Genomic DNA, 72,089 nt, shown 5'->3' with positions numbered 1-72,089 from the left:
ACACTTTGGCTGCAATACATTCTTAGATACCGTGCAGTATGTATAATATTCAAGTGTTTTTGTGCGACAAAAAAATTAATAATACGCTTCACATAGCGAATATACCTTTCAACATCTGAAGTACTTAGCGAAGTTAAACGCCAAAGCGAGGCGATGGCTATAAAACTTTTAATACCAAGAATATTTTGAAAGTTACACATGATGAAACATTCTGAATAAAATGTGCTCGAACGTTAGCAGTTATGTTTAAACAACCGTTTGCACTGTTCAAGTAGGCAATTCGACCACACACACAGACAAAAGGTCTGTTCAAATAAAAATCCAGCTTAGTGCTCAATCCTTACACAGGCACGGTTGTCGGCAGTGTCACGCTTGACGTCGCGGGTGAACGGAAATACCGGTGAAGAGCAATTTAACAAAATTGAATGTATTAGCAAGTAGGCAAACTTCGCGAGGTGCACCTAATGCGAAGCAATATGCTGTGTTGTCACCCGATGCCTCAACCCGAGTTATCACGGTAGTGTTACTGCACAAAATGAAAAAGAACCGAAAAGAACAACAGGGACACCACGCCCTTGTTTTCTGTTCTTGGTCTTTTTGTGCAATAAGAAAAAAAAGAGTAAATAAACTACCAACATGCCCAAGCATATGCGTCTTGGATGTGGTTGACGCTTAGAGCTAACAGGCGCCGTCTCCACACATGTTATATTTAGTAAACTAAAATTGATCTGCATGACGAGCGTGCCTTGTAAAAACGGCTGCCGACTAAGGGCACCGCAAAAATCTGTTCAATTTCTTTGCTGAACCTCCGCGGCACACACTCACTCTGCTTTGTACTCCAAACAATCTATACAAACAGAAAAAACTTGCCCACAATCACATTTCGCCATCATCGCCACGAAACAGTTCGTACAAACATTCTCGCTAAGTAAACAAGTGCTGATGTGTCATCAACTAGCCGAAAACAAACTTGTTTGATGGTGTTTTTCTCATGCTCACGCAGTTAACAAAGCGCGGAACAGGACAACGTGAGAGCGGTACTCACTATTTCACTTCGAGTGCTCCACAATATGAATCCACAGATCCAGTCTTCAAGATGGTGCACCTTCGCAATAATCAGCACTGACAGAACACACAGGTCGAGCACAGAGCGCAGGCATATTTCAAACTAAACACCGACTAATAAAATCTACCGACTGAAAAGCCACGCGCACCACACGCACACTCACGGAAGGGTTTTTAGCCAGGGAACGCAGTGACATGTAAGACGATGCCACTCCCTTTCCCGTGCTCAGCGCCCGGGCGCGCAACAATACCCGGTAGCCAAGGTTGTCTAGGCGGTGAGACTTCATGGCGTCGGCGCGCTCCCAGAGTGGCTAGGTGCGGTTTAACGCTAGCCCCGGCCCTCTACTGATAGCGCGGGCGCTGCTTTTTTTAGGGGCGAAGCTCCTTAGGGCGTGGACTGTGCGTCCCCTGTAGCCTGTATGTAGCCACCTCAAGTTTAGTTCTTGCAGTGTTCACTAGATGGCGGTACCGTCCCCTGTATGTACATACAGGGGACGGTACCAAAAAAAATATGGGAAATATATTTAGAGAAAAAATCCCTTGTACAGAAATTGGTAGAGGCAAAAATTAAAGGTGAAAGTGAACGCTGGATGACAGAGATACACGAAAAAAAGGAGGCCGCGCCTAGGATTTTTTGGAGCCACATAAAGGCGCTAGGTAGGAAGTCTGTCACAACGCAACAACATATTCTAGATGAAGGAGGAAATCAATTGGAAGGGTACGAAGCGCTAGGTTACATCCAAAAGGTAACAGCCGACTCGTTTCAAAAGAGCGCCCAGGGGATCTCCCCGGTGAGTAAAAATGTGGCGGAGAAAGCAACAGAGGAAGAGCTAGTACTTGATAATTTCAACTGGAAAAAGGCCGAAGAAAAATTCCAAAGCGCACTGCCGCGGGTTTAGATGGGATTCCCGTTAGCCTCATTAACGAACTAGGACATAACACTAAAGAAACATTGTTAAAAGCAGTAGAAAAAAGCTTAAAGGACGGACAAATACCGGACAGTTGGCGACAAAGTAGAATGAACTTAATCTATAAAGGCAAGGGAGAAAAGGACAAGATTCGCTCGTATAGACCACTAACCATTACATCGGTACTATACAGGTTGGCGATGCAAGCAGTAAAAATGAAAATAGAAACATGGGCCGAACATAACGATATTTTGGGAGAACTTCAGAACGAATTTCGAGTCGACAGGCGGTTAGACGATAACCTGTTTGTTCTCACTCAGTGTATAGAAATATCTAAAATAGAGAATAGGCCCTTGTACGTGGCTTTTCTAGACATCACTGGGGCATACGACAACGTTAATCAGGAAATTTTGTGGGATATATTGAAAGGAATGGGCATGGGCGACGACTGTATACAGCTTTTGAGGGAGATATACCGAGAAAATACAGTTTGCATAGAGTGGGAAGGAATGCGTAGCAAAGAGAACGTTGAGGTTAGCAGGGGTCTGAGACAGGGATGTCCTTTGTCCCCGCTGTTATTCATGCTGTACATGGTGAGTATGGAAAAAGCGCTAGAAGGTAGCAACATTGGTTTTAATCTGTCACACAAACAGGGCGGCATGATGATTGAGCAGAAGCTTCCAGGTTTATTTTATGCGGACGATATCGTCTTATTTGCGGACAGTCGAGATGATATACAGCAGCTGGCGAATATATGCGGAAGGGAAGGTGAAGCTCTTGGACTAGGATTCAGTGTAACGAAGTGTGGATTGATGGTATTCAATGATCCCTGTGATCAGACGGTGTCCATACAAGGCCAAGAAATACCGAGGGTAAGTGAATACAAGTACCTTGGAGTATGGGTAAATGAGAGTGATAGATACATGGAGGTACAGGAAAAAGCCTCGGCAGCAAAAGGAAAGAGGAATGCGGCAATAATGAAGCACAGAGCGTTGTGGGGATACAATAGGTATGAGGTGCTTCGAGGTCTGTGGAAGGGTGTAATGGTTCCAGGGCTTACTTTTGGGGACTCAGTGGTGTGCATGAGGGCAGAGGTGCAATCGGGAATGGATGTAAATCAAAGGACTGTGGGACGCCTCGCGTTGGGTGCTCACGGGAAGACGACAAACGAGGCTGTAAAGGGCGATATGGGGTGGGCAGGTTTTGAGGCGAGGGAAGCGCAGAGCAAAATAAGGTTCGAAGAAAGGCTAAGAAATATGAAGGAGAGTAGATGGGCAGAGAAGGTGTTCCGTTATTTGTATAGGAAGAGCGTGGACACACAGTGGAGAAAAAGAACTAGAAGACTCACTAGTAAATATACGGCTGGTATTGTGAGCCATATGTCAACAAAGAGCGTTAAGGGAAAAGTCAGGGAGGCGGAGAGGATTTACTGGATGGCAGCTATGGAGAAAAAACCGGCTCTGAGTAACTACCGAAAGGGCAAAAATGAAATAAGGAGGGAGGCATTTTACGATAATTCAAGGGGAAGCGCTTTACTGTTTGAAGCGAGATCGGGTTGCCTGAGAACGCGTAGTTATAAAGCAAGATTCAGTAAAGAAGAAGAACAATGCACATGCTGCGGGAAAGATAAGGAAACGGCGGAGCATGTTCTGATTGAATGTGGAGATATCCACCCAGGTGTACGTTTGGGCACGAGCCTACAGGAAGCCTTGGGTTTTAGGGACAACAATGGAAAGCTGAACACACCCGCGATTGAAATAAGTAAGAGACGGTTAGAGTATTGGTGGCAGAAAATTAGAGAGAAAGGACAAAAATAAATATTGGAAAAATAAAATATGGACAGTGTGCCGTAAATGGCAGAAAACTTAAGCTGAAAATTTACCTTCTTTTCCATTAGGATAGAATTTATCGAAGTAGAGGCATTAGGCCAACATAAAAAAAGAAAAAAGTTTTTTTTTTTGTCGAGCCTGGTGGCATACTTGTCACCACCCCGTTATAAAGGGGACGCTCATAGCATCCATCCATCCATCCATGTAGCCACCTCTAGTTTAGTTCTTGCAGTGTTCACTAGATGGCGGTACCGTCTCCTGTATGTAGCCACCTCTCGTTTAGTTCTTGTAGTGTTTACTAGATGGTGGTACTTGTAGCTGATGATGAAAAGATGCAAGATGTTATAAACTAGAAAGCGGTACTTGTAGTTGATGAAAGACGCGAGATCCTATAAAATAGGAATGATGTCACATATGGCGCGTGTCATTGGTTGAAGGCAACCGTTCGATTTAGTGCGGCGACGTACGCTAGGGGGAGCGTTGTAATAAAATCCGTTCGCTGTTGGCGCGCGCTCGGAGTCGCCGGATGGATAAGGCTGCACAGCGGAGAGAGCGCAAGGCGGCAGCAGCGCGCGCTCGCAGACAGAATCCCGATGTGCGAACGCGCGAGGCAAGGGACATCGCAAGCCATCCATCGTCTAAGAACAAATAAAAGTTGATTTGTGTATATACACACACAGCGTTTCTCACGTCTTTACATGATGATCGACTGGGCGAATTACACGGAAAATTCACAGTTTACCGATGAATCCCTCCGGAGCTTCGCCCATTCATCATCATTCACCCCGTGAATATGCCATAACTTTTTTCGCGTAAGTGATCTGCTGCGTTATACTCGTTCTTTAACAGTGCATCTGAATCGCAGTGAACGTTGTGGTAGTGCAGTGCGGCCAGCACAAGCTACTAGTCAGAACGCGCATTTGTTATATTCATGAGCAATATTTAGCGCACCGTTCACCGACCTAATGTAGTGAATACTAGTAAAAAAGCTAAGCTGATGCTTTTTGCTTAGTTCTATTGGTCTTTAGAGACTGCACATTCAGGGTCACGCAGGCGATATTTTATCAGCACTTTCATTTCGGAATAGACATTGCAACATTACATGCAGCAGCGGTCACACTATTCGAAGAGAACATATTGCCACGTGCGTACTGCTGGGAAGACGAAGATGACAGCGCATACGCGTATCTGCACGCTTTTATGCAGCAAGCAATAACAAGAAAGAAGAGGAACGCTCTGGCGTGCAGTAAACAAAAATACTGACCTGCTGCTACTTTCTGCACCTGTTAATTGCTACTTCTGTCTTCACGTTGTGCCAATACATTTGTACTTAGCTTGCAGTCCTTGGAACAAGACCACGGCTGAAAATATTTCATCAATTTTGTTTTCTCACTATTTACAAAGTAAAGGCTATGATCGAAGCTCGTCTGCAGGGGAAGTTTTATAAATTAAAAGAACGGGATACACACAAAAAAACGGAGAGAGAGCAAGCTAGAGAATGCGTTTCGGCTCCCTTGAGGAGAGCTTTTTTCGCTATTTAGTCCACAAGGCTCCCGTCATTGTGAGCAAGGCTGCGTCAAGTTCACCGAAATGTCCTTATTCTGCATTTTGCTTTATGGTCAGTGTCCTGTTCTTAATTTACAAGACGCACTTTTAAGGACACATGAAGCGGAACATTGGTTACTGTAATTAAATAAAACGTGCCTGCTAAAATATATCACGTCAATGTTCGTTTTTAAGAGACCTGATGGCCTGGTGACGTAGTGGTTATGGCTAAACAACTGTGCTATTTTTTTGCATGTGGCGGACGTTTTATCTCCAGCTTTAAAAGCTTCGATCTTACGAAAGAGGGGGGAGTGTTCTATGCATGGCTACACTACTGTGGGCAACATTACCTTGCTGAGGCAAATCAGTGTACTTTGTGAGTGTTGACTAATCACGCAAAGGACACAGATGAAAGAATCAGATACAGGAAAATTGGCCCTTTCACTATTGAACAAGCGGCGCTCCTATTGTATCTTCCCTCTTTTAGTAGTTTGCGTGCTTTATCGATGAAAAGTGCGTTTCAATCGCAATACACTAAAAAAACGCGAATGAAAAGGGTGTCTTTTTGTGCCACAACAATAATCGTCATCTATATTGCGTTCCATCCTTGCGCAATCGCCCTGCGCTCGGTACATTCCGGTCACGATCGACATGCCCATTATCAGGATTACATTGCATTCTTGATAGGAAAGCTGCCAGCGCCGAGTTTTCAAGAAAAGAAGCGAACGCAAGCCTGATGACGATTATTGTTGTGGGACAAAAACACCCTTTTTACTCGATATTTTTTAGAGTGTCCTTCCTGCTTCGATTAATTACTAGACCCGCAAGCAGCTAGTAGTAGGAGCCTTGCTGGTATCAAGATGCTTAATGTACACTAACAGTATAAACAAAACTGCCCGAAAATGTCGTGCATTTGTAGCGTTGTAGGCACGTGTGCTCAGATTTCGGTGCACGGTAAAGAACGCCAGGTGGTCGAAATTTTCGGAGCCCTCCCCTACAGCGTCTCGCATAATCATATGGTGGTTTTGGAACGTTAAATCCCACATATCAATCAATCATTTGTAACCTTATTCATAACACACCAAATATAAAGGTGTAAATGGGGTGTTTTGACGGTGTTTTATTCACAAACACTTCAACTTTAAAATTGTAGTGTAAAAAGGGTGTTCGTATGGGTGCTTTTATAGCGTACACCCGTTTTATACTTTTTGGGGTGTACATTTTTTAGAGTGTAGCCTGTCTGTTTTCAATGAACTTTACACTTGGTTCAATATTTTTGTAAACAGCGTGAAGAAACGGCTGAAAACACAAGAAATTTTATTTTGCATTTTTTTGTCATGCTGCTTTCATTGTAACAAATATCTACCGAGTCCTCCAAGAGCCAGGCAGAAGTTCTCTTTTTCTCTCGAAGTATGTAAAGTGCCAGAGTTTATTTGGCATAATAGCTGCCTAAACTCACAGAAGATAAGACAGAAACAAACAGTGCAGGTACCTAAAGCGTGCGCAGTGGTAGTATTATGAATAAACTTGGTTTCGTTCACGTCGAACATCGCTGTTACGATGCTTGTCTTGTCCGAGAAGGTTTCAAAAAACGCTGCAGTGGAAATCCTCGCCCGCGAATGAAGCTGTGCAAACCATTGGACAGCGGCTGCAGCAGCCTTCTTACTATGGGCATGACGAGCTGTCGGCGTTAGGAGACTGAGAAAGAGTGTTTTTCTCACATGCCCAAAAAGTTTAACGTGGCAACAATTTAGAGTCAGATAGTGCTCAAAGTGCATGCTTGTGTCTCTAGCTGTCATTAGTTCAAGGCAAAATTTAAGGCAAAATTATTCAAGGCAAAATTTATTGTAAATTATGTCATCGATACTTTCTTCGGATGATTTGTCCGGAAACAACTATCTTTTCGTTTATAACTAGCGTAGCTTTTAGACTAACAAATCAAAACCGCTTGATGTGTGAGTGTCACCACCAGAAAATGACATGTTTCTGAGATCTTTGGAGGGCAACACTTGGCATCACTGCAGCTGGCAAAGCATTGTGAGAGCTTCCACTGCAGCCATTTTATCAACACTCTGTGGTCTCTTCTCGTTTATGCGGTATGCACCATGACCAAGACAGCAGCTGCTCCTGTTTTGACTGAAATCAGAATACCAGGACGAAGTACAGGCCACAGAAGACGGACAAAAAGGAGGCCTCAATACAGATCGACGTCAATGTGACGGGACATCGTCATCTGAGAGCAGCGCATACACAGCGGACGACATTGCGACTGACTAGGATTCATCGGTGAAATCTCTAAACAATCAGGCCAAACAAATATATTCACCATGAACACGTACGAGATTCAAAAGGGGAAAATTGTGAGGATGCAAACAAACAACTTATTGAGTGAAGAAGAAAACATGCTCCAACAGCATCAAGATACCACAGCAATGTCGATCAGAGGCATTGCAGTCAGGGTAAAGAAAGTAACGGATGAAAAAACTTATGAAGCCATAAACAATGAATCTGAGATTCCGAGGACCACTGAGTACGAGCTGCGCGTTGTGCGGAAAATCGATGGTCGACAAGAGCAGCGCTAGACAGTGAAAAAGCAAGTGACCTCTAGAGACAGGGCTTGGCCAGCGCTGCATGCAAATGCTATAAAGCTACGAAAAGTAGAATTTATAAAACTTGATGGCAATGCTGAGAGGTGGCAGAGATTTTGCCATCAATATGGGCCAGCTGTTCACGTGAGGACTGACCTAAGCGAGAATCAAAAGTATACGTATCTTTTGTCCTCCCCAATCGAAAAAACGGCCGCTACTGTGGTGCGATTGCAATTTTCAGGCAACAGTTATGCGAAAACCATAGATATTGACGCGCGTATGTGCCAGCGGCGGTGACAACGAAGCAGCGCGAGTGTCCTTGGCCGAGAGGAGGGACGAAGAAGACGTTGCAGTCTTTGTCCTGCGATGGATAAAGCGTACTTGTTCGAGGTTCTTTGTGTGCTCGTCGATCCCGCGTCGTCACACTGGTGGAGGTGCGGGGTAGTCTTTATGCTTGGCACCCCTTCGCGGACCCGACATTCGAGCCCGGAATCGCGGCCACGCGTAGACACACCAGTTCACTGTTTCAGTTGCCGTCTGCTAGGCCTGGCTCTTGAGCTCAATCCCTTGCGAGAAATTGCCAGCAATCGCTTGCCTCCTTGAACCAACATGGCCACTGCAGCTCTAGTGCACAACACACTACAGAAGGCCATGATTCTCGATTGTTTTCATGTTGAGATTTATGAAGACGCCCAATACTGGCTGGACCAGTTCGAACGCTGTGCGAAGTACAACCAGTGGGCCACCCCAGAAGACAAGCTCGCGAACGTGTACTTCTAACAGAAGGACAACGCCCAGACGTGGTACATTAACGGGGAAAGAAGCTTGGCTACGTGGGACGACTTCCGCAACCAGCTGGTTGACACGTCTACCAGTCTCGACTGAAAGGAAAATACGGAACGCTTTTTGGAAGTTCGATTTCATAAAACAAATGAGAGCGTTGCGTGAAGACAAAACAGACACAACTGCGTTCGACACGAACGCAGTTGCGGCTTCTCTCCCGGCCGGGCAGGATTTGTCAGTAGTAAAAGGTTACTTTTCTTCAGGCGTACATGACACTCGGCCATTAGATACTTTATTAACTTGGTGTGGATTAAATGTTTTACTAGCAGGTGACTTCAACTCCCACAATGTTACATGGGGAGTGAAAAATGACACGTGTGGCAGCCGGTTGTGTTAGTAGGTCCAAGATACTTATTTTTGATTTTATGGATTGATTTGTGGAGTTTAACGTCCCAAATTCACCATATGATAACGAGAGACGCCGTTTTCCACCACCTGGAGTTCTTTAACGTGCGCCCAAATCTGAGCACACCGGCCTACAACATTTCCGCCTCAATCAAAAATGCAGCCGCCGCAGCCGGGATTAGATCCCGCGATCTGCGGGTCAGCGGCCGAGTACCTTAGCCACTAGACCACCGCAGTGGGGTCAGCATTCATTCATCATTTCAATGTCATCTTTCGGGAAGCCCATCATACGTATGCAGTCACACTTCTTCAGCGCTAGATTTTACTTTCACAAGCTCCAACCTTAATGTTTCACCTTGGTCAGTTGTTGATTGCGCAACAAACAGTGACCACTTACCGATAACTTTCGAAATAGAAATTCAGATAGCCTCATTTATCTCTATTACTCGTATGCATATAAAATACTCGAAATATAATGATTCCTTCATTGTCACGAACGGCTATTTTTGGCGACACCGCGTCACGGCAATTAACGGGCGCCGTACTCCCCGACTGACCGTGAGAAACGGCGGCGCATGAAAGGGATCCGAGAAGTGCAAAATGGGGTGCTCTTCTTAGAACGTCGCCGCCGACAGTTAATCCTTTTGTAACTGTGGCGACGTCTGCAAGGTCGTAGAAGGCCGCGGTATACCCTGACCAAGGATTAGACTAAGAGACGCACCTGCTGAGAGCTAAGTGGTTGACCGTTCCCACGGGGAAAAGCGTGGGAAACGCTCTGGTGGCCAAGCCGTATGACAACAACCCGACAAGTTGTCACTCTCGCTAGTTGCGGGCCCTCTCCCAATTAAAAAAGGGTGGGATCAAAATATTTTTGGGGCGGAGTTTCCATCAATTAAACGCGCATGATTGGACCCATGTAGAGGTCTCTTGTCCCCAAGGAAGAGAGCGAGGAGACACGAGGAAGATTTAAGCGCAGGATTTTGCCCTACTAGGCAGACTAGTCGCTGACCAAGATGGTGTAGAAACAGATCAACAAGCATCTCTTCTAGAAGTTTTTAGTGTGGCTCTGTATCGGCTGGCCACCTAAACTTAGCCGTTCGTCTAGTTGTGACGCGATATTAACGTCTGCAACGTAGACTTCGGGACTTCGCCTCGAGTTAGCTCAACCTGCTCGAAGTCACCTGCAAGCACTAGCCTCCCGGAACCATCAGCGTTGCGACACCGCCGACATCGCAGTCGTGCCAGAACTCTCTTCGACTTCTCGCATCCGATCGTCGGGGGCAAGACGCTGCCGGTCATCACACGTATGCATTCACCTGTTTATATCTTCGAACTTTCTCCTCCGTCGTTCTATTCTTGTTAGTTTGTGTAGTTTGTAATAGTTCTCTCTCGTAAGCTGATTTATTGTTTCTGTTCTATATTTCTTTAGTTGTATCAAGTGTCGATGTATTTTGTGTTGTATTAGATCCCGTGTTGCTGCAATATCACTAGAGTAAAGTTTGTTTTGTTTTCCCACGTCTCTGATCTCTTCACTGTCTCTGCTTGCGCACGGAACGAACCAACCTGCTGTCATTCCCGTCGCCGACTTCGCGCTGGCGACGCTAGAGTGGCAGCTTGTAACATTCATTTTTCGCTGTTTTCTTTGTCAGATAATAGCACGTTGCCAAAGGCTCGAAGTTTACATTCTTTATTGATATATTCGCGTGAGAAATCTGAATTCAGGTTATCATCAGCTAATCATAACTCGAATTGTGCTTGATGGATTGGCGATATCTCCAGAGACTATAGACGCAGGAAGGCAGCATGGAAAAAACTTTTGTACAATCAGTGCCCTCGAAATTGGAAAGACTACCAGTTCATTGGAGGTGTTTCGGACGTACAGTTGCCAAGTCAAAAAAAGATTACGAAAGGCGGAAGTTCGATTATCTTTCTAAATCCAAGAATGAAAAAGCGTTATTTAGACTCGTACGTAAAAATAAAATGATTCCGCATTAAATAATTGCAGACTCTATCATTTCGTCGGCCGAAGAAATAAAAGCTTCATTAGAAGTGATCGGTAAGGGATTGAAGCAGCGTTTTTCCAGCCAACTATCAACACCTCCTTCAGATGCGCTAAGGAACGAGGACTTCACAGAAGTTTCCAGGTATGATTTGTTGCAAGTGTTAGCGAACTTGCCACTAGCGGCTATGTTGAAAATCATGCATACGCCCCGCCGCGGTGGCCTAGTGGATAAGGTGCTTGGCTGCTGACCCGCAGGTCGCGGGTTCGATTCCCGGCTGCGGCGGCTGCATTTACGATGGAGGCGGAAATGTTGTAGGCCCGTGTGCTCAGATTTGGGTGCACGTTAAAGAACCCCAGGTGGTGGAAATTTCCGGAGCCCTCCACTACGGCGTCTCTCATAATCATATGGTGGTTTTGGGACGTTAAACCCCACAAATCAATCAATCAATATCATGCATAAAGAGTGTTAGGAGAACGTATTGGATGCAATCAAGTATTTTTTAAGAACAGCATGGCACTCATTGGAGTTAAAAATAGCAACGGTAATACCAATACTGAAAGTTCCGGGTAAAGGATACGTTTTGGATAACATTAGGCCTATTGTGTTAACCTCAAACTTTGTAAAAGTAATTGAGAGAATCCTAAACGTTCGAGTACCAAATTTCATCAATGAGAGAGAAATTTTGAATCCACCCCAAATTGGCTTCAGATCCGGATGCTCCATATGGCAGGCCCATATAGACTTGAAAGCCGCATAAAATTAGCTAAGCGTGACGGAAATTATGCTGCGCAAGTCGCTCTGGATATGGCAAAAACGTACGATAGCTGAGCGTATAGTGTTAATCATTCAGCTGCACAACCTTAACTTCGCAAATTATATACAGTCATGGATAGCAGACTTTTAAGCAATAGAAGGTTTTACTGTTACAAAAGCGGCTTCTTGTCTTCTAAATATTGGCAAACAAGAGGTGTCCCGCAAGGCGCCGTCCTTTCCCCGGTGTTGTTCAATATTTTGATGAGCTCTGTACCACGGCACCAGGACGTCCACACTTATGTGTATGCGGACGACATCCCATTTTTTTTTCAGCAGCAGAGGACATTCATAAGCTATTTCAAATATTGCAGACATACCTATCTGCCGTATATATGTGGCTTGATAGCTTACATCTGGATTTAAATGCGAATAATTGTTTTGTTTTAACATTTCCATTCAAAGACCCTTTTCACATTTCGCTCTCCTATCATCTGAATCCTATCTCTCAAGTAGTGAATGTGGAATATCTTGGGGTGATATATGACCAAACAATGTCTTTGAAGACTCACATTGAGTACATTGCAACAAAGACAGTTCGTGCGGTGGAAATGTTAGGCAAAATCAGTAACAGTCGGTTAGGTATGCGGAGAAATACTCTAATCACAGTGTATTGTATGTATATTCGCCCGGTGCTTGAGTTCGGGTGCGTGTTATACGCGAGGGCACCTGCCTACAAGACACATCCTCTGGTTGTCATAGAGAAACAAGCTTTGAGACTGCTTAGGTCTCTCTAAGTTTGTTTCAATCAAGATCTTGTATCTTGAAGCTAGGCTTCCCTCACTTGCGACCCGTTCGAAATTGTTAGCTGCACAGGCATTTCTCAGGGTGTCTGAATCACCGGTAAGGCACTTAAAAACAGTTTTATTGACCGTCCTGACTTGTTTTCTAAACAATACTGGTCGAGATTTCGTATACCCCAAATTCTGGTTGTACAGCGCTTTCTAGATGTTTTAGACGTTCAAATTAATGATGTTCCTTCATTCTGTACCATTAACAATGCTATTAATTGACAGTTAGATGATATGTATTCAAAAAATTCAAAATTGATGGCACTTTTTTTTAAGAAGCTATAATTAGAGATTACCTGGCACACATGTCAATACAAGCAGTCATAGCAACTGACGCGTCACGAAGAGAAGAAAATCGGAGAGTTGGTATTGTTTCTCGTGTCCTAGACTGGTCGTATTCGCTTTCCCTTCCTGATTCGGTGCCCATATTTGCAGCAGAATTATTTGCGATTATTCTAGCTCTCCATAAAATAACTGCTTCAGACAGGTCCGCAATAATTCTAACAGATTCACTATTAGTATGTGCCTCCCTTACTGCAGATGAGAACTCGCATGCTCAGAGTGCTTTCAAAGCATTAGTTCTCTCTCATTCTAATCTGATGAAATTTGTCTGTGTTCCAGGACATGAGGGCAGTTATATGAATGAAATGGCTGATGCACTGGCAGAGTAATCTTTAAATGGGCCTGTTATTGAGATATGAACGTCATCGAAATTCTTGATAGGCGCTAGATTAAGAAGGAAACTGCGGTTGAAGGAATTTTCTACAGCATCACTAACAGCTGCACCATAAATCAAGCACTTGTTATACCATTGGTATAGTAAAACATGGCAAACACGAGGAACTGAAATCGCAATCTCTAGACTGTGCTGTCAAGTTCTACAGAAAATTTATATATACACAGAGCTGGTCTGGCAGCCTCCCCTGATTGTTCTGATTGTGGGGTAAATGAGTCAATAAAACACTACCTCATTAATTGTAAGAGATTTTCTTCCTTAAGTGAAACATTTTAGGTGCTGTTTGCAACCTTCTCGAAATAGATTAAAATGCTCAAAGTGAGATTTCCTTCGGGGCATTGTCTCTAGGCCACAGCGACGGGAAAATTCTTGACGAATTGCAGGATTTCGTCAAAAGTTCAAAGAGGTTTAAGTGTTGAAATCATTCTTTGGTAGATTGCGACATTTCCAAATTCACTATAAATCAAATACGACGTGTTATTGCATTACACTAGAGATTATTTACGATTCAATCATAAATTCGTCTTGTTGCCTCTTTCTTTTATTGCTCGTAAATAGATTATTTCAACCTGTTATTAAGGAAGAAATTCATGAAAGCTATCCTGTTCTTGGACAATCCCCCAGCGTGGGTATGCACCACATCTTCAAGGATCTTGACTTGACTAGAAAACTATATTCGCTTTTGTTTAATTCCTATTGCTACTGTGCGCGCTTTGTTTGTTTGTGGCCTCTAATCTATGGCTCACCACTCTGGGGGATTGGCCAAGAAAACATACAGGCTCATATGAACGATAACTGCACTACTGCTTACAACAAAAAAGGAAAAAAGTTGCACAATGAAGACAATATAATAAAAAAAGCAAAGAAACGATCAGAGAGTGTGAAAAAAATCAACATGAAAATAAATCCTAATAACTATACCTTGATTTCGGGAGCTGACCAGACAGCTTGTTTTGCCTAACACGAGTATTTGGTATGTCGTGAATTTATCCATATTAGGAAAATTACTACTCAACCCGCAATTTTTGAGTATTTGTTAACGTGGTCTTTATGTTCAAAAACATTTAGAGTCTTGAATCAAATGACACACCGCATGGAATGCATATCAGTGGCAATTTTCCAAAACAAAGGCACCAAAATCTAGAAAATTTTGGTTGATAACTTCAAACCTAGCTTCCCAAATGGAATCGCTAGAAGTGTTTTCCTAATTACTGCATAGTTCCGAAATGAGCCAAAATATAGTTGAAGATTTTCTGATTATTCGAAGAAGGAACAAAGAGGAAAAAGTGTCAGACCAGCTCTGTGTAAATAAAAATTTATTGGGGGAACCCGGCACCGGACTCTGGAGGTGATAAATTCATGTTTTTTTGACAGATTCCGCAGTCTTCGTCTTCCTCTTGTCTCCTGCGAGTTTTAACACTTTCGAGCCCGCGACAAGTTGTTTTCTAGCCAGAGTAAAAAAACCATTCAGTGTGTAAAGATGTTGAAGAAGTCCCTGGGAGTTTTTTGTGGGTGTGTATGAGACATGGCTTCTCGTCGAGCCGAGAACACACATTATTGAGCTTAGATGAGTTTCTGAAAGGTCGAGATCGGTGCGCAACAAGGATTGCCTGCTTATTGGTGTAAGATTCAAGTATTTTTTCCGGTATTTCTTGATACGCATTTTACACCAGTCATTAAACCTTCGCCTATTTTGCAAAGTTTCTTCTACACGGACTTATTCGCACTCTATATCGACTTTCCTCCAGTGTTTTTCGCCCGCTATACGAGCTGTCGACGGAAAAGGTTAACTGGCGCGGAAAAATTCAGTCAGGATTATGATGATGATGATGACAACGACGTTGACGATGACGACGACGATGATGATAATGATAATGATAATGATGATAATCCTCGTAATACTGGCGCACACCCACAAAGGGGTATCGGCCAAGAACCAGCTGGCAAGGTCTTTTTTTTCAAAGGCTTATGGTTTTACAAACACAAGGTTACTTTTGACTGAAAAAATCATCGTAGTCATGATTGAACGTCGCCAACCTTTTTTTCTTTTCCTTCACCGGCTGGCTGCATTGATTAAATTTTGAACCTCCTGCCTCACCCCAGAAGAAGCACGAAACAAGTCTACTTTATCTGTTAAATACAGTACCGGCTTGTGCTTCGGAGGGGCAAGAAAACACTAGTCCAGCATGATCAGGACGTGCCTGCGTTACTCTAGACAATGGCCAACAACATCGGTTCTTCCTGTCATGTTCCACTACTACGACACTGTCTACCATAATAATTTTGCTGAAAATTTGAGGGTACCCATACGGAGTTTAAGATACTTCGATTTCTACTTCTCTCATATCTGACGGTCTTTATGGTAGCACGGCTTCACGACCGAATCATAGTGAATACTCGAGGCCAAGTTGATGTGCCGCAGAAGCTACGACCCATATGAGAACGCAGTGACCACCCAAGGAGTATTCGTCCAGAGCACACTAAAGAGAAACGGGAAATCCTTGAGCGCTTCGTCTTCAATTTCCTAATGTTTACTTCGGAGTCACCCACATTTGTGGTTGTGTTGTACGCAGCTTGTATTTCTTCAAGAGTATTGGTTTCTCGAGGCAAGCCCTTGACAGAAATGCTACGCTTCGGTGTTCGGGCAGCTGTTCTGTTTTCACCGCCTACACTATTCGAATCGTGGCATGTTGTCTTTAGAGGGAAAGCCTTGTTGTTGCCGCAAACGCGTGTCACTCGTCCTTCGATAAGGTCAACGCCCCGATTATGGTGGTCGCCTGTACACAGTCGTGCTGCGGAGCGTTGACTGCCAGTCTGCGTGGTTGTCGGCTTACTCTGTCGAAGCTTTTGGTCAAAGAAACTTAAGCTGTAGTCAGTTGTGCCAATAAAGTGATGATTCGAGAAAGACGGTGGCATCTCTGTTGTAGATCCCGCATCTGGGGTGTCAACTCCCAACACTCTTACGACATGAGTGGCACAGCCTGAAGCCTGTTCTGTTGGCTGACTGGTCCTTGTAGGGTGCGGTCGATTATGGTGCCGATTGCCACCAAACCAGGAATGTCTGGGCATTGGTTGAGTTTGGCGGTAGATACTAGCCACATTTAGTCAGTTACGAATAAGCAAGCCGATAGCAGGGTTCGATGTGTCCTTTCCTGAGTAATCGTTTGCCAGCTGCTCGCCTTGCTTTCTGAGTGCTTGAATAATTTTGTTCTCAGCTGACGGTACGGTTATATTTTGACAAATTGTTGGGACAACTGCAGCTTCTAGGCGAAACTCAGCCTTGTTGGATCTATTTCGTAGCCGTACTTCAAAGAAGTTGTGGTTTTCTGCATCAGAAGAACATGTGCTTTGAAAGATGTTCAGCGCTATACATGTCTTGTGAACCACACTAAACTTGAGCTTGCGAGCTATGTCTTCTCAATAAAAATTTCACCGGTTACCTACATCCAGAATTCCGTGAATGCGAGGATCGGCATTTGTCGCTGTTTATCACGTTGGAGTTAAAACGTCTGGATACAGACTGCGTTGTCATAAGGTGATTGGTAGGTGCATGATGAGTCATTGCAGAAAAAAAGGGGCACTAGGAGAAACGTGCATTGTGGCACTTGCTGTGCTTCTTGTAGGCGTCGAGACACAGCAGTAATTTGGATTGCACATGCTGGAAGCGTGTCTTCCGCGGCAGGAACCACAAGTAAGCTTTAGACGGCACTCTTCTCTCGGTGGCCTTCTACCTGACCTGCTACGGAAGCAACGGTTGTTTTGTTTTTGCAGCTGCTCTTTCTTGACCGCATGATGAATATCGGTGTTGCCGCTGCACGTCCCACGCTGATGAATATGCCTGGCTCTTGGAAGACTCGATCGTTATTCGTTACTATGAATTCAGCATGACAGAAAATGCAAAAAAAATTTCGTGTGTTTTCAGCGGTTTCTTTACGCTATTTACAAAAATATTGAACAAATTTAAAAGTTTATTGAAAACAGATAGGCTAGCTGTCGGTCAGTGGGAAAAGGTTCTAGCACACTAGGGCCAATCATGAAACATTTATTGCAAATGCAGAAAAATAAAAATCGACAGCCAGTACCTCAAAGGCTGGTAGCACAATAAAGGCACAAGAGACTTGCACTTTTCACTCGAACAGTCAAACCTATGCCTCAAGTGAGTGGGAAAGAACTTGGAAAACGTCATTCGTCTCGCAACTCACGCCTTCTACAAGCATCATTTTGGGTACAATTATTGAGCGAATATCTAGCATAAAGGCTTTCAGTGGCTGGTAAATATTTCTAATTTGTTGAATGGGTTTCAGATAAATTGAACCGCAGAGCGACCCGTGCTTATTCTTTGTCAAAAGTGAATTAGCTGGATAGCGATAGTGTAAAGTCAGTCAAGGGATTTCTACAGCGATCTAGGGCGTTGTAAGGGCTCATTCCAAGTATAACAGGGCAACTCAGGTTGGCATCACTGTAATTGGCACGAATTGATCATTCTGAAGGACGTGACGTGCAAGCAAGGACACAAGAAGGAAGTCAGGACACTACCAACGCCTACTAATAACTTACGGTTCACACAACGGCCTAAAAAGGCCAACTTATCTGCGCCTGTTTTCTTTGCTTCCTGAAGTTGTGCGCATCTACAGTTTTTGTGGGCGTTCGCAGTGTTCCTTCTTCTGCCCGTGTTCGTATGCTTCGTATTTAAAAGAGTGGAGAGAGTGACCTAATACTTGCTAATCATGACAAACTTTCTTTCCGCAAACTGCAAAAGTAATGGACACTGCAAGAAGGGACACGTACAGAACACATCATTGTGTCTCGGATGTCTGGCTTTTCAGTCCTGCATTGCGCAAACTACTTCATCTAGTTGGCGCTATGGAGGCTGATCTTGTTTAAATGCGGTTGGCAGCAGTGCATGTGGTCTTCAAAACATTTACAAAAATGTTTTTTTTTCACAGGTACACAATCTTTCGGCGCGGTTCAACGGTCTTAAGTGGGCGTAATTGCACAAAGAAGGCTCCGACAAGGTCATGCGGCACCAGCGTCGGCGAACCCTGCACTGCTGTTGCCAAGATCAGCTGTGACCACCTACGCCCTCTGTGTTTGCGCTGCGGCCCACAAAGATAACCGACACTACCTGCGTATATGAACTGCAGCCCTACGTATCCCGCTCACTTTGGCTGCAGTGTGTGTGGTCTTCAAAACGCTATCGAAAACACTTTTCGCACAGGTGAGACTCGTTTTACGGGTTTGAATTGTATTACTATTACTGCGTGCACTGCTGGCAGACAAGAGGGACGATGTTCATCTCAATATCCATGACAGACAAGAAGAACCTGGGTAAGGCATTCAAGTATTTCAAGCGCAAAATCTGTCCTAAACTTCCGTCCTTCAAGCAGATTATGGAACATTGTAGCGAAGCCTGTCACATTGTCAGTGCGCTCTTCTCATAAAGGCTCGGCGTGAAGAGGCAGTCGTAACGCGAAAGACCAACAAAAAACTTGAAGCTGAATATAGGCGACCTCATAAGAAAATTGAAGAAATAGAAACTGTATTCAAGGGTGAATAATCGAGAAATCAAAGGCGTACTTGATGAGCGTGAGCCTTTTGACACTCTCCTGAAAATTTGTCTGGCGATGGGAGAAACGTTTGTTCGTGACCATATTGACATTGACCACAGAGTGGAAACAAATCAACCAGGCGTGAAAAACATTGTGGTGCATTTTATCTAACGAAACAAGCGAAACGCCTTTGTCAACAGTACATTTCTAATTCTTTTTTTAAACTTAGTGAAACGTGACAGCATGTAGCAGGAATGCTCTTTAGCACTGCCGCCAGAGCTCAAGCAAGGAACGTCTTGCGCAAATGTACCGTGCGAGTGGATAGATCTTGTTAGAGGTACAACACCACCAATTAAAGCCCTTAACAATGCTATGTTATGTTGCTTACCTTGAAGTACAAGAACTATAGTTTTTGGCGAATTGTATACTTACGAAGTACTTCGTGCAAAATGTGTAACAGCTCATAAAACTAGAAAAGACGGCACAGACAGAACGTTGAGATACAAAAGAGGGAAGATCCTCTCTGTTCGGGCCATTTTTTTTCTCCTTTTATGCGCTGTTACATATCATGAATTGAGCCAACCAGCCCAGAAAGCAACCATACTTTAGGCATGTATGTTATATTTGTGATAAATTAAAACAACCACACCATAAACTTGGCCGAAGTGCGCGGCAGAACAAGGCGTATTACGCCATACAGTAGAAACCAAATACCAGCTCAAAAAGTATTAGGTTTCAGCACGTTGGTTAGTCATATTTGTATACATATAGCGAAGTAAAAATGCATGACAGCACCTATCTTGTGCATTTATTACTACAAGGCAGACAGCTTTCAGGAGCAAACTTTTACCCCTTAGAACGCAAGCATCAAAAAAGGGGTGGAGAAGGTCGCTTGCATCTTTGGGCTTCCTGTAAGCAGTGGCTGTCCTTACCAGTGGGCCACCACACAGTGCACTCAGTGTTCGAGTTTGCATGTCATTGTGTTTCATTAAAAAAATTTACATCCAGAAAGGAAACCAAAGAGTTGCATTTTTCATGACTCGTTACTCAGTCATGCTAGTTTGTTTACCAATGTTGCATTGTTGACAACATAAATAAAGAAACAATAAACTCAGTTTCTCATGTGCAAATATGCGGGTGCCGATTACTATAGGCTTTCTCTCAATACAAACACAAACATTTGATCTCTCACATGCGCCCTCTCATTAACAGGCTAACCGAAACACCCCATTTCTAGTTTACTTGCAGCAAGAAAACCAGCTCCAATAAAGCCTTTAGGCAAAATTATGTATCAGAAGTTTTGTATAAACAAGCCTACATGGGAGAAGCGGAAGCGTGATTATGACCACTGTCTCAGCGCACCACTTCCTAGTCCACTTAACGTTGACCCACCGCGAGATAAGCTGGCTACCTCCTGTCCTCACCTACATGCTCTGCGACACATACGCAACACAGATAAACCCCATACAAAGCCACCGCATAGCGAAAGGAAGCCCAGAAGTGATGACCTTTGAAGTGAGCCTGCAGAAACTCTCGTACGGTCATACAGGATGTCACTGAAGCCACCAAACAAGACAGAGAGGAATGTTATGTGCCATGAAACCGTCGGCCAAACATCTAACAAGAAGTGGCGTGTCGCACGGATGGGGCGGCTAACAGCATCTTTAAAAGGATATGCCATTGCACAAAGCCCGATGGTTTGCTAAAGGCGATACTCTACTGTTGCAGTTTTCTACCGTTGGGTCAGAGCCATGTATGAAGCAATTATATATGGCAGACAGCACGAGGCAGAGGTATAGTGGAGGCCTATATAAAGCTGCTGCAGGCCAGAGACTTAGTAAGTAGCTGACAGAGAAACTGACCAAGTCCATAGCCAGTACCTCTTCTTGTTGGCTTTACCAGACAGAATTCTTGTATATGGAAAAGAAAGCCTGCTAAAGATAAACGCCATTTTTGCGAAAAATGGATGACATTTGAAAACTGCTGCACTGACAGAAACATCTGCTGCAGACTAACAGAAGGTGCCGAACTTAAGCGGGACCGCACTTACTTCTAGCAACCCCAGGGTCAGATGGCTATCAATGGCCATGATTAGTGTGACTTCGTCATGTGGACAGACGTAAACACACCACAAGACCTTTCACGTGTTAATGTTCAGAAAATAGCATTGTGCCAAAACGTATGGACTCGGGAAATGCTGCCAAGACTCATGCAGTGCACCAAGCACGCACTCCTTCCAGAGAACTTGACGAGGTGCATCAGAAGGCTCGGGTGGCTGTACGCATCTGGTATGTATGTGTCATTCAAAACATTAACAGAATGACTTTATATGTACATGTTTCAAGGAGGCCTGCTCATAAGAATAAAGAAACTGAAGACATTTAGTGCACTTAGAAATACCATCTTCCGGAAAGGAACAGTATGAAGCTTTTATTCGAGGTTACTTTCATGAGTACATAACACTTTGTGGTATTCATGGCAATCGCAGAAGAATCATGCATAGGACTGTTCTGTTATTCATTTATTAAAAAGTACCCTACGTGCCTCACGGTAGCATTGTGTAAGGGGTTTGATACCATGTAACAACAAATTGCATCAGCACCAAAAACAAAGGCAGTACGCAAAAATAAAAACATTGAAACAACGCATAGTTCAGTAAAAGGTGTCTAAGGGCAAAACTAGTCTAAATTATGTGGAATAAATAGGCAGTTTGAAACACGAAAAATGCAACAGTGTGTTGGACAGATAGAATGCAAGTACAGTGCAACATTACCTAGTTCACTTGTGCTAGTTTGGGTAATGAAGAAGGCCTAAACCAATATTTTACCTTTGCTGACGAAATATAGCAAAAAAGGAAAAATGGGATACATGAATCGCATGAGCAAATGGACAAGCAAGCATTAGGCTATAACAGTGAAGTGAAATGGTTGACGAGAAACTCGCCAAAGTTGATGTGACTACGCGGCAGGGTGATGCTGTGTGGATGTTTGTTCCACATAAGTATGACACGCGAGGGTGACGAGTGATCAAAGGCCTTATCGATGTCGTAGGCGCTGGTGTAGCTTAAATAGCGCCAATATTACACTTAACAATAAACCAGTTTCTGCAAGCATCATTTTTATATTGGCATCAGTGAATGGTCTCAAAGAGACTAGTGGCATTCTAAATAGGAAAATATTTTGTTTCATGACTTGCATGTTCAGCTAAAAGCAAACAAAACTTGCGCGTTTATTTTGAGTGATGTTACATAGAGGCATACAGCCTGTTTCATTATTTGACTAAGAGTATGCTACAAAATAAATGGAGCTTGACGTGGCCTGTGAAAGGTATTTTAGAAAGCTTAAGATGAGTTCCAGCTTTATGCGGCTCTGTAGCAAGACTCTGCTCAGCACAAAACTGAATATGTCAGTGTGATGCAAGAAGACTGATTGAAAAACATTTTATAAAAGTTTTCAGTCACAGCAAGTTTAGCCAATTGTCAATAATAATGCTTTGGTCCCACCACAACAAACATCTGTTTCTGCCTTGGCAGTCGTGGTCCAAGTTATGTTTTCTAAATCCTTCAGCTCGGGCCAATTTGATCTTTTCAATTTCAAATAAGGCCTGCTTGAGGAAACATTACTAGTGCTCTTGCACGGCCTAATTAACTTCTTTGATCAAAGCAGCCTAATGCTGCCGAGGAGGCAACAAACTTCATGACTATGTTCAACCAATGTCTATCATTGCGATAGAAAAAGGCTTGTCTATTATAAGAAAACTTTTACCACTTAAAATAGCTCTCTCGACGTGCACCCTTGTTGAAGCAATGTGCCTGGTTTTGTAAACTGATTTTACAGGCAACTTTTTCTGGTGGTACTCATGGAATGGAGGCCGATGACCCGTATTACCTGGAGGCAAGTAAGCAATTGCGAAACATTATTCAGCCGTTATTGCATCACCTGGTTTAAGCTTGTCAAGAAGAGCACTGCTTTCAAGAATTGCTTTATCGTTGCTAGAGCCTCCTCAGAGGGGAAAGACGCCTTTGATGTATCCATCTGTTTTACAGCCAATAGGCAATCTATAGGGGGTTGTAATGCTTGTAAGATAAGGTTCGGCGCAGTGCATTCACTGCTGAAGCCTTCTTTATTCACACCTCTGTGGCATATAAAACAAGTCAGGTGTCGGAAAAATAAAAGAAAGACTCCGTAGGAGGTGTCTTACATAATCTTGAGTTGGAAAGCCTGTCAAGTGGCGAAGTTCTTACTTTAAGAAGTTAATTCATGTGGCAAAACTTGACTTTCTAACGCATGAAAATTCCAGGCCAGTTCTCGCACTTGCGTATCTGTCTTAGGCTGCACTAACGCCATAAAAAACTTCGTAGCCAGAGCAATAGTTTTCTCTGTCCACGAGAATCATTATGTTGTTTCTCTGAGACCCCTTACAGTTTTTCACTGGCGCGTGGTGCAAGGTGTTCATACAAAGTGTGCAACTCTTAAACGTTTGGAAATACGGCTTAGTATATGCAGTTTTATGGGGTGTCAAACATATTGGAGGTGAGAAGCCTTGACATGTAGGCGTCTAGCTTCACCTCCAGATGACATATGATTCTTGTGTTGCATTTGCAACATGACATTTAACTTCTGTGAATTACCTATTATTCTCTCCATGTCTACAATCTTTTTCGCAGCACAAGATTGCCAGTGGCAATTAAGCGAGATATGCTCCTATTACCAGCAAGCATAAATAAGCAACCAGAGCACCCTTTTCAAGAACGTACCATATACTGATTAGAAAGAAGCTCTACAATAAGTCTCAAGTTTTAAAGAAAGAGTTTCTAGTCCAGTAGCAGTCAAGATGCAACAAGCGCCTTCAGCATTTGTGTTATATTACGGGGATAATGCAGAAAAAAGCTTTTCACTGCGCTAAAGGCATGCACGCTCAGAATTTCAGGATTGCTGCAGCTTCGATGACTCCTGGCTTGCTGCGTAATTTTCGGGTTGCTCCATCGAGTCCTAATTTGCTGCATCATACTCTGTTGCACCTGTGTCTTCGTCTGTTTCTTTTCTAATAATGCAATATCTTACATTGAGAAGCGGCAATAGCACTTTGTCCTAGAGCTGCCTGATACCTGATTGATTTTATAAGTGTGTTGTTGCAGAAACAGGTCATGTGCAAAAAACAGTTGCAACATTTGCATTATGGGAAAGCGAAAAAACTGAGAAAGAATAAAGCTGCAAAGTACACGCAAACTCGCTATTTCAGCTCGCTGTACTCCACCGAGTTCTCATCTACTGCGTATTGTTGGAAGGACGTCCGTCCGCGTTGGCATTCTCTGAAAGCAACACAACTGCTCACATTCGGTATCTGACAAAACCTTCTTGAGGGGACTGCATGGCAGCTAATCGCCTTACGTGAGGGAGTCTGACCTACTGAAACGTTCCGTATGAAATCTTACGGAAAATATATGGGCTCCGTAACATTTCCTTATGTTACATACGGAAAAAATATGGAGTTTTATGGAAATATACGGAAGTTGTATGGCATTTACGTAAAGCTTCTTATGGAGTATAAGGAAAGATAAGGAAATTGTATGGCGTATACGGAAAGCTTTTTATGGAGTATACGGAAAGATAAGGAAAATGTATGGCATATATGGAAAGCTTTTTATGGAGTATATAGAAGGATAAGGAAAGATAAGGAAACTTATGGAGCATACGGAGAGTTCATGATGGAAGGATAAGGAAAGTGTATGGAGTGTACAGAAGCTTTCATAAGGAAAATGCAGAATGTAAGGTCTTACGGAAATATACAGATTTTGTAAGATGCTTACGAAAATGTGCAATAGTGTATGAAAGGCATGTGGATTGTTGCAAAAATGTGGAAACTCTACAGTTGTTGTCACATTTTAAGCAAGAAATCCGAGCTCTATAAAGTTATAAATGAATGCACAGTGACATATATAGTACAAAAGAATAACGCAGCCTAGTCTGTGTTGTCAGTCACCGCTGTTCGCCCTTTTCCAGAATGAATAACACTTCTGCAGATGACCAGGTGCTAAAGTCTGTCACACGCAAAATGTGTCATTCACAAGGAATGACAATAACTGTCATTTTACTTGCGTGCTGTCACACGAAAACAAATCAAGCAAAAAAAGCATAACTTCAAGGGCTCGTTTTTTGGTAGAAACAATAATAATGAGAACTAAATTCAATGTGAATGAACTTGTCAATATTAATGAAACTGTTCTCATTAACATTGGCAAAGAGAAATGTCATTTTAAAATATCGGCCATGAGCTTAGCTCTCCTGAGCACCAACAAAAGAAATGAAAATCTATGAAAACTAATTGCATGTAGCCTAAAAATAATTTTTTATTGATAGTATGTGCTCCTACAATATAAATACAGCGATACACAACTTGCCACAGCTTCACGACAGAAACGAGGTAGGGGCAGAAGAAGTGGTCAGAAAAATAATTAAGTATGAGAGCACAACTGATCTGTACAAACACATAATGGTGCTTATCACTGATGCACGGATGGTCGTGTATAGAGCTGGGTCGTTTTGAGATTGTCAAAAGCATTGTTTCAGACCACCATGCAGATTACGCTTCAATAGTAGTGCTACATAAGACACAACTTATGGGCCAGCTTTAATTAATAAGAAGATGATAGGTTAAACAAACGCTTTAAAATATATCATATCATGGCTGCATGGACGCATACAAGCTATGTAAAGCGCAATAAAGTGAGGACGCACGAACTTCTCTTGATGCTTCAGTTCTACATAGATGCTTCAACTGTGCTGCAAGGAAATTTAACCAATGTCTGTGTGTGCAACATTGTCCATTTTAAACTATCTATATGTATACAGAAAATTCCTACTGCGAGTTAAGCTACGTAGCACTCCATAACTCTTCCTTTTATTAAGGGCAATTTTTCAAACAATCAACATTATTCATTTTCTGTCTGATGACTTCGTGCCCGCAATTCTTGGTTTGGCTCGATCACAATAGTGCAGCCCTTATTTTGGAGGAATCAAAAACATCAACCAAAATATATTTTGGAACTGCTTCTCGGTGATATTGCCTTCCCTCAACTGCCACAGCTTGAGATGAGTCATATAGCAAGTCTCGCGCATACCTAGGGCCTACCCTTGAAGAAACTGATCCGGCTGTGAAATGCTCAATTTTTCTCAAATAAATTTTTTGGTTTGAGTTTTCTCACTTCTCGAGTCCCTTCACAATTAATCAGACCCATTGTTCCCCTTAGTCCTTAATTTTGTTATATTATGAAATAAATAAAAAAATTAATAATGAAAATAAAAATCATAATAACTGTTGCGCAAAAAACACAATCCCACATACGTACTTGAACGCAATATTGCTTTTATTTTGTTTTAGAACCTAAGGCATTAGAAAAGATAGCAGTACAATAAAAATGTTGAAAAAAAAAACAAAAAAAATTGAACTTGGCGGGACTCGAACCTGCGCCACTTAGTTGTGCTCGCGTACGTGAACTGAGAGCGTTAGCTTGCTAAGCTATTAGCGCTGAAGGTAGCTTGGTATTTAAGTTATGTATATAAATTTGCTTTTTACACGCTATGTGTTGGTATATTTATATACGATATGCGATCGTATCTATTGTTGTGTGCATATGTTTTGGAATTGTATATACGTCACATGCTTTTCGCATGTCTTTCAACTATAGATTGCTGCACCGCCGCGGATGAAAACAAGTATTTTTACACCCACACACAAGCTTGAGCAGTTGAAGGTTGTTTCCCGGGGCTCTCTTGCGATTGAGTCGGCCACCACAGGGAATTAGAGTGATACGCCATTAATCCCTGCATCTAGCTGTATTCCACTTAGTAGCTCTATCGCTTGATGACAAATCGAGCGCGGGGCGCGACGCTATTGCGCACGACCATGCCTCGCGTAGCGGCGATGTCAGCTGATTGCGCCGGCCGGCTTGCTTCGATTTGCTTCAGAGCAAAGAAATGTCATACCTTGAAAGATTGCGTACTGCACTATGTCAAAATGTTACTGCTTTGTAGCCATCCTACGATTCATTGAGAATTGATAACTCTGATATCACTACTGTAGAGCTTTGCGTCGGCGACACGCACCGAACGTGAAACCGCACTACGTCTGTCGTAGAAGCAGTAGGAGGCTGTCGTCTGCTAGAACAAAAACAAAACAAAGACCTGCGAAAATATTCATAAGTTGTAACTTGTATTTGAATAACCGTTTATCACTTTTAAAGTTATTTTGCCAGATAACATACATTTTTTTTCAGTTTATAGCAGCGACAGGTGTTTTTTTAATTTTTCTCACACAGCTATACAAGTCAAATCCATTCACAACTAAAGCCACATGTTGTTTGTCTTCTTTGTTTCTGTGAGCATGCCGTTTCGGTGCGTGTCTCATGTGTTCGCGCTGCTACACACGAGAGCACGAAATGTTAAATTTACGCAAGGAAGCGCCGTTCCTCGTTCGTGCGATGTGCTAAGATTGCGCCCTATTCCCGCGGTTGTCCGAGTGCGGATCAAGTGCGAGTCGTCCAAGGAATCGGCGGGTTGGGCGGGCGCTCGAAGGACTCCGAGGTGACGGCTGACGCCTGTGGTCGCTTCCCTCAGGACAGTGTGAAAGAAACTAAAGGTAAGGGGGACACTTTTTTATGTAGACCAAGTATGCCACTCAGTCCAAGTGTGTGTTGCTGCACTCGAACCAGGCGTCGCGAAACGGCAACCTTACGCGCCTTTGCGAGTGCGGTTGCCGATTCGCTTTGACAACGCAAACGCCAGCAGAGCCATGGCGCATCAGCGGGGCCTTACTGGAGCTAATTCGAGACAACTGCGGCAACGTGCATGTGTATGGTGATCGATTTTTTCATATGTGCAATGTAGTGAGGAAGACGCACACGGCGCTTGCTACGTTGTTGATTAAACGAAGCCTGCAGTGCCATTTCATGCAAAGCAGCATTTTGTTTACGTTCGCGGGCGATACAATTTGTAACTTGGCTCGATTCACCTAGCCAACCGCCTGAGTGGGTTGATTAGCATACGTTCACGGTAGAGCGTTATTATGCCCCTAAACAGTGGCGTATGCTTGTTGAAAGATATAATGTGTGTGCCTAGTGTAGAGAGAGAGAGAGAGGTGTTCGTGCAATCTGCATGTGTACCTGCAAGATGCCTTTGCTTGTAACTAATAATGTACCGGCCAGCACCTACATTGTACGCCTGGCTTTGAAGAAAACTTGCATGCACAATGTGAGATTTTGTAATCTGCCAGAGTTGCTTTTTATAAAATAATACACTGCCAGCATGTTCAAAATTTGTTTCGCTGCTGTGTGGCAGGGGTGCGGTTATCACGCTGTTGTGTAGTTGCTGATGCAAGCACTTATAGTTGTGATGCGTTAATATTTCTCATCTAACTCATCAGGTGTTTGGCTGTTTCAGCACAAACAAGGCAAAGAGAGAAGGAAGACGGGTAATGACAGGACCAGTGCCGACTTTTGTTTGCAGGAGAATACCCATCTTGGTGTATTTATTGTGACAGCCTTTCTGTGTTGCTTTTTTGCCCAATTTATGCAACAAAGTTGTCAGCAATATGAGAGAGAACACTGAAATTAGCTTTTAAAGATCATGGTGACTAAATGCCTAGTAACTCACAGCACAAAGTAACAACAAAAGACATCAGTATGATCAATGTGGATGAGTACAGTCTTGCATCTAAAAAATATATTGTGCAAAATGTTGCCTAAGTAAGAAACCTCTCTATGTTTGCAAATAGTGTGACGTCACTTCGAGCACCGTGCCAGCCATTCCCTCCCTCTGTTCAAGGGCTGGTTGGCAAGGAAGTTGTTTGTGACGTTCCTGATAGACCACCGAGATGTATGCGATTCTAAACCTGTAGCCTAATATATACGTAATCTTTTGTGCAGTTACATCGCTGCATCTGACACCTACAACTTGTTTGCATATTTACATTGCTCCCTTAGGACCTAACACACAAACTTGTTGTTTGCATTGTCACTTCATGAATATCGAGCGGTAAAGGTACTGAGTATATGTGAAACAAGAATCTCTGCTTATTACATGAAGAAATATGAGGCCTGCGATAAAACGAGTTATACCTTTATTGAGCTTGCGTACTCGTCGGGGCGATTCATACATGCAGCTTCAGCAAATGGTATCTTCCAGCCCGGTGACCTTGCAATTTTTTTCTGCACACGGCGCAAACACCGAGATGTACCCACTCGCAGATGGTCACGTCAAGTGCATATTTACCTTGAATAAAATGTCGAATCAAGTTTTTTCATCGACCGGTCCCTGCCATGAGTGCTAGTCTTCGTAAACAAGACACATTGTTATTGACACTGCACACACCACACTCAGTATTCTCAGTTGAACCGATATTCTCAATACCTTTCAATGCACACTACATGCCGCAATCAACAGTGCACATTTTTGAAGACAATGCCACTGTTGCTCGCACAGGCCACCACGTATGTTCACTTCTTCAAGATAAACAGACAGCGTGGCAAATATTTTACCACACAGTTTATCACACAGCTGGATGTTTGCTGACACATACTACAGCTAATGTCGACATTGTAACGCGAAGTGTAAGCTTTGAAAAATTAAAACTTGCCCCAAACACCGCACGACTGTACCGGGCTGAGCCACCAGCGGGAGTGTTTTTCCAGCCACACCTTTTACATGTGCCAGTGACATCATGCTGTGACGTACCTCGGTAGGGGCCTATCGCTGCATACTTTATGTGAATGAGGGTCCTGTTAGTGAAAGCAGGCATTGTTGATTTCGTAACTTGTTCATGCCCAACTGGACCTTCATTTGCACAAGTTTCTGACTGATATTCAGGCGAACTTTTGTGTAATAAATTATACAGTTGGCAGTCTGTGCTTGCCCCATACTGTTGTTACTGGTGTTTCTTGTTGTTACTTTGCACTGCTCATTACTACTCACCTACATAAACTAGCCTATCTTGCCGCTGTTTTGGACAAGATGCAGCAGGCAAGTGCGATAGTGTTCATAACTCTAAATTCTCGAGCAAAATTGATCGTTTCATATTCAGTTAGTTGCATTCATATCAGTACATTATAAGAAATCATTGATTAAACATGAATCCTTGTTCTTTCGAATAATGCTCACAACTTTTATATCAAATTGAATGGTGTTTATAAAAAAACATGGGTTTTAGCTGAAATTCATGCTGTTTTCTAGAACAGCTGACAAAACGCTACTGCATGCTTACTTGCCATGAATTGGACTGTGTTCTAAATACATTGCAATTCTTCACCGGACTGCCAGCACACTTCACATTGGGGGAACAATTATTAACCATGGATTGATTAATTAAGAATGGAAAGAGAGAAGTGGCAGGCCGGGATACTTGATATTGGCATCCGTTTTGCTACCCAGCGCATTATCATGCAAACTTCCTATAGAGTGGTTATGCGTCTTGCATGTGTGTCTTTAAACCAAGAACTTTGGGTAGAACTATATTTATCTTACAAATGGTTGCAGGACTGTGGAGGCTGTAGGGCTGCTTAGGAATGGTGGAATCCCTGGACATGTGTTTAACCTTGCTGCATCAGCTCCTTGGTGTTTTAACGGCATCTTTACAGATGTGTTGGGTGAGTAAAGCAAGCAGGTTTCAACACAAGGAAAAGTATAATATGGCAGCACCTCTTGTGCGTGCCTTACATCCCAAGTATATCAAATATTTATCTTGCCTTGTGGCCTGTAATTTTTAAAGAGACACTTCTTTTTGCTTTATATTTGAGTCTTGATGCTTCGACAGCAATGTATTTGTGTTTGACAGCAAGTGTTCTTGAACAAATAACTGATCTCAATAATGACAAAACACCCTTCATACTTGGTCCTTAGCATAAGCTAGCACTTATCTGTAGCAGATTCAATTATTCATTTTTTGCTGGGATGATAATGGGCAAGTAGCAAAGGCAAGTTCAGATTGGAGTGGTCGGTGACGTCTGTTTAGGCTCTGCCATATTGCTTTGCAACCAGAGTTACTTGTGGCCACATATACAATGAAGCCACATGACGTGCATTCTAAATGAGATTACCATATCACATTTCACTTCATCTTAGTATGTGCCAAACAAATGCAGATATCATTAGCTTGCCACTATAAAGGGGTCCTAAACCAACACAAGGTTGAAATTTAGTCGTGGTGTTGCAGCTGTGTATGACTCTACAATGGATACATAGCCGTGATAATTTGTCTATATGTGGTCGCAATAGTAATGTTAAACACATTGTACGATACAAAAGAGGTCCTCGCTTATTTCGCTTTTTTTCGCTATGCTTCTTTCTTGTCTCTTCTTGCCATGCGCTCCTCCTCACTGTACAAGGAGCAAGAGCAGTGGGCATACAAACACGTATTTAAAAAAAAATGTTGTAAGTTGAGCACTGAGAAGCTGAACACTTCCAAAAGGCTCAAAGAGGTAAAGGTATTACTTCTTGCTACTTTTTGGGCACCCATAGCTAGTTGTGCTGCTGCAGTTAAAAAATAAGTGAAATGTTAAAAATTAATTGGAGATGGTTTGGCACCCATAATTGCAGTTACATACAGAACTAGGTTTTAATGCGTAAGCAAAATCTGTTTACTCTAAATCAATCCTAATGATATCTGCAATTCAGGAAATATTCACAGAAAAGCTCAGGAAAAGGCTAAGTGGTTGCCCCTTGAATGTGAAGGAGATACCCTTCTTCTAAAAGGTCAATAGACAGTCTAGTAGTCTCGATATTACATGCACTATAAAATATTCTGGTGTGGTGCTTTTCATGCATGTTATAATGAGAGGGGTTTTGAATAGAACTGTTGTCACTTTGCCCTGCATTGCTGAAATTGTTCACATAGTTATAATACATGAATCACTTTATGCCTTTTGATTTTATGCAAATGGTTTGCTTACCCAGTCGGTTTAACTTGATTTGGATAAAATCATAAATGCTCTAAAATTTTTTTTACTATACAGCAGGTTTATTTTTAAAATACGCGACCATTGATGTGAACGCAGTTGGTGGCGTGCTTGATTAATCTTTCACTATCACCACTCCAACTACACCTGCTACAGTGCATAGTGTGACAAAAGTAATGGTACATAACATCACTGGCAGCATACACTTTTATGTCTCAAAATAGGTTAAAAAGCCTGGTAAAAATGTGTGTACGTTTTTTTTTCGCTCCAACTAAATATTCGGGTCTACTCAAAGTAGCTTCCACTCTTTTAAGTTCCTCAAACTTTTAGGTGTTCAAAAGAAGTATCAATGCCATATACTTTCTTTGTCAGCCTACTCACCACTCTAATAATGAGAATTACCCGACAACATTACTCAGGAAAATATAGGGATGTTATAAAAAGTAATGTCAATTCAATTGTCAAAAAATGTCAACCCATTAGTAACTTGCCGCCAAGTTACGTTTTCGTTCACTTTTCTTTTCACAATTTTGTAAAAGTTATTTTTGATAACATCACCTATAGTTTGCTTGGCGTCATTGTCTGCTAGTTCTCATTATAATGTGTTTAACAAAGACAACAAACCCTTAAATTTATAGTTCTTTCCTTTACTCATGAATCTGAAACAGTGAATCTCAGTAATCTTAGCGGTGTGTGACTTGTTTTTTTTTTGATCAGTTGTGCATGTATTCAAGTACACGCATTTAGGTGGGAGGGCGAACTATTGCCTCCTCCTGTGACTAGCAGATTTTCTGAGAACGGACAGATGCATAATGCTGCCAAAGAAGTATAGGGATATTGGAAGTAATCGTAACGTAATTGCAATCATAATGTAATTGCCAGTAGGCAAAAAAAAAGGTGTCCCACACTCGCCATAATTGTAACAGGCAGCGCTGACTGACTCTTCAATGTATAAATGCACATATATACCGTACAAAATGGAAGAGGGATAGCCGCCATGGTAGCTCAGTTGATAGAGCATCGGACATGTTATTCGAAGTTCGCAGGCTCGGTCCCTGTACAGGGCAGGTTATCTTTTTTTTCCTGCCCCGCCACGGTGGTCTAGTGGCTAAGGTACTCGGCTGCTGACCCGCAGGTCGTGGGTTCGAATCCCGGCTGTGGCGGCTGCATTTCCGATGGAGGCGGAAATGTTGTAGGCCCGTGTACTCAGATTTGGGTGCACGTTAAAGAACCCCAGGTGGTCAAAATTTCCGGAGCCCTCCACTACGGCGTCTCTCATAATCATATGGTGGTTTTGGGACGTTAAACCCCACAAATCAATCAATATCTTTTTTTCCTTCTACTTTTCTTTCTTCACAATTACAACACTTCTATTCTTCTTGAAGATTTTCTGGTGTAAAAAAGGTACCTTATAATCTGAAGAGGCAAACAGAATGTGCCAGTGTACGAGTTAGCTCTTGTAGTGGTTACAAGTAAGATATGTTTTGAAGAATAAATCATTCTGCCACTTGCCTTAAGAATGGCTACAGGACATGGCGCTGGATGCACTTTGTTATTTCTGAATCAAGCCACCTTGTATTCTATTTTTATAAATTACATGGGATACACATGACGGTATCACACACTTTAACGCCACAAAGATTATACAGTGAACAATGTTATAAATGCGAAATTGCATAAGGATAAGGTGAAAACTGCACCCTCAACGAGAATGTACAGAAAGCACAGGGTGCAGGCGTCATTCCTTCTGCCTGTGCTTTTCAAGTGCGAGCTGTTTTCACCTCGTTCTGACCAACTAACTAGATTGAGATGTGTTGTTATAGTGCAAGAAGATGCTCCACGGAAAACTAGGTTTGTCTCAAAGTCTGTGTGTGTCTTTCAATCTATATGGTGCCCGGTTCAAGAGTTCATGCAGACCAGATCGTGTAAAACAAGACCGTGTAAAATGGACCGTGTAAATAAAATAAAATGGACCATGTAAATAAACAGGATCGTGTAAAATGTCGTTTTCGTGTGCAACTGTAGTTGTGGTTGTGCTGAATGACCTTTCTTTATATACACTACATAAAAAACTTGCTTCTTTAGAGTCGAGTGCATCTTCGGATCGATTGTAAATGTTTGCATATGCGAGGCCTTAAGTTTTATAAGAAATTCCTCAGTGTGCCACGAGGAAATGTGTGTTCAGCGAAAATTTGTATCTCATTATATACAACTCTTAAAGCCTCGTCTACAACTTTATGCAGGTTGACCTTGAGCAGAAAACGAGGAGCGGCAGCAGCCCCCAGAAAAGAGCAAGCACCCTCCAAGCTCCCGAAGCTCTCTTCGACAGGAACAGCAAGGTCACTGTGTGGCATTGAAAACCATTGCAAGGAGTGCCTTATCAGTACACTGTGCTGCTCTTTCATCGCAGAAGACGAAGTTGACCACTCCAGAGGAACTTCACGCTGTGTATTGTGAGTGCTTCAGTGGTTTTGTTTTTGTCCAGCCAGCAGTTAAGAAATCATGTGTCAGATTCAGCCAGGATGGCTAGAGGGAGTCAAGCAGGCATGTTTGGACATTTGTCTAGCCAAGTAGTGCCAATTTTCGCACTGGTCCTGTTGGAGTTACTGTCAGAATCACAGAAGCTACATCCCCTCTCTAAATGTACAGATGTGTCGGGGAAGATTAGCTGCATTAGGTTTTTCTATACCTGATAGCTGTCAACATTCTTCATTATACAGGAGTTTTGTTCCTCACTTATGGGTGTAAAGCCCTCTACAGAAAAAATGCAACACGTCTACTTCCAGAAGACTCCAAGGCCCTACTTGTAGGTTTTTTTGGCTTGTATCATAAGCACCTCGTTTGGGGTACATGAACATTTTATAAACATGTACAGCGAAAATTTTGGGTGGCTGGTCGTTTTGTCGTTATCTTGTTCCTCGCAGTATTCTTAAGCATGTTGTGCATTACGTTGTCAATCTGGTTCATGTGCATAGAAGACATTACGAAGTTTCAGGCTACAGTATAAAAAGCCTGGAAGCAAGCTATCAATAATTTTTTAACAGAGTTGCTTAATCTGATACATGATACATCACTAAACTTTCGTGCGTATTCATCAATGTAAGCTCGTCTTAGTGTTATCCAAAATGAAGATGTGAGTCGACAGATGGAAACATCTAGTGGGGTAATCAGGGTGAACAGTAGAAGTGCTTCAGACAGGCTGGCCGATGTTGCGATAGGAGGACCTATTTTTAGAAGTCACCTTGTCATCCTTGGCGTGTAGTCTAAATGGGGTCAGTAATGACATCACCTATTCGTGTAGGCGTGTGTGCCTGTTGGAAATGTTTATCTGAAAAAAAAAACCTATAACGCAGAAGAGTGCAGCCCTTGCTTCTTTTCAAGTTAGGTTGCGCTGATACAAAGTGTTCTCCTGTTGGAGGTTGGGGGTAAGGGAAGCAAAAAAAAGATAAATGATAGAAAAGAAGAAAAAAGAAGAAAGAAAAGGGGAATGCAAAGTAAAAGTAGTGCTATACTGCTCCTACTTTGCATCCCCCTCTTTTTTCTTTTTTTTCCTTGTTTTATTTTTTCACCTTTTTTGTTACATTTGCATTGTCCCATCTAGTGCATGAATCAATGACACATGGCTTTGCTATAGCAAGGATGCCTATGTGGTGTTGGATTGAACAGTGCATTGTACTTCATTTAGTTAATTACAGACTGATCAGTCTTGCAATAAGTGCTTCCTGTCTATCACCACACATGTTCAATTGAAAAGTTTGTGCTTGGCTCTTAGTATGCTGGTATATAGCTTGTGTCTTGGACTACTCAAAATGAATGTTATTTTGCTGCTGTTTATGGTAATGAATTTATCCAACATGAAAATATCTTGCCTTGTGAACTTTGTCGGACCTGCCTTTCTTTTTCTTTCCTATGCAGGCATTGTATGTGAGGGAGGCAGTAACAGAGAGGTGATAGCTTGAGCTTCGGAAGAATAAATGCTGGCAGTGAGGCAATTACGCATCAAACATCCCAGCCATTTTGCCAACCGTCCTAAATGTGTTTTGAAAAAAAAATATTGTGCTCGTTTACTGTATTTTTCTGAAAACAGCAAAATGCTAAAGTATATCGCAGAGAACAAAATATTAGGCCACGTTGGTGCCTTCTGGACTTCCCAGGATGTCGTCTGGGTGTTGTTTGTAAAAAGTAAAGTGTTTCAAAAATACTGCTTCTTCTACACCAAATTCGGTCTTGGTATTAAGTAAAGGAGCTTGTGTGTAGTGCATGAAGCTCAGTAATATTAGTGCAATTTTTTCGCCACATCAAAAGCAAGGAAGCAGTTCTCTTTATATGGCAAGTTATATGATTACACTTTGTCTTAAAGTAGAAATGAATTTTTGAAGTTTTCTTATGATGGCGGTTTTCTGCATTTGATGTACGACAGCTTCCGTTCCGAAATTCCCCATGGCCCTCAATAGGAGACTTCAAAAATCATTTTTCTCATTTAAACAAACTTTGTAATGATAACACTTGCCATGTAACAAGAACTGTTTATTTGCTTTCAACTTACATATAAAAGTAATTTTCAATTAGACAAACACACAGCTCAAATTGCATCTCAATGTGGACAAAAACAATTATATAGTAATATTTGTAATCTGGACCTAACATTATTTTTTTTCGTAAAATAGAACTTCTGTGCAGTGTGTATTTGTGGCTCAAATATTCATACAAAATGCAGTATTGCCATACAAGAAATGCAAACGATAAACAGTTTGGCGGAATTCTTCAAAGCCTATGTAGCAGAAAAATTGCACTAATGTTACTTGACTTCAAATACTTTAAGAAGCATCTTTACTTAATATGTAGATCAAATTTGATGTGGCAAGAAAAAGCGGTACTTTGAAATTTTTCTCACAAATAACACCCGCACGACATTCTGCGAAATTCTGAAGGTACCCACGTGACCACTACTCTTTTCTCTTCAAAACATTTCTGCAAATAACTATTTTCAGAAGAGTAAATTACCATCATTTTTTAAACTATACATCTGTGATGGTCGCCAGGCAGCATGGTTTGTATGTTTGGTGTAGAATAGCAAGTGCAAAAAACAACAAATGGCTGAGCATCCTTTGACGCTCGGGCAATTTCGAAAGCATTCGTTTGTTAGCAGCAATTCAGTTAAGCCCTTGTCTTTATGCTTAGGCCCAGAAACAAAACACAAGTAACTAAAGTAGTCCTAAGAGTCATGTAGTTTCACTGTTCCATGGCTTGTGGAGCCTAATTTAGTGCAAGCTTCACCATTTTTTTTAAATTCAGATTCAACCAACAGGTTTTGGAGGCACAGTGCATTTTCAGCTAACTTGTTTCACACCAGTTACTTAGATAAAAAGCGGAAAGTAGAGGTAAAAATAGCATTTTAAAGGCATTGTAGGTAAAAACAAAAAGGACTGCTTTCTTTTTTGTGTGGTGCTTTGCCTGAACGCTGTGCTTTTTGTGGTATAGTTCATTGTCTAGTGAACATAGGCCTTAAAAACTAACATTAGCCATGTTGAGGTCGATTTCTTGGTTATAGTCATAGGAGACATATAAATAATTATGACTTCAAACTTGATTGTTCTTTTGAAGATTTTTTTCTTGCATAATGATATTTGAGAGTCTTAGTCAATTTTGTTATAAGAAAACGTGATGTCATAATAGGGTCACTTTTTGTAGAGTCGTTCAGTTCTACCTTACCTTTTACATTCCTAATAGAACAGTTATTTTCAATATTGGTATATAAAATGGAATGAGCATGCTGTAAGTAGTAAGGTGTAAGCACTTACAGATAGCACATACACCCAACTTTTCTGTTGGCAGTTTATTTCTGTTATTCTTGATTTATATGTGGGGTTTCACGTTGAAAACCACTATATGATTATGAGAGACGCCGTAGTAGAGGGCACTGGAAACTTCGACCACTTGGGGTTCTTTAACGTACACCCAAATCTGAGCACACGTGCCTACAGCATTTCTGCCTCCATCGGAAATGGAGCCGGGGTTTGATACCGCGACATGCGGGTCAGCAGCCGAATTACTGTTACTCTTGCTCCCCTATATGTGTGCAGTTCGGTTATAGTTATCTGGCTTGCACAGATTTTTAATGGCACCTGCCTGGTCCTGCTTGCTTTCATGGTGATTTTAACCTTCATAAGTTGCTTAGGTTTAACTCTCAAAATTGTTCAAGATGCCAATTTTGTGCACAAACTGTATAGTATAAAGGCAGCAGATGTACATGCACACACTATTAAATGAACACTGAGAGCTTTCACTTGCAGTTCCTAAAGTTTTGCTGTGCAGGAAGCGTTTAAATCATAATTTCATAAGGACATAATAATCGATTATCTCTACCATTGAAAATCGTGACAACCTAGTTATTTTCACTGTGATAAGCATGCTGTTTTTTTGATGTGGCAGAACTAATTTATACACTCATTCCTTCTATTATTCACATATGCATAACATGAAGGATTGTGTGCCTTAAATTTTCAGTTTCATTCTGTGTGTTATATTTCTTGTGCATGTAAACTATTGTGCTAACATGTGTCTCTGACATTATTTGTGCCAAATATTTTCATTTCCAGGTGCCTATAAAGGACACATAAGTTCTATCGCAGTGACCTTCGAAATTTACAGTGGTGCCGGAGCCTCAAGCAGCATTTCGCCGATCTCCACAAGGCATTCATGAGATAAACACAGCGCCACACTTTCACAGTGCTATGATTATTATTTATGTTTAAACATTTTGTTCTAAAATTGCTGTTACATTGTGCCACCATCCTGTGGCTTAGGTGGAGCTCGTGAAATTGCGGTGCAGTCACCTCATTTGTGTACGATCAAACTGCAATGTCACTATTCACAGCTGGAGCATACAGACAAATAAAAAAACATATTGATTGTAGCAGGGCTGATGTGTATATTAACGCTTCTCTATTGATAATAATAACTTTATAAGTTCTTTAAGTCTTGCATAGAACACTGCATTAATGTGTTGAAATGTAACCACCATTTATGATCGCTAGCATGTTAATTTAGTAGTTTTGTGATGTATTTTATTTAAAAGGTAATTTTGCTTCTGCATCACTACAATTAGTAAGATGCCGATGATTCAATCCCTCATCATGCACATTTAAGAAATATTGTGATTTTTACACATTATTGCATGTACTCAAGATGTGGACTTCTATTCAATTTACACATTATATTGCTTTGCACTAGATTCAGACGTAACATGCACACATTTCAGTAATTTCCGCATGATACGTCTTTCCATAAGATGCGGAGTCCGCATCATACGTCTTATGCGGAGCCCGCATCATACGTCTTATGCGGAGTCCGCATCATACGTCTTCCATATTCCAATAATTCCGTATGTGAGGTCTCCGCAGCTTACGGAACGTTTCAGTAGGGATGGGCAGAGTCAGGCCAGGTGAAATCGGAGCATTCACATTCTGCAACTGCTAAAGAAGCTGAAAACATCATTACAGTCTGCAAAGTGCATGCAAGCTCACCATTAGAAGACTCGTGCACTCTGGCGAGTCATTACGTGTAGCTGAATGTGCTGCCTTGTCAAGCTCTCCCAATGACACATGGATTACACAACAGTCAGTTGCTCCACATAAGCAACCAGGGTGAGATATGCATAACAGCCCTATATTCTGTGTGCCAAAAATACTAACAGTCTGTGGTGTAGCCAGGGAGTGGAAGTGCTGGATGGGTTCAAACCCACCAGGAGTTTTCAGTTTTGCATTTGCACATATACAAGTACCCGTACAAACGTGCATACGCAAGTGTAAATTGTGCTCTAACCTCCTTCCAAAAAGTTTTGGCTAAGCTACTGGTGACAATGTAATACCAACACCGCAGTCGAGGCATTGGTAAAACTTTTAAAGACGACAGTCTTTATGGGGACTTCGATGCCAACATTTTGGTCTGTCTGTCTGTCTGTACTTTTTTTCTGTTTGTCCGCCTTTAATGATATCCTAAACGTCACCAAAGTGGCCAAATGATACTCCAAACGGCTGACCCCATCCGCAGCACCCATCAGTATTGCTCAAGGTTCAGCGTTCATACTTGTGTGATTTCAAATAAAAAGCAATTATTGCGCATATCTGAGGCACCATAAAGGCACTTAAATATTCTGTATGTGTGTCTCTTACTAGAAAAGGCATACATACATAACTAAAAGGACCGTAGCGTTTATCCCGCTGCGCTGACCATGCAGTGCTTCCACGAAGAAGAAAGTATTTCCGACGCTTTGCTAAGATGACATGGTGGTGGCACCTATCCGTCGCCTTGCGTTCTACACCTTATCACCTCAAAGACGGGCGTGCACGCCGCGTGCTCTGTTTTCCAGGATAACTGCCAGATAGCGCTCATGTCTCACGTGCGACGTGACCTGATGCGCTCGTTCGCCTCAGCTGCACGCTGGAGGCACTCTAATGCAGCGCCTGCAGAATAACATTCACTAATTATCTTGCGCAGAGCATGAAACGAACGTTTTGTTCACTCTCTCCAGACGCAAGACTACCGTCTTTCTACGATATTTACAGCGCAACATGTAGGTACGGGGCCAATTTTTCATAAAGGTACTTCATGCGGGACTACCACTTAGAAACCGCAAAGCGCACTGTTAACGCAGCAAGCCCCGGCAATAAACCTATACAATGGTGGCTCGTACCCCATGCCCTTGCGGGGCGGCTTACAAAGAGCAGGCTCGTGAAACCACTCGAACCCTGCCTGCCAACTGCACTACAGGGGCGTAGCCAGAATGTTTCTTCACGCTCAGGGCACGGGGGTGGGGGGGGGGCTTTTTGATTTTTAGGGGCATCCACTGAACTCAATGCCATGGCCAAAAACAGTCGGGGAAGAGGGGGTGGCCACGGGCCTGGTGTACCTCCCCCTGTGTACGCCCCTGCTTCACTATCCACGGTATATAACAAGTGTTATATCGGCGTGTGAACTCGCTGAATATGAATGCGGTCGCAGTTGACAGATGAATGTCATGCAGTACAGTTGTCAAAACGCCTGCCAATAGCGCTCAGACAAATCATCGGAGAGTACACTTGCACCATTTTCAAGTAACCTCAAGCTTACTACACTTGAAGAATTCCAATGATCGCGTTTAACACCGCATATCATTAGAAGCTGTATTCTGCCCGCAGCGCAAAAGCTACCTTCGAAAATGAGCGACAGAACGCAATTTTCGGGTGCTCAGACAGGTGTACAGATGCCTTAATGAATACGCGCCGCCGTAGATATCAGTGAAAAATGTAAATCTTCCATTTCTGTAACTTCAACCATCGGCTATGGCGATGCACAACATTGCCGCTACTTCTCGCGTAGGTGAACACACTGGGGACAAAGTCCGGATGTATATTGAGCTTTGACGGTCATCCTAAAACAGACGTGGTTTATGTTAATGCAGATCAGAACATAAGCGTTTATTATTGTCTTACTTTTTATAAAATGCGTGCGGCAGATGCGAGAGTGTTGGTTTAGTACCAATGGTGAGCCGTCAGCATTCTGCCTTCGCATAGTCGCTTCCAAGCATCTCGCTTTTCGACACGTAGCCTCTCGGATGGGACCCGTAGAAGTCCGCCCAGGCAGCACGCCGCCGTTGGACCAATCTTGGACCAACATCGGCTAACATCGGCACCGACGTCGGGCCGACGTCGGAAGTGCAACTTCTTCCAATGTCGGGCCGACGTTCAAGCCAATGATGGGCCGACGTTTTGCCGATGTTTTAGCCAGTATGCAACCAACATTGGGCCGACGAAGGCCCATCGTATTGCCGACAAAGCTGCCAATGTTCGGCCAACATTGGGCCATATTTCAGCCAATCACATGCCATTTTTACGCCGATGTTTGCTGCACGACGAATATTGGCTACGGATGTACGACCGACATTGGACCGATCCAGGGCCACATTGCAGCCAATCAAATGCCGTTATTACACCGATGTTTCCTGCACGACGAATATTGGCTACTGATTGGCTTGCCATTATGTAACCATTATTAGTAGGGAATTTTTCTTACCGGAAGATTTAAACAATATGCCTCGATGACCCGCTCTTGTAGCTTTGCAGCCCTGTATACTTGGGGCAACAGAAAATTGAATGCTGAGAACTGAAAGCAGTTACTCGATCTATTTCATCTTTTATACCTCATTCCCTTTGCTAACACTAGAAGTGTAGTTTATTTTTTTACCAATTTATCTTTTGCAATAGCGAGTGCTTTATTTGGTACTGGTATTTGGTACAGCAGATCGAAAAAAGTCGTTAGGAAGTAAATGTTGAAAGCGTATGTCCCCCACTTGCAATCCCCACATATGTCCCCCATATGGTAATCGAGAATATTCATAGTTTAGAGCATTTTTTTGTAACTAAAACATGGTGATGGTGCTTCCGAATCAGCATAAGCTAGCCGAACAGTGCACCACCGACAGTCTGCAGACTATTTATTCTTTGTTTTTTTTTATTTATTTGGTACAACAAAAAATGTATACATTGAAAAATATATATACACAACTAAAAAAGGCCCGCTCTACTGCAGGTCAGGTTGCGTTGGGGGCACAGTGACAGTGGTGCTGTCAAGGCCCTGGCTGCTGTGGCTGGGCAGGAAGCCAGCTGCCGCGAGCAGCCGATAATCTGCACTCTGAGAGTGGGGATCATCGGGCTGCTCCACAACAAATGCTTCTCTGAAGCGCCGCTTACTGCCCCCACAGCGATCACCAGACCCTGGCAGCCACCTCTTAATAAAGTTGAGGGCCTCCGCCTGGTCGCACCCTGCTTTTTGGCAGATGACATCTGCATACAAGAACAGAAATACCATAGTACACATGAAGCACTGCAGTACAGAGAATACACAAGGGTACACACACATAAAACAATGAACAAGTCTAACCTGTCACTAATCTACAGAGCCTCAGGTTCACAAAGGCCCTTTTCCCTTTTCTGCCATGAAGGCTGTACAGCACTTGCACATCATGTGCCAATACAGCCGTCATGGCATTCACACCAATTTCTCGGAGGCCACGTCCCCCAATCTGCAGGAGGTGCTTGCGCTGTAAAAAAATGCAAGCATAGATGGGGTAAATGCAACAGCACATCGAAATGTTTTCATGATAAAAATCTGCAAGAAGAGGACACTAAAAACAACAACTTGAATTTTTGGGCATCACAACATTTCATTGTTTTTTTACGCTAACTTCAACTCACTTGACCTAAAATGGTTTCCACATCAGCCCTCTCACACTCAGTGTGAGAACCTTTCAGAGTCCTTCTCTGAATGCAGTTTCGCTGTTATGAAATCAAATACAACACTATTATAACCCTTAATAAATATTGATTCTAGCTATGAAATAGTATAATTACTTTGTACAATGCTCAAATTCCAATACACGTTTCTTCGAGGTTACAATGTCTTTGCCTGAATGTTGACCAGGAGTAGCTTCTACAGGTGAAAAACGATAAAATATGTGGAATTCAAAAAGAAGCTTGGACATGTTTTTAATCAATGCATTGTAAGCAGAGCACAACAAGATAAATGAACATGATCAAGGCGTACTAAGAGGCAACCTTAGAGAGACCAAATCTTGGTCATAGATGAAACTGATAGAAAAATAAAGGTCGCACTAGATGGTCGCACCATTTGCTGTTTATATTTTTCTGTGATAGCCAACAAAGAGGCATGTCACTATAGAAATCTCATCACAATAAACAAAGGTGCATTTTTCTTCACACTGCGAAATTGGGTGCATGTTAGATTTTTAAAAAAGTAAGAAATCGGCTAACACAAGGCAGGGTGAACTGTAGCTCGAAGTAGAGAGAGCCGCAGCGGACACAAAATAGGGTGATACATGAACAAAATTACTGAATGTCTGTTTTAAGCAGGCTATTGCTAGTCACTGTCCATCAAACACACGATGCCGCCTACATCGTCTGCTAGCTTAGGACAGTTCACTCGGACTTCACAGACTATAGTAAATACAGTCGAATCTCATTAATTCCAACACACTTAATTCGAACTGACGCTGTGGTCCTATGAAAGCTATACCGCGCTCCGAAAATGCTCTCAGCACCTCGCCCAATCCTGCGGTGGCACTTCAGACACCTCATCGCTGTGCTTGAAGAAAAAAATGAAGAAAAGGAAAGAAAGGCTGCGGTGGAATGTTTGCCAAATGCCAATCTGCGACATTCCTGTGCCCCGCTTCGGCTTTTTCCGTCCCTGCCACGTAGAGACCCTTCTCCTCTTAACACTGCGCATGAAGAGAAAGAGGGGAAAAAAAGCTGTCGCAGAGAGTAGGCTCTCTCATGCCGATCTGCAACGCGCCGGTGTCACGCTTCCCTGTTTTTCGTTCCTGCTATGTAGACTCTTCTCCTTTCAACACCGCGCATGAAGAGAGAAAAAAAAAAAAAGCTGCCGCGGAGTGTTTCTCTCTCGAATGCCGATCTGCTTTTCTCCAGGTGGAGACGCTCCTCCATTCTCATCATGTGCTGGCCACGCTCCGGCTGCAGCGCAGATGGTAACAGTGGAAACACAGTTGTCTTCGAAGAGTGTCAGCACTGGACATTGCCGCGCGCAACTTCTTTTGCCAGGAGAATACTGAAGCCGAAGTACAAATGCTTTGCAAACTGCACGCAAAACTTGTTGACTCGTTGCAAGGCCAACGTGTACAGACATGTATTGACTACTTTAATTAATGACGGATGTCCTGTAATTTGTGAATAAAACTTCTCCATGCACATGCATCACTGCATGGTGAGCCCTCCGCTCGTTTACCGTATTTACTCTATTCTACCGCGCCCTCGATTGTAACGCGCGCCCGGTTTCCACGACCCCCCCCCCCCCCCCAAAAAAAAAAAAAAAAAAAAAAAACTAAGACATCGGTTGCAACGCGCACCCTTTTTTCTCGTTGGCCCGCTTGATCACACCACTCGCGAAAACGACTCTTTTTGAGAGCATCTTCCGTTTAAATATGAAGTACGGGGGAAGCTTATGCCTATCTGACGTGCAACAGAGCATTGCTGTCACTCTAGTTTTACCGTGGCCCGATGTCAGTACACAAACTTGCTTCGCCCCCTTCTCTTAGACGGTTGTGGTGCCAGGCATGTAGAAGTAAAGAGGCGTGTGATCGGCATTCCCGATTTGCCCAAGCAGGTAGCCGTTGTTGTGCCGCAAGTTTAGGAGGAACCTCTGAAGACTCTGAAGCTTTTCTTCGTACTCCTCCGGCAACTTCCGGCATATGCCCGTTCGCCTTCGGAGGGAAAAGCCTTTTCTCTTCATAAAGTTCGTTAGCCAGCACCTGCTCGCTTTAAAATGGCTCTGCATTAGCCCTTTTTCTAAGGCTAACTGCATAGCCTGCACTTGGAGCAGTTCTGTCGTCACGGGCCGCTGTGCCGCTCACTGCTTAATCACATACTCGCCGAGCAGCTCTTCAATTTGTGGAAACCGACCCTGCTGTGGTCCACTGAAGCCTTTGCGTGAATCTTTGCTGTCGACAATATTCTGCTTTTGTTTCCGCCAGTCCCGCATGCACGTTTCGGGAACTCCGAATGACCGCGATGCGGCCCGATTTCTGTCCGTTTCGGCACATGCGACGACTTTTCTTTTAGAAGCAGCATTGTGGTGCACTCGTCGAGTTTTTGGAGTCGGCCCTACCATGCCGTCGATGCTAATGTACTACAAGATGACGAACTCCTCAGCACACATATGAAGTGCCGCAGGCAGAAATGACCGACGCGCCATGCCGACGCACGTAGGGGGCGGCCATTTTGTAAGTGGCGATGGCAATAGAATGACCATATTCTTTTTTTTTTTTTCGTACTCGATTCTAACGCACATGCGATTTATGAACTCTCTTAACCGGAAAAAAGGTGCGTGTTAGATTCAAGTAATTACGGTAACTTTCATTAATTTGAACAAATTTTCTGGCCTCTTTGAGTACAAATTATTCATATTCGACTGTAGTACAGTGGCTCATGAGATAACCTGACTAGTTTGTTTCCCAAAACACAGTATCTTAAAGCAGTACTAAATTTCTGCATGTTACATAGGCATATTAAAAATCAAGAAATATACACCAAAGCCGCAGCGACAGCTTTACTCTGCACAGCTGCCTCTGCTGCCTCCACTTCTCCAACTGTACCAGCAGGCAGCCGGGGAAGGTCAGAGGGGCGCTGTGCTGGCTGGGCGTGCTGAGGCACGGACAAGAGCCGTACCTTGTGCTTCAGCTGTCGCACCTCCTGCAGAACCTCTCTTTGTTGCTGCCGGATGCCAAGTTGGATCCGCAGGATCCGTAGCAATAGAGCTGAAACATACAAGAGTACATACCATATTTACTCGCACAATTTGCATCCTCACATAATTTGCTCACCAGTATAATTAGCCAGCCTGCTTTACTACAAGAAACTTTTTGCTCGCATACTTTGCCCTCCCCAACCAGCCCGAGCCACCTTGCCAGCACACACACAGACACATTTGACTTCATGATGCTCTGGTCAGGCACATCTCTTGTCGAGCAGGCGAGTGCAGTCTTACACAATGGACTGATTGCAAGGTCCCTTCTTCCATGAACTTTTATGCTTTCCCTAGAATATCGAACTTGAAAACTGAAACCTGTTTATGTGTAGTCCGAAATGCCTAAAGGTTTGCCTCCTATCTTCCCACCTCTTCCACGGCAAGAATGTATTCCCGAGACACAGCACAGATGTTGAACGCGTGCAAGGACCTGTCACATCAACTAGATGAGGCAGGTTTTCGCACTCATTTTTTTTTTTTCCGGTTTCGCCATCTGGCCATTGCGTTTTTACCGTTCCTTGTGATAGGCTACAATAATTATATACGAGGCAGATTGCTGTTATAAAGCTTACCGAAGAAAACTGAAACCGTGCTACCGCTAAGCACATCAGCGTGGAGTTCTTCGACATGCAATATTCAGTATGGGAGCCAGCAGAAGAGTGCGTTGAATAAGACTTAGCATAGAAGCTTGGGTGTGTTGGTTAGATATCGGAGGGAACACAACGCAATAGAAGACTGTGACAAGGAATGGACACACACACACATGAAGGGCGACACACACAGCACTGTGTTGGCATCGCGCTTCCTTGTCTACATCTTACTTTACGTTGGGTTCCCGACAATTATTGGAGAGTACTTATGTTCTCTGGTATAACCCTGTCGTGGGAACTGGTTTTTGTGAGCACTGTTCGGAAGAACTTCAAGAAAATGGGGGCATTTGAACAGGCTTAGCAAACAAATGACAATCCGCTTTGAGACAGCTGTGACAGCGCCTGCAACATATATTCCCAGTTGAGCTTTTAGGCCAGCGATTCCTACTAGCTTCGCACATGACCGGATCGACAAAAAAAGTACACATAATACGCGAGTATATACCGCATTTGACTCTGTAGCTTTGATGAACCAGGCAGATACACAAATTTATCCAAAACTCCATTGATTCTGTTGCAAAATTATTCAACAAACAAATTGCGATGTTATCCATGTTACTATACTATTGTGGCACTTTACCATTGCAGCTTTCCAGGAGGCACACATAGTGCAGCGTTAGTTCACCACTCGCAGTTAGTTGTATGCAGTAGGTTGCTCACAGCAACTGACTGCATGCAATGGTGAACATCTTGCATGCTTGCACCGCTGTTTCAGCATGCTGGCTGCTTCCCATACGGCTATCAATTGATGTTCACAAAATTGGGAAGATGAAGAGAGACTACACAGTGCCCTCTGGACACCCTATACTCCAAACCTCCAGCCAACAAACAAACAAAAGAAACAGAAGTATGCAAATGAATATTATTTCTAATGCAGCTGGAATGGAGTGTAGTTTTCACCAATTCTGTGTGTTAAGTCAATATGGAGTGAGTTAACTCCATAAAGTAGCTTTTCTCATAACAGTGTTCACTCTATTGTAACACAAGGAGTGACTTCATAGCATCTAGAAGGAAAAATAGAATCTTCAGTATTTGATAGAAATGTGAGGCTCTACCTTAAAACAACAATATTCTGGAAAAAGAACTCATTACATTCGAAAAAAAAAAAGGTAGCACAGTTGATCCCCTTTACAAGAGACACTGATGTAACAGACAAACGGGGATAAGAGGCATCAGTGTGCAGGCTGACATTTGGCCCATCATGCATCAGGCACTCCGTAGATGCGCCTGTGCAGCCGGGAGCCCTGCAGTCAAGCATGCTGAGCAAGACTGTTGACCACTGTACAATGACACATTGCCACAAAATTTCAAAACTTCATTTCACAGACTTCTGCAAAAGCTTCTTACACTCTTGCATAATTTTTGCACAAGCTTCTCTCATTCTTGCGTGATTTTCGTCAGAACATATAAGTGTTGGAAGTTGTATGTCCCCAAAAACTTGCACAATACAAATAGCATACATTAAAGTCTATCACTTAATACGTGCATAGTGTAACAATGAAAGGAAACTCACGCATGGTTTGCTCCGAGCCTTCCCCGTGCGGTGCCTCCTTGAGCCTTGGAGAGCACTGTACAGCTAGAGCAAAGTAGCATCAATCCAGTGTTAATGGCAGGTTAACAAGACAACAAAACTAACCCCCATATTCATAAACGCTACCCGACTGGACTTTCACCCTTCACTTGACAGAGTTGAGCACTGTGCCGCTGCTCGTTTGAAAGCGACGCTGCACTACTCAAGAATCACAGCAGATTATTGCTGACATGCAGCAATTTTCTCTGCTTAGAGACGGCGCTCCCATCAGCCATCTCAAGTGAAGGTGAAGCGTTGAGTGGAGGGACGTTCTAGAATACGGGGGTAAGATTGGTTGCAAGAACACTACAATAGACACACTTAATTTTTACACTTCATCTATATTGTACAGCTACACACATTCTGCATCCTTATAATGCAACATATACATACAGGCTTATAAAGTAAACACTGTAGGCTGCTCAAATAACACCTACACAAAAAAATTACCCAAAAGTGGCCATGCGCAAAGTACTTTTACTTGAAACTCACAAAACTTTTGCGGTGATGGAGAATAAATAAGACAGGTTACGCTTGGAGGCACATGAGACCTTCGCAGCTTTCATAAAGTACAAAAAACAATATGGTATGTGTGTGTGTATGTACGCATGAAGCTTCAGCCTTTACATACGGTTTCTTGAAAGAATCGACTATGAATTTTATGGCACCTGTGTCCTTCAGCGCAATTGAAAGCCTGCTGATCAGTGTGTGCAATTGTGGAATAGTTACATGGAAAATGGCGTGAAACACCTAAAATCAAATTTTTCTAGCTAGGAAATATGCAGCTGTGTATACACAACACATGCTGCAAACAGTGGGAGGTGACCACAAGAATGATTTGAGTGTAAGCGGCAGTATTCCGCATTCATGCACCCCGCGATTTTCAACTGTTGCCCAAAAGCAGCACCACTTCAGCGTGCTACTTTTTTTTTTTTACATCATAAACAGCACGGAATACAGCGAGGATGAAAACAACTTATGCAATTAAATTTTGAGCACTATTTATGGTGCGCATGATTGATTGATTGATATGTGAGGTTTAACGTCCCAAAGCCACCATATGATTATTTGAGACGCTGTAGTTGAGGGCTCCGGAAATTTCAACCACCTGGGGTTCTTTAACGTGCACCTAAATCTGAGCACACGGGCCTACAACATTCCCGCCTCCATCGGAAATGCAGCCGCCGCAGCCGGGATACGAACCCGCGCCCTGCGGGTCAGCAGCCGAGTACCTTAGCCACTAGACCACTGCGGCGGGGATGGTGCGCATGAAAAAAAAAAAATAGGCCTTTGTACAACGACGAATTCATTTCATAATTTGCCTTCACGGACCTTCTGTTAGGCTGCACCACATACAGATTTTTTGTGGCTTTCAAAAGAGATTTGAAAAAAAAAAATAATAACCGTGTTTACTCTTGTCATGAGCGCACTCACTAAGTCACCCTCATTTCAGTCGCCAAAATTTTGAATTTTTTTTTTCTTCCACATATTAAACACACACCTTACGTTCATCCGCTGAAGTCCCACGGGCTCCCCCCCCCTTGCCGCCTTCGCTCGCTGCCACGTGCCATTTTATTTTTGTTTCTATTTGTTCACGGAACGTCCCCTGTCTTCTTTAATTATCTCTTGTAACATATGTGGCATTATCTTGTTCCCGAGGTGCCACAGGTGCTCTGCTATGTAGATGCACCATTAAACTAGTATTTTTGATCAACTGTGCATTTCTGATGTTTACCTTGCAAGTACGTAAAACTGGCATGCTTCTTGATCTACGATACACATGTGGCTTGTCTCACTTTGAAGGAAAAGTTAGCATACAATGGTGTAAATGCTTAGAATTTGAAATATTGAGGCAGCAGCACACCGGAGATGATCATATGGTAAAGAAACAAGTGCGGCCTTATTACTGGCAAGTTGTCACTTATATGTACAAATAAATTTTGCGAGCTAAAAAAAGTACAAAAGCACAGCGAGGCTATGATGTGGTTCAACCTGTGGATTCGCTTCATTTATCACGCTATATGATGAAGCTTCCTTTGGTAAAACTGCTCAGATAAGAAAAAAAGTTTGCTGTCCAATACAGCAACTATACAAAGTGTGCACGTGCATCTCGCAGCACCTTTTCGTCACTTCCGAAATGCGCCACCAACATGCCCGGGCACCAACCGAATCTATCGCCTACAACTGCCATGTTGTCTCCTCGTGCTTGCACCCGTTTAGTTTTGCCTCACGATGCAAGTTTGAGAAATTATGAGCTGCTAGTGAGGCAAGTTGATTTAGTAGTCCACGCAGAGGGAGCAGAGCTTAGGGTGTTTCTTTGCTGAAAGTTATAACCTGAAATTGAGAACGCACATTCCGATTTTCCTAAATGTACCAGCGTATTTGGCTGGTGCAGATTAACAAAAGCTACTTGAAGAAACTTTGCAATATTTGCATCTTCAGGTGCAACTTCATTACGGGTAAGTGCCATAGCCAAGTATTTACCTGCAAACAGATATAGCTTACCAAGATACTGTACATACAAACTTGTCCGCAGTTAAAATCATGATGGCGAGGAAGGCGGTTAAAATCGTGATGGCGATCGTGGAGATTTGGTATTGCATTGAAACAAACTATAAAGAATGGGAAACAATATTAGTTCACTTTGAAGTATAGCCGATCGGTTCAAGTTGGGCGTCAGGATTTTTTTTAATCAGTCAATTAATTCTATACACGGTCTCTATCATGTTCAGTGACTCCACTGTACATTAGCGTACAACAAAAGCAAAATACAAAGTGAAAAGTGTGTTAAAGCATACGCGAAAAATAAAGTAATGACTGGCATTACCGCGGCACACACCACGCAAAGTCGCTATCTGCCTTGTATAATATTTTCCTCGACTATTTCCACAAATTGCAATCAAAGAGGCTCAAGCTCAACATCACCACTGTTTAAAACACTTGGGGGGGGGGGGGCATTGCTACTTTGGTGGCGTAGGCCGTGACAATATATTCATAATATTATATCTCTTGTAAACTTGCCTAGCTCTGCACGACTAGTTTTCGATGGGAGCAGCTGCGCTTCGCACATCCACTCTTAAAATTGCGGCTCGAGAGATTTTGAGCTTTCACTTGTTTTTGGGCCAGGCAATTTGTAGTGAAAGCAAGATAATAGGCCCTCATAGGTTGTGGCGGGCAGCCGGTGTACGCCGTGGCTGGTATATGTGTCGCACATCTTGATTATCTGGTCTTGTATCGAGTGAACGAGCGAGGCCTTCCTAATCCAATGAGCTCGTTAAAGTAAGACAACAAAAAACCACAATGCTTCTACATCGTTCACAGCAACAGATGACGAGCCCCCAACAAACCGCACTGCAGCACGTAAACTGCCGTAGGTACCCAGGGAGTTACCCGGGCATGGCGGGAGAGGGCGACAACGGCAGAAGTGACATCACAGGAACACTATGTATAAAGGGGACATTTAAAGACTTTTTTCACATTTTTAAACTTCGTGCACTGTTCTGTCACAATTTATAGCTCAGAATAGTTGTATTTTGAAAAGGGCACTAATTCATAAGCCCAATGGTTCAAGGATGGGTGCATTTAGGGGGCCCATTCTACGTTTTACTTATGCCCTTCAAGAACTTGCTTACAGGGCCAAAGTCCTGTTTCAGAAAGAACACGCTAGTGCGTGGCCAGCAGTCCGTCAAGCATTAGTGCTGGTGAGATTTGGAAATGCAGCGCATGAGCATCCTCATCTGCTACTTCTCTGCTCATGCTCTCGGGGCTTACTTGCGAGGCACGGTCCTTCGCACTTTTCATTTTCACACTGTAAATCAACTGATACCAACTCTGCCTTCCATTATTTAATAAACCAATATTTCATGGTCACGAGGACGAGCTTAAAATGTTTGCTACATCAGACCTGAACAGCATTTTGAGTCATCGAAACCTGCTAGTTGCAGCGAGCATTATGCGAAAAATATGATGTGCTTTACGGTGACAACTTGCAAAACACTGCAGCAACGATTAAAATCATGCATTTTTTGTGCTCACAGGAAATCCCTGAAGCAGGAGGCACTGGGCTAGATAAACTGCGCAGCTAAAATACGGATGCGCTTTCCAATGCTGTCATGCGTACAGGCGGAGAAATGGCAGACAAAACTGGGCGCACCCCGATTCTATGCGCATGCGTCCCATTCACTAGCCTCGCTGCCAGTTAGCACCACATGGCTCACTGTCCATGAGCTCGCTTGTTTCCTGTAACAGTGGACCATACGGTACACCTATTTAAAAACGAGGATAGAATGAAGTATATAATGCAGCATCTGATGAAGCCATGACGATGTGTTGCTGATGAAATCTGGAACTCTAGTTAGTACCGTTATTGTTAACCAGCCGACCGACTAGCAAAAAGATTTGCGACTGAAATGATGGCATCTATACCTGCCCTTAAAGGGACACTGAACAAAGTTTTTGCCGCCGAGATTTTCAGCCAAAGCAAAAGATTGGGCCATGAAATTCATAGACAATAATTATTTCAAGCAGAAACTACGGAAACATACTGAATTTAATGAGCCTTTTACAAAATGCCGCGTCTAGCTCTTAGACACGGCGTTTTCTAAAAGGTCGCGACATTTATTTTTCAAGTTTTTTTTTTTGTTATTCAAGACAAATCTACGGTGCATTGTTCACAGAAAACAAAATTGCCTCGGTAAGATTTCTTTGCGAGCAGCTTACTAATTTTAAGGCAGGCGCGTTGATTCGTGAACTGAAGGATGCGAGTGATCGATCTTGCCTGCTAGTGGCTAGGCGACAAAGGCTTTACCTCATGTCCTGGTGTAGCTAAGTCACGCAAATGGAGCAGAAAATGTGCATTATCATTTATTTCACCTAAATATCACACGTATGTGACTTATTGCCAGTGACAGGTGATCAGGATGAAGTCGACAAGTTGCAAATCTGAACAAGAATTCACTCGAATGAAAAACCAACCTATACTCACGTGCACGGTGAAGTCGAACACGTCGTCCGTCAATGTTGTCGCTGATGCCCGAAGGAAAAGAGAAGATGACAAGCGATGGGGTCGTCTCTTTCTATAAAGTCGGCAGAACTGCCAGAACGGCCAACACAAAAGGCATCGGGTTGACATTTCTTCATCTGGGCATCAGTCGCTCCACCCGGGCATGCAGCTGCTACTGGTTCTACTACTATCCTCTTCCCCGTGCCTCTTCCCGACATTGCAGTGTTGCTGCCATACTCGCGAACCTTTTTAAATTAAAGCACGCAATCATGTATTATCGTGCGCCATACTAAACTTAAAAACAGTGCGTCGGTACATGAGATCACGAAGCGCGGTCCACGCCATCACAAGAGCAATTAGAGAAATGAAACAAAGAAAACAAAAATGTATAAAATATTTTGTCTCAATACGATCCGCAATCCAGTTTGCTGCAGCGGCTTTTGGCTCTGTATGAATGGCCAAGCCAGTGCCAAGCCAAGCTTGCGTCCCTGATCAGCTGTCTGTTTGTTTCCATCGAGAATTCAACAGTGAACTGGCAATTTGTTTAGATGATATTGCTGAAGGGCTTGAAATTGAATATTTCTTTACGTACTACTGCTGTACTTTTCCTCTCTGTTTCCTGATCACAGTGATAAGATTGAGGAGGTTACAATTTAGAAAACAGCAAGTGCAGCTCAAGCATTGCTAGTATCGCTGTTTCGGTAATAAAATGTTACAAAGATTTTGCCCCGCGACCTGCTTGCCGTGTTCGAGCACCCAGTAGAAATTTACAGTGCCGCATTTGAAAGAGTTGAATAAAATTGCAATATTACGAAAGAAAGGCTCTGAAGCAACATCGCATTTTATCAGGCCTACACCTCCCACACCTAGACGAGTAAAACTCGTCGATATTATCTTGCAAAGCTGTGTATAATATTTAAAACACATTCTTTAGCCCACGATGAATTGTTCTCTCGTGTGGCTTCTCCATTTGGTACTGTCATGTTAACTTACAAAGGCAACTTTCCATATTTAGTCTCTTTAGATGTTGCAAAAGCTTGACACGTGGTGTGTATGCCATACTCCTCGTAACCTGGGTCCGCCTCTTCAAACAGCGTCGCATTTTATTGTTCGCAATTGTGTTTGTTTTATACTGTAAGCGAGCTGTGTGATTTCATCAATATTCACGAGTGTTCCCTGACTATACAAACACGTGCGTCTTATTTGGTGCGGTGCACGTTTGTATGTAGCAAAAAATGTCATTTCGTGAGCGTGTGTCTGCATACACTTGCATGCCCTGCAGTACGTGTACATAATTAATGCAGTAAGGACTGCAATGCATAGCCTTGCATGGGACATCTATTCCATGCACCCTCAGAGAAATGTTGTTTGTTATGAGCCTACTGTTTATCATTACATTTTTTTTTTTCGTTAAAGTTTCATCTCCATATAAAGCAGCTGTATACAGGCACGAGCTTCAGCAGCTTCCTCGTTGTTCCATTTTAAATAAAAACACCAAGCCTACCCGAATCAATGATCTGTTTGCTATCATTACTGTTATGTGTTCTACGATGTACACAAGGACAGTAGTATACGAAAAATAGGGAGGGAATTGAATGCCCTGCCTGCATGGCTGCGCCGTTTGACAAGATCAGGCGCTGCGCTGTGAAGCTTCCTACCGGCCTGCAGAAATTCAAGGGAGCGTACAATAGCGTGGTTCAAGAGGACTTGTGGGGAATACTAGACACACTGGGTGTAAAAGATGGAGTCACTAATCGTTTAAAGGAAATCTATAAAACTAACGAGGTAGTTAAAAAGTGGGAAAAACAGGTATCCAAGCCCACAGTGGTGAAACGTGGACTTAGGCAGGCGTGCCCACTGTCACCCTTCTTATTCATGATGTACCTACAAGGATTAGAGGCCAAATTAGAGGCAAGGGGACTTAGCTTCAACCTCTCTTTAGTCAAACAAAAAAAACTCATTGATCAGGCACTACCAGCATTAATCTACGCAGATGATATAGTGCTAATGGCCGACAACAAGGAAGATTTGCAGAGATTGATGGACATCTGCGGTAATGAGGGAGATAGGTTAGATTTTAGATTCAGTTAGGAAAAATCAGTAGTCATGATTTTTAATGATAACAAAGGTAGTGAGCTTAGAATACAGGAAGTCACGCTAGAGATAACAGATAAATACAAATAACTGGGCGTATGGATAAGCAATGAGACCGAGTACCTGAGGGAACACGAAATATGCGTGACGACTAAAGATAACAGGAATGCAGCAGTGATGAAAAATAGGGCACTGTGGAATTACAATAGGTATAATGTTGTGAGAGGAATATGGGAAGGGGTAATGGTTCCTGGGCTGACGTTCGGCAACGCGGTCTTGTGCATGAGGTCAGAAGTTCAAGCAAGATTAGAAATTAGGCAACGTGAAATATGTAGGCTTGCTTTAGGAGCTCACGGGAATACACCAAACCAGGGAGTACAAGGTGATATGGGATGGACATTATTTGATGGCAGGGAAGCTAGCAGCAAGATAAAATTTGAGAAGCGATTGAGAGAAATGGGGGAGGAGCGTTGGGCTATGAAGGTTTTCAGCTACTTGTACATGAAGAATGTCAATACAAAATGGAGGAAGCGAACCAGGAAATTGACTGGTAAATACTTAGAAAACAGCAGGTGGCCAAACCAGAAAGAACTATCGGTTAAAAAGGAACTGCAGGAAACGGAGACTGACATGTGGAGAATTGGCATGATTAAGAAGTCCGCACTAGAGATCTATCGAACTTTCAAGCAAGAAATTGCCAAAGAAAGAATCTATGATAATACTCAGGGTAGTTCTCTACTGTTTGAGGCCAGGACGGGAGTATTGCGAACCAAGACATATTGGGCCAAATATGAAGAGGTAGACACAATATGCAGTGCGTGCGAAGAGAAAGAAAAAACTGCCGAACACTTGACAATGCTCTGTAAAGGGCTTCACCTTATAGTTCAAGATGATGGTGCAGAGTTTTTCAAAGCACTGGTGTTTAGGGACAGGGAGGGCAAAATAGACTTTAAGCGGGTAGACTTAACTAAAAGGAGGTTATCTGATTGGTGGCTAAAGTCAAGGCACGATTCAAATTTAAACCCTCCACTTCAAAGTACCCGTCCAACTTTACTATTTAAAGGGGAAAAAAAAAATCTAGTGGTTAGTTCACTAAGCATTACGGCTAGGTGACGTTAGCCGCCGCCCGATCTAAAGGGTACGGCCACATCCATCCATCTATCCAGCCAAGAATATGCTCTCTGGCTTGTTGCTCCAGGCCTAGTCAGGTAGATTTTCTGGCCTCACCGTTGAATTGTTTGCTCGGGTTGTGGCTTGCAAACATTGCGGTTTTGGGCTTCGTATCATCTTGTTCCGTCATCATGTCCTCCAAGTGGAGGACATGTCGCAGTGTGAGGAGGGAGTACGACAAGGCGCTGATAGAATGAGCTATCAGTCTTACCAGGCAGGCGGTTGAGAGCGCACCGAGGCAGCTGACGCACACCAGCACTATCCGCTTCCTGTATAATACAGGCTAGGGAATTATAGAGACACAGAGCAGAAATCAACTCTTGTGCCTCTCTCATGCACTCACAAGGCGGAACCTGCTTCGAACACTGAGGACCGAGCTAAGCAACACCATGCGTGACGATAAATCATGGTCTCCTATTGCAATAATGATTAAGGCACGCATGCAACTTAAACCATCTCACGCAAGATGAACTCACAACACCATCGAAGTGAACCCAAGGCACGTGCTGATTATTATGTACGGTACTAGCGCTAAATTCATGCAGACGTTTAGTTGGTGCTGCAGTAGGCCTAGTTGAAGGAATGGCCACAGCTACTGCTGTGATGGAGAACGGGCTCATTAACACCTTCATGTAGATTAAAACGGCTTACCCCGAAATGGCTGGAAGTGTCACGCTATCCCTAGCAGTGGCACATGCAGTTGCATATTTAACGATTACAGAAATGGCGTACCGATTTCCAAAGCACCTATCAATACTTCCGTCAAGGCGTAGCACCAAACACTTTATCGCACATTTCGGGAAACATTCCTTTTTCTCCCAATCTGGTGGCTAGGCATGACTACGCCCAAGAATAAGCATGTTATTATGTATGTCGGAGGTATTTTCATCTGATCCCTGTAAAATTATTTCCCTAAACCCATGGAAAAAAAAGAAAATGGAATTCGCACCTGTCATCACATTGCACCCCATCACAGGAATGGGATCAGATTGGCCTGGCGCTCAATACTCCCTTACGCTTAATCAGAGCTCGGTCTGGCACCAGCTCCAGACAAAACCATTTATAATCTCCTGTCTGGCACATCTGTTTTACTCTGCTCTCTCTCAACCAGAGTGCACCATGTACCTGTGGTTCACCCCTGGTGGATCTTTTTCACTGTTTGTGAATTGCACACAAAGCCCTTACTGGTAGATCCTATTCCCAATTCTTCACTATTCTCACGGGAGGCCACTCTTTGGGCAGCTTACATCACGACATGTGCGTGTCATGATGTCAGTGCCGTCTTTTTCAGAGTCGGCGCCGTCTTTTCTTTCTCTTTTGCTCCTTCCCTGTCCTGTGTTTCTGGTGTTGCGCTGCAAACAAGTGAAGATGTTAAAGAACACCAGATGTTCAAAATTTGCTTCTCATTAATATATCGTGGTTTTGGGAATTAAAACCCCAGATATATTGAAAGAAGATGCATGAAAAGGGAAGGATGATATTGGAAACTGGCAAAAAAGGGATGACAGACTTCTTAAGCTATGCTGCCATTGAGATTTTCAGCTGTTCACGCAATTCTCACACGTGGCTTTGATGGAGCTATGCACATATCACACAAGCATGCTGACTGTACAGTTAGTGTAACTGCAACCTTCATGTACCCAGCCTTCATGTACCCTCTATGACATTTCAGAACATCTGAGTCAGTGTTAGCATCAAGTTATGTTCTTCATGCTGGGGAACCAGTGTGATGAGTTACCCTTTCTACAGAATGAAGCCCTGTCTACCTGGAACAAGCTGCAAGATATATAACTAAACGGCCCTTTTCAGGGCCAGTCAATCTCTGTCCGGCTTGGATGCACCAACTGATTCCCTTTATCATCAACCCTCAATAAAACTAGCAAATGTTTGTACATGTGCAAGCAGTGTCATTCAATATCTTAGGAAATGCTTGTGAAGCAATTTCAAGAAGAATCGTTTTTCTTATCTCATAGTAAGGCATTAGGAACACCTTAGTCACACCAAATGCCATTATTCAATGAGAGGAACAAGAGAAATATTTCACTGGGAACTATGAAGTAAATAAAAAAAAATGTTTTCAGATACTGCAAGATCATGTCATAAAAAAGCTCAGAAGTTGCTATGTGTGGCCACATTTAATCTGTGCAAGCATCGTGTGGTTACAAAATTCTGCACCAAACATAGGTTCAGCTTTCTGGAATAGACCGCGCTGCACAAGCTAGCTCAGTGCATGCACTTCTGTACCCTGCCAGAGAATATTTTTACCACCAGTATGTTGTAACGTGAAGTGAAATGGTGATTGCATACTAGGGTGTGTCCTGCAGGACCCCAATAAAGTTGTTTCACTTGATCGGTTGGTGTGCTGTAAGCAGAACATTTCCAAGAAAAATCGTATAGTTTGGAGGAGGACTTAAGCAAGGAAAGGTGTAGATAAAACACTGGATTCACTGGCATTATCCTCACCAAGTATAACATTGTTTTTCTGGTGAAGCTTTGTGTCTGAACAGCGAGCAGGATAAGCTGGTAAAAACATGCAAAATGGGAAGTCTAGCACAGCAATCTGTGCAGTACTGCTCATTTCATGGAGCATTAATTTCACAGGCTTTGCTCATTGTTAGCGTTAAGCCTATATTATGTCCACTGCAGGGTGGAAGCCCAATCAATGTTCCCTGTCCTGTATGAGCCAATTTCATATTATGGCTGATAATTTCTCGATCTCATTGGAAGTAATCACCTGCCACCCTCTGCTACATTTCATGTGTCCTAATATAAATTAATTGACATTACTGACCTGTCATCCATCTTTTTTTCTCGTTCCCAACTAATGCATTCATTTTTGATAAACTCTGCTTTCTTCCCATGTCTTAATATTATGCTAGCCTTTTTTCATTTTTCTGAAACATTATCTTTGCTCAGAAGCTAGAAGTTATCAGAAAGAACATAACGACATTTTACCTCCTGAGCATATGGCATCATCAATACAAAAATGTAATAAAAGTGAGAAAACATCCTATCTATATAAGAGGCCCTAAAATACTGCAGGTGGCAACAAATAAACTGGTATTTGTATAAAGGAAGTGACAAAAACTTTGACTACTGTCACTTATTCTGATTCTTGGGACATCTTTTTTAGTACATCATAACACAAAATTACACATTTACACAATTTACACAGAGGAATTGCCACCACGTGCTTGAGGCCACCCTTCAGAAGTCATGTGAGCACAAGGATGAGGTAAGCCTTAAAAACCAGATTAAAAGACTAAAGGATGCTGGATATCCCAACAGCACCATCACACCCGTGTGCTAAACCCTCCTGCAGAAAGTCAAGTTAAGCAAAACAGGACCAAAATAAAAACAGAATGACCAAAGATCTTTGCATGCTATACCGTACGTACATAAGGTGTTTCACAATATAAAGAAAATAGCGAGCCGATATGATTTTATCTTGTTACTTGCCATCCCTTGCAAGTTTTCAAAAGTGTGTGTACTAAAAAGCAACAGGAATAGCCATTATTTCACCATTCGTCACGAGAATAGGTATACTGAATGCCAATATAATGTTGTGTATGAGATACTATTGACACGGGGAAACGTAAACATAAGACAAACTGGGCAATGCCCTAATGTTTGAGCAAGACAGCATGCTTAAAATGTTAAGAATGGCTACGGTAGTCGCATGGCCATACACTGTAAAGAATGTAAGTGCAGTTCTATGTTTCATAAAACACTGTTCTTGAAAAAAGCAAGAACAAGAAATGAAAGAGAGACTGTGAAAGCATTTTCTTGTCAGGAAGGCCATGGATCAGTGCATCAGTATACCTTCACTCATCCATTTGGAGAGAGAGTATTCTTTTCTCAGTTAAGATTATATTATTATGGTCTCACATGTGTCGTTGTGCATGAGCACTGTTCTTGTACTCTGTATAAAAGTGGGCGTAGTACTTTCAATAAAATTCAGTTGGCAGTCAGCGCTCTTTCCTGTTCTTTTTGTCTCTTCCTGAAGTTCTCTCGCTGTTACTAGAACACAACCACGATGAACCAACTTGCCCAGATTAAGCTATTGTTGACGAAAAGTCAGAGCATGAAAATACTTCAGGGGCTCAGAACCTCCTCACTACCCGTCTAGTTACGGCCCTGGTCTATGTGTTCCGAGAGTGAAGCACTAGTGGAGCTATCTAACTACCTAACGGTGAGGAGGGTTTGTGTATACTCGAGCTTGTTTCATGAAATGGTGAGAGGTGGCAGGTTGTTGAAAAAATATGCTGTGTGGGAGGTCAAGATTTTGATTGAGAACGCTGAGTATGAGCCAGTGACATTAGGCTTTTTGCGATATTCACTCTAGCATAGGACCTTGGTTGGTGGTTGACGTGTGCATTTGATCACATTGTAGTCTTCCACCATAATTTTTTTGCCACTTGGCATCGACGCTCTTGAGTTGTACCAAAGTAATTAAGCATCCAGGTACAAGTATCTTCTGTCAGTGTTTCAATGAAGAGCTGAATATGAGTAATAGCTTCCATCGATACTTCTGGCATTGGTGTATGCACATTTCTTTTGAAGTTCTCTTGTAAAAAAGGCATTAAAGGTATGTTTTTGTGACTTTTTAGTGTTGGCCAGAACTGCTGGTGTGTCCGAACGGCTCTTCGATTGGTTATGGTGTTGTCTTGTTCAGGGCCACAGAGCTTTCAGCCTTTTTTTATATTTGCCTTCACAGGAATGCTCTTTGCATGCTTCTTCAGTACTTTGTATTATTCCTAAAGCATTGACTTCCAGATTTTGATTGTGGTGCTTTAATCTAGTGTTCAACTTCACGCTAGCTTCATTTGCACGCAAAGCAAGAACTCAGGAGTATGGTAACTTTTGCTATGGGTTTTCCCTTCTTCAGTCTACTGTATTTTTGCCTGTGTTGTCTAAGCGCTGACAGCCTCGTGCGACAGCTTTTTTTTTTGTGCACTTATTGTGTGCCAATGACTTATTTGCCTCCTCAGCTAAAGACTTTTTGTATTATAAGAGAAAGCTCTGTCTGTATTGCTTTTGTCATTTGCTGATGGTGTATCTTCAGTATCTTTTCTCAGTGTACACTATACTTGAATGGAAAAGCAGCATGACTACCTTCAGCTGTTAGCAGGCTTTTAGCTGCTTTAATACTGATTGATGCTCCTTTCTCGGGCGTTTTATTTTGGATGGTTGGCATGTCATTGCTTCTTTTAAACTTTAAAACTGCAGGTGCACCTTTTTCTGGTTACACCTGGTATATTTTTCCAGTGGTTATATATATATATATATATATATATATATATATATATATATATATATATATATATATATATATATATATATATATATATATATATATATATATATATATATATATATATTGCTAACTTGAGAAACAAGGCCTCTTTACGTTAGGTGCACATCAGGTAGGAAGAGTACTTCTATTACTTGCCAAGATTGTGGCCCCTTATGGTGGGAATCATAATGCACTGTTGATGTGTCAAATTCACATAGCATAATTCCAAGGCACTCGATCAATATCCAAGGAAGAAAATTATGTTCTTTTGCGTGAGTTTCAGCAACTCATAGTAATTTGTATGTAAATGAATACTTCATCATTCTTGGCTGTCGTGTTTTATGGAAGCACATGTGCTTCGTTAATAACAAAAAAAAAAAAACACGCACGCTCACGCCATTGCAGTGGCGTGAGCGTGCGTGTTTTTTTTTTTTTGTTATTAACGATTTCCCCTATGCATTCACGTATCTTCTTTTTTTGTGTGTCGTACTTCTCGTATCGCGCAGCCTACCGTTTTGAGCACACGTAAAAAAAGTACATAAAAAAGATGCGTTCCACGCCGAAATTCGCGTTCGCAACGAGCTGGGCACCGACAGGGTGCCCTACGACGCCCACACACTCCGCAACACCTTACCAACCGTTCGCTGCGATGTTGTTGGGAATTCGTGTGGTCGTTGCATGAATATAGCGCGTGCGTGCGTGCGTGCGCACGCGCGTCTGTGTGTTAGATCACGGCAACTGCATATGTTGTATGATTCAGTCACCATAACGCAACTGACGACCCCCGCTCTTCCCACACGTCAAGCAGCAGCAAGTGCCGTTAACCGTACTGTGCTGTGAACGCAAAACAGATTCGAATAGGTCGCGTAGATAGCTAGCCCGACACATGATACGATAAGATTTGCGCCAGATATTCGACGTCTACATGCGCGCGTAAGACAGCGGTATCCGCAGCAGCTTCGTCATACGTACGGATAGCACCGCATCGGACGTCACGTCTGACAGAGAAACTTGATCGGTAATTTTTTCTCACTTAAAAAGTCTACCTTGCACAACTTCAACCAACGATTATGCATTTCAACGAGCTGTGCATGGTTTAATGATTGATTGATTGATATGTGGGGTTTAACGTCCCAAAACCACCATATGATTATGAGAGACGCCGTAGTGGAGGGCTCCGGAAATTTCGACCCCCTGGGGTTCTTTAACGTGCACCCAAATCTGAGCACACGGGCCTACAACATTTCCGCCTCCATCGGAAATGCAGCCGCCGCAGCCGGGATTCGAACCCGTGACCTGCGGGTCAGCAGCCGAGTACCTTAGCCACTAGACCGCCGCGGCGGGGCATGGTTTAATGACGAAAAGATAGTTCTAATATTGTTCCCGGCACATATATTACTCTAACTTGAAAAATCGGCGCGTGAATTGGGGCCAGAACAGCGCCAAAAAGCAGCACACGCAGAAATTGGCTCATATTCTAATATTATGACATCGTGGTGTTGACTTTTCAGCTGACGCCGGCAATAACGTTCAAACGGCGGGCCAATAATGCCGGTCTCATTGGATGGCTCCGCCCATATTGGCTGCTACTTGTACAACCTGGCCCGATGCGTCCGTTCTAATAGGCCGGCACAGCCTATATGGGCGGAAAGTTCTGAAAGCTGGCCCAATATAACCAATCTAATAGACTGGCACAGCCATCATTGGCGGAATGTTGTTAATGCTGGTCCAACATAGCCGTTCTATTCGGCTGGCAGAACCAATATTGGGGGTACGTTGTCAACGCTGGTCCAACGTCGCCGTTCTATTTGGCTGGCATAGCCAATCTTGGCGGTACGTTGTGAAAACTGGGCCGTTCATGGGCCAGGCAATGCCGATCTATCCCCAATATTGGGCCAACCTTCTGTGCTGCCTGGGCGTGCTTCCTGTCTGGGTAAAATAATTCTGCAGCCGTGTATGCAGTGCACTGGCATTTTTGTGCGCATGTGGAAGCAAAGCAACATAATCAAGAACGGCACATGAAAGCACTACTGGCAGCACGATCAGCTGCTAACTCCCGAGGAGCGAGTCACAGTCCCCTGCTGTATTATTGTTTTTTTCATGCTTTTAAGTCACTTTCATTGCATTTAATATATACTATCCTTCAGCGAGGACAAAATCAAAGCATAGTTTTTCGTTTTAACTGCACGTAGCCATGGTTACAGTAAATAATATGGAGCGCCGCATGCCACCAACACGCGCTGGGTCGACCACTAAATCGAAATGGCTAGAGCGACGAAACTTGTAGTTAGGACTACATTTGACTTTTCGTGCACTTCGCCGGTGCATTTCGAATGGCGTTATTGTTCGAATAACTTTTGCAATTTCAACGTTGCGAAAAGCCTACATGAGTACTGTTTTCGATTCTTGTGTTTCGATTACGCCGGTGAAACCTGCAACATCCGAGTGCAGTGAATTAAAGCCGGCTCGATTTTTCCTCTCTATCTCTACCACGCCGGGAAATGGGGGAGAAAGAGGTGGAGTCATTAGCCACCCCGCGAGTGCTTTGAAGACGCCACTGCTACGTAGCCCCAGTCCACCCCTTAGGATGGAAGCAAGTCGGTTCCGAAACGTCGGGTTTACGCATCATCACCTACATTTTTGGGTGGAGTTTAAATCGTTTCCAATTCGTTTCCTACGCTCGGCTAGAGTGTGAGCATGGCTGTGACAGAAATGCTATTTGATTGGAAGTTTTATGCTTGTGTTTCGTTAAAGAAGCAACTTCATTTTGCTGACAGCACAAGCAATGACGACGGTGTGATATGTTTGAAAACCAACGCCACGTTAAACATTTGGTACCGTGCAGCCGCTATGTCACTCTATTTGCTAGCAGCCTACTGCTGCTGCGAATTCGTCAGGCAAGCTCGGTTGAAGCTACCTAGGAGGGCCGTTCACATCATTCTTGTTCTTGTTTGTGCAGTTTTCTGTACTACTCACAGCCTTAGGCGATGTATCGTTGATTTATGGCCAAGCAGCTGGCACTGGCACCCTTTGCACTGCGGCAAAAATGACGTAGCGAACATTTAACCGTTGCTATTGTTTCGGAAAGTACTTTGGTCTAATATACATTCATTTGACGATCAAGAGTTCAATGGGTGAAAGAGTCACAGGGAATAAGTCCGTACGTCCAATGTTTTCCAATGTGAGTTTATGGGTCGACCTTCCTCCCGAAGCCATCTTGCATTGCAGAGCGCTTACCTATATCCCGTGGCCATTGCGAATAGCCACATAAATTGCATCAAGTACAAAAGTGGATCATCTATGTACATACGAGAGAGCAGTCCGAAAGCTTCCCAGGTGTTTCCGTTTTTCTTCGTGCCACAGCTGTCCACACTGTTGCTGTTTTGAACAGACACAGAATAATTGTTGTCGTTTGTACATGTCGAGTAAACCACGGCCGTACTTGCCAAACGCACCCTACGCACCACCATTTACCGGACCACCACTGCCACACGCAGGGCATTGTGGTTTAACACCAGCGCACAAAATGGGAATGCACTATATCTTTGCGCTGGCGTCTCCAAGCGCGCCGAACGCCAGCGGGCACACCGGCTAGGGGGTTCATGCAAGACTGTAAGTTCTACACTTTGCGATACGCCGGCCTATATCTAGCCCTTAAGCCCGCACCTCTTTGTCGCTGTCGAAGCTCCCTGAGCCAGGCAAGCGCGCCGAGCAAAACAGGTGCAGCGGCAGATGGCTCGCGCCACACTGCGCATGCCACACACACCCCCGCTCCGTTATTCACTCCGACGAGCACAGCAGATGCTTCCCCACCCATTTCCTGCTTTACCGCCCACAAGAAAGTCAGCAGCGAGATCAAGCGCATAGTTGTCAGCATCCCAATTCTAAGAAGCTTGGCTGATTTGTTGTATTCATGCACGAAAAAACTGTTAGTTTTTTTTAATAGAGTGGGTGGGGGCACCCAGGGCACCTTAGTTCCTTCAGTAGTGGGTCAGGAAGACTGGTTATGTATGTGTGTTTTTGGCAATGCTTGTTTTTCAGGCGAGTACTCTATCCTCCATACACCCCACACTGTAAGCAAAAGTTAGCCTAGATGGGAGTTTCTCCAGCACATGAGGCCATAAAACTCCCCTGCCCCAATTACATACTCCCTGGTAGGGAGTGAACTCGGCACATGTCATCGTAAAACGCGTCTGCTTAATTACAGAGTTTATGAACGACATGACCTTGTTAATCTCCCCAGGGAGTTTCAGGTCCCGTGGTTACAAACTCCCTATAGGAGCTCTAAAAACCCTCTTTGGGCGTGACGTGTGTGTGTGTATGTGTGTGTGTGTGTGTGTGTGTGCATGCGCGCGCGCGCGTGTGTGTGTGTGTGTGTGTGTGTGTGTGTGTGTGTGTACGGGCATATGTTTGCTGGTCGGTGTGAAACACATGTGCTTTGTGTGGCTAACCTTGTAAGCATCTGTCAACAGGCAACGAAATTATAAGTGCAGCGAAGAATAGCAACGACCGGTTGGTATTTACTGGAACCTTTCAATATATTTCGCACCGTTAAACCACGCTGCACACCGGTCCGATTCCTCAACGAAACGTCGTGAATGCCGCGCTTCAAAGGGCCGAGTAACAAAAAACTTCAAGGAATAAATTAATGGTAGCAAAAGTAAGCTGTTACGACCGTCAGCGGCTGCTCCTGGAGTTTCACCGTCAGAAATTTCGAAGTGGTCTGAAGTAGGCTTCGCTCGACTACGGCAGGCTGGCCGGCAACCAGTCTGAGAGGTGCGCCGGCGATGCGTTCGCCCAGTCGCCGCCAATAGTGGCTTCTCGGAGTGTCACCAGTATTTTACCGGCTTTAACATCTAAGTGGTAAGAAGGCTCGCTATGCTGTCGATATCAAGCCGGTATCGTATCAAACTCGCACTGCCCGCCGGCCACCGCGGCAAGCGCTACGAGCTAGCACCGACCACCGGCGAGGCAAAGAATGTGTTTCACAAGAAATGAAGGCTGCTGGGATGTATAACAGTCTTCAGCGCCTTGCGACCACAGCTGTGAATGACTAACTACAAGGCGAGCGCCGAGCGAGGCGGAGTACGATCGTCAGCGATTGCACCGTAAAACTTCGAAGCGGTTCGAAGTAGGCTTCGCTCGACTACGGCCGGCAACCGGTCTGAGAGTTGCGCCGGCGACACGCTCGCCCTGTCTCCGCCGATAGTGGCTTCTCGAAGTGTCACCGGTATTTCACCGGCTGCAACATCTTAGCGGTAGGAAGGCCTCGCTATGGCGTCGGTATCAAGCCGGCATCGTATCGAGCTCGCACTGCGCACCTGCCGCCGTGGCGAGCTCTGCGAGCTATACATGCAATGCATGCGAGCAACAGGAACAGCGACTGCGAACCATCTCATTCGTTTAAGTCTATCGCTCCGTAGCTTAAACTGTGTGGATAGCGGACACCTATTTCTGTGCATGGGAAAAACGAGAAATAAACTGCATATCAGCAAGCATTTTGTGGTCGCCAGCTCTCAATCATCGAATCATGCACCGTGCCGTACTCGTGAGTGAGGCCTGGTCGTCGAACGCGGTAGCGGCGGTCTACCTCGGTTCATCGCTGGAGCTGCTAAATGTGCCTCGTTAATGTGTTCATTCAAGGCCGCGCACACTTTGTGTATGATTCCGTGCATTTTACTTGTCCACAAACAGTACTGCTACTGCAAATTCAGCCCGCACGACAGAGCGTCAACTGATAAAACCTTTTCGCTATAGTAAAAAAATAATAAATATTAGGCAGGGTTGGATTAAAAGGCATGTGTGTTGAAGTACTTACATCAGACCACCGCAAGTTCATACTTACGCCGTGCGTATCTATTGCTTAATTAATAGCGAAAAAAAGGCTTTCACCAGGGCTACATGGGAGGTAAGAATATGATGCATATATATACCCGGTGACTATATGGTAGGTGTGTACTGCGTGTGGCAAGCTGTGGTGAATGCGAGTGTTGTGATATAACGTGAACGTTGTGAGAATGTTTGTGTACTGTAATCATTGTTGTGCGCATTAAATGTTATGTAATTAAAGTTACACTTGTGCATGGTACGGCTGCTGACGTAATTTTTTTCTTTGTCGATGCAAAAAATTTACTTCCATACTGACCTGAAATAGTTCGCCAATGAATGTAAATAAACCCCCCCCCCCCTGGCACCATGCAAAAACCTTCTACTGATCGGGAGTAAATTATTTACTCCCTCCAGACGGTGTTTATAAAACTCCCATCGGGGCTTGCGCTAAAGGAAAAGGTCATTTACTCCCATCTCAGCTTATTTCTGTTTACAGTGCACTGGAACAGCCCCCTGGTCCCGTTGTTGTGTCTGCAGTAAATCTGTGCGCCACCTCATCGCACCGCCGCCGCTGTCTGTTCTTGCTCATGCCACCGCCGCAGTCCCGAGAATGACCCCGGCTCTCCTCCGCTAATCAATTGTAGAACGGTAGCGTTTGTTTTTTATTTTATTGTGATCGAGAAATCTGGTCATATAATCTATCAACTACCGAGGGACCTATACCAGCCACCGCTGGTTGGCGGCAGCTCCAGCAGCAGCCTGCTCTCTCCTTCCCGTTTTTTCTCTTCAGCGCCACTTTGACGTCCAGAAGCTTTCAAAACTCTCGACTCAAATTGTAGGAGCGGAATGCACCTCCACTACAGAGGGAAAAAATTAGGAGAGAACACGCCTAGCATCTATAGGCCAAACTTTTTTGAGCCACTACCTCTTCGAGCCCGTGTCAAAATTCCCAACATGCGCCTGTTACTTTTTTTTCTTTTTAAGTGTGAATGCATTTCTAAGTCGGGCTTTGTCAGGCATCCGGCGTTGTCCGCGGCCTTATCCACACGTCAGCAGAAGTTATCTCTCCGCTATCACTCCCTCTCTCATAGCAACAGCTGCCGCTGCGGGCGCGCGTGCTTATCCTCGCCCCTTGCAACTGGAGCACGTGCATGGTGCGACAGGTTCAGTGCTTCGCTGCATCATCTCTCGCCATTTCTCTCTCTCCTACCTGCGTCCTACTCTCCCATCTACTTGCTTCTTGCTCTCGATCGTTCGATGGCTGAGCGCCTCTCAAGAACATCCGAAAATGTGTGCTCGAGACGCCACTGTGAACCGCGAACGCCCAGCAGAGAAGGCTGGCGCCCCACACTCCTGTCCGCTTGCTCCTCCCTCTCAACCTTTCGCTGGCTGAGCGCCTCCTAAGGCGATGGCAGAAGTTGGTGAAGCGAATGTCTGATGGCAACAGTGCCCTCTCTCGGCGCAAGAAATGCATTCACATTTTCTCACGATTTCTTTCGGGGAGATCGGGGCCTTCTTTTGTGGCTAGGATTTTATTCTTAGTGTTTCCCCTCGGAGACTATTCATTTCGGTCCCAGCTGATTAGATGAAATTTTTCGACCGGTGTGCTGCATTTCCGGTCGTACTTCCGGAATGTGATTTTAATGTAACAGAACTTTCAAGACTCTGACACTAATCAGAGGAGCGGAATTTCTTAAACACAGTGAACAGTGCACAGACACCACCTTTTTTGAAATTTATCTCTGAGGCCATAAATATATTCTGCTTGACGGGGCTGCCGGTTGGTACACATTCCCCGGGACACACTCATATGCACACATTCATGTGGACAATACAATATCTGTCAACAACTGGGACACATTCATATGCAAGTTAAAACTTCACCTGCACCTTTTTTGTGATTTACATTTTACTTTAGTCTTATTCGTCTTACGCTTGAAGTGTGCGGACAGATTCGGTGCATAAATATAGGCAAGAGCAAACATCGCGGCTCAGCGCAGTTTCGAGTGACTAACTGCGCTCTGCCAAATTTGAGTCACTAGTGTTCGCAAGTAAACCCGTTACTTTTTTGGTAACTTAGTAACGTGCTTTTTACAGGATCTCAAATGAAACGGGTAACTTATTTTGCATTACAATTGTTGGTAATGTGTGACGTCACGTTACTCGTTACTTTTATTCTTCTGGGTGCAATTTTTCCAGAGCTCGCCTCACAAATTTTCGACACAGAGTCGGACAGTTTTCAACCTGATAGGCATGGCCAAAGATTGCGCTGGCGATCAGTTTTCTTTTTGAAAATTACAGGTGGAAATTTCTAGGCCCGCTGACTCTCTGCGGGAAAGGCTGGGTCATCGCTCCAAAAAGCTTGAAGAAAGCCATGGAATCCGCCTTGAGGGATTCCATGAACATGCTTTTCGTGGACGTGGATTGTAGCAGGTGGAATGCTGGCACCTGGCCTTTCAGAGCCGAAACGAAAGGCTGCTTGAAGGAAAAGCTCATGGGCTTGATATACTCCATACCATGTGTTCAATGGGATAATGCTTCGTTTAAAGAACGAAAGAACGTCTCCGAATGCAACATAAAAATGACGTTCCCAAGTTCTGAGAAAAAAGAGTGCACTCTCCGAATACAGCGGGGTGAACTACCACCGCATCAACTTTCTTAAGTAGCACATCTACCACTTATACTTCTAATATCAGAAGCAACTTTGGGAGGGGGGTGGTGGTGAAGCTCCTCTTAGTTTAACGGTGTTACTGGTCACGAGTAACCGAGTGAAGAAGACACAAGAAAGAAAGGAAGGCAAAAGAAATGGATGACCATTGCTCGTCTCATTTCCTAAGAGACGTTACTCTGCTCCTAGTCTTCGAAGTGCTGCTACACTTCGATTGGCTGCTGTGCGCGCTTTGCCTGAGTTTGCGGACAACAATCGAGTTCTTCTGTCAGCCTCCTGGGTAGTCGCCGTACGTGGCGGATCATTTTTGGGGCATGAACGAAGCAGAGCAGAGGGCGCGTTCAAGATGCTTGCGCTCGGCTTCCTTGGCTCACGTCTCGTTGCTGTTACTGGCGTGCCATCTGCAATCTCAAACGCGATCGAAAGCATGGACGCATGCACGACTGGACGGACAAACGTACGAACGGACGCTTCGTCACACTCACCACCATTTGGTCCAGGGAGATGCTGTGACTTTTCTTGTGGATTGGTGGCCCATCCAGGAGCCAGCCTGTAAGTACAACAGGTTTACAAGTGTGATTCCGATTGATTCTGCCTAAATGGAATTTTGCAAGCTATGGAAAATTGGATCACACCAAGAAAGCAAGAAAAGCCTTAAAAAGAAAAGCAAAAGAATGCTAGTTGGATGTGAAACATCGAATGATTGTTCCAGTACGAAAAAAAACGCCAGGCCTGCGCGGAAGGCGAAGCACAGTCACAACAATAGCTAGAAGAAGGGCCTTTCAGAGCTATTTCTAAACACTCATTTCATAACTGCTGTGAGCACGCCAGCTCAATACCAACTACGGCATTAAATTAAAAATATTTGTGAAGTAATCTAGCATTCGCTATGCTACTTTTCGTCATTCTTCTGAGAAGCGCGGTATCCGGCAGACACTTGCAATTAATTTTGTGCCAATTGTTCATGCACTGGGTGACGACAATGAGGAATAATGGCTGAAGTGGGTATGCGCCACAAATAATAGGGGGACAAAAACAAGCTTTTGTAATAGGTTAGAACATTGGACGACCCACTCGTTACGCTATTCGCATTGTGCGAAGACTGGTTGTTATTTCGGTTTTTTTAAACGTTTTATAAGTCGTATTAACGCGAAGTCTTTCCCGACATCAAATCTGCTCAAGTTTGCCAGCAAGTCCCAAGCACCCGTGTGTTCAGTGGTAGAACACGGGGCTGCCACCCAGTGGACTCGTATTCGAGTCCTGCTGTAATAATGATGCTAAGTTATTTTTCCTAATTTCGTGCGATCTGGTTACGGACACCGGCGGCGATGGCGGCGGACAACTGCGTATGACCCAAGTTGGGATCTGATAACAGCCTTCGCTGCAAAATGTTCGACTCGCGACGTTGATTGGTCTTCCTCTGTTTCAACTAAAGTCAATTAACACCACTGTCACACGAACAGACAACTGCAACCATGGTTATCACTGGAAACTGGATTTTAGGCATTTGCCTATTTTGTTTTTTGTAATCAGGAT

General features: G+C 43.4%; 1 protein-coding gene and 1 long non-coding RNA gene across 3 annotated transcripts; one reads left to right on the top strand and one right to left on the bottom strand.

The window, feature by feature from the left end:
• The first annotated feature begins 27,380 nt into the window (after positions 1-27,380).
• Positions 27,381-38,874, top strand: LOC142770294 (uncharacterized). The gene is made up of 4 exons (XR_012885844.1): positions 27,381-27,649; positions 30,541-30,650; positions 34,202-34,411; positions 38,558-38,874. It is a non-coding gene; the product is annotated as an uncharacterized LOC142770294 (long non-coding RNA).
• A 3,557-nt stretch (positions 38,875-42,431) lies between these two features.
• LOC142770029 (uncharacterized) lies at positions 42,432-53,848 on the bottom strand. 2 transcript variants are annotated; one of them, XM_075872670.1, is made up of 5 exons: positions 53,479-53,848; positions 48,438-48,492; positions 46,196-46,284; positions 42,879-43,038; positions 42,432-42,781 (listed from the first exon to the last, which is right to left on the bottom strand). In XM_075872670.1, exons 1-5 carry the CDS (start codon positions 53,623-53,625, stop codon positions 42,519-42,521), a joined length of 714 nt encoding a protein of 237 aa, XP_075728785.1. In that variant the 5' UTR covers positions 53,626-53,848; the 3' UTR covers positions 42,432-42,518. The 2 variants fall into 2 exon arrangements, with proteins under 2 accessions (XP_075728785.1, XP_075728790.1); XM_075872675.1 differs by having other exon boundaries at positions 48,438-48,500; positions 53,479-53,610.
• Between the last annotated feature and the right edge of the window lie 18,241 nt (positions 53,849-72,089).

Source organism: Rhipicephalus microplus, chromosome 1, assembly GCF_043290135.1.
Source record: "Rhipicephalus microplus isolate Deutch F79 chromosome 1, USDA_Rmic, whole genome shotgun sequence".
Classification (NCBI taxonomy): Eukaryota; Metazoa; Arthropoda; class Arachnida; order Ixodida; family Ixodidae; genus Rhipicephalus; species Rhipicephalus microplus.
The sequence above is the reverse complement of the archived record's forward strand: the minus strand, read 5'-3'. Positions and strand labels throughout refer to the sequence as shown.

What these genes read in the sequence shown, in the direction of transcription:
- LOC142770029 (XM_075872670.1), bottom strand. Translation starts at nt 53,625, where the DNA reads ATGTCAACCCGATGCCTTTTGTGTTGGCCGTTCTGGCAGTTCTGCCGA. An exon ending in AGGCTCGGAGCAAACCATGC is followed by an intron (nt 46,285 to 48,437) that starts GTGAGTTTCCTT and finishes TGTATGTTTCAG; the next exon opens with CTCTATTGCTACGGATCCTG. An exon ending in TGCGACAGCTGAAGCACAAG is followed by an intron (nt 43,039 to 46,195) that starts GTACGGCTCTTG and finishes ATTTTTTTACAG; the next exon opens with CGCAAGCACCTCCTGCAGAT.